The 72,089-nt window shown below is 33.4% G+C and overlaps 4 protein-coding genes across 9 annotated transcripts; 2 read left to right on the top strand and 2 right to left on the bottom strand.

The window, feature by feature from the left end:
• Positions 1-39,900: 39,900 nt before the first annotated feature.
• Positions 39,901-42,167, top strand: LOC139862605 (probable glycosyltransferase At5g03795). Its single transcript, XM_071851218.1, has 6 exons — positions 39,901-40,273; positions 40,371-40,637; positions 40,825-41,114; positions 41,228-41,460; positions 41,639-41,796; positions 41,884-42,167. The coding sequence occupies exons 1-6, from the start codon at positions 40,082-40,084 to the stop codon at positions 41,983-41,985; spliced, it is 1,242 nt and encodes a 413-aa protein (XP_071707319.1). The 5' UTR covers positions 39,901-40,081; the 3' UTR covers positions 41,986-42,167.
• Positions 42,168-43,915: 1,748 nt separating this feature from the next.
• On the bottom strand, positions 43,916-45,392 carry LOC139863954 (UDP-glycosyltransferase 91D2-like). Its single transcript, XM_071852554.1, has one exon. The coding sequence runs from the start codon at positions 45,390-45,392 to the stop codon at positions 43,941-43,943; it is 1,452 nt and encodes a 483-aa protein (XP_071708655.1). The 3' UTR covers positions 43,916-43,940.
• Positions 45,393-47,534: 2,142 nt separating this feature from the next.
• Positions 47,535-48,963, bottom strand: LOC139863953 (UDP-glycosyltransferase 91D2-like). Its single transcript, XM_071852553.1, is given in 3 exon segments — positions 47,535-47,983; positions 47,986-48,352; positions 48,355-48,963. Coding segments are annotated over 3 exon segments (1,425 nt in total).
• A 1,019-nt stretch (positions 48,964-49,982) lies between these two features.
• Positions 49,983-52,896, top strand: LOC139862606 (uncharacterized). Of its 6 annotated transcripts, none has more exons than XR_011764232.1 (5): positions 49,983-50,222; positions 50,662-50,689; positions 50,823-50,998; positions 51,598-51,752; positions 52,594-52,896. XR_011764232.1 is itself a non-coding variant. In XM_071851219.1 (3 exons), exons 1-3 carry the CDS (start codon positions 50,165-50,167, stop codon positions 52,762-52,764), a joined length of 384 nt encoding a protein of 127 aa, XP_071707320.1. In that variant the 5' UTR covers positions 49,983-50,164; the 3' UTR covers positions 52,765-52,896. The 6 variants fall into 6 exon arrangements, 1 of the variants encoding a protein (XP_071707320.1); XR_011764231.1 differs by having other exon boundaries at positions 50,762-50,998; XR_011764230.1 differs by having other exon boundaries at positions 50,497-50,689; positions 50,762-50,998.
• Positions 52,897-72,089: the final 19,193 nt, after the last annotated feature.

Here is a 72,089-nt window from a genome sequence, read left to right as displayed (position 1 = left end):
AAGAAGCAACGAGGTTGCTGGTACATCTACTGGTAATATGGTGGAATATAAAAGGTTCCCTGGTAACAATAAAAGAGCACGCATATATATCAAGGTTAAGGTTGTTTCGAACGAAAAGTCGAAGTTGACTTGCTAGAGCTGTGACAAAATTGACTAATTTTGAAAAGGGATTGCAAAGTTATTTTCGGTAATAACTGAAATGTCCCGTTCTTATTGATTAAAAACGTTCCATATTAATTGATTTTGTTGCGAGGTTTTGACCTCTATATGAGACGTTTTTCAAAGACTGCATTCATTTTAAAACAAACCATAACCTTTATTTCATCAATAAAGGTTTAAAAAGCTTTACGTAGATTATCAAATAATGATAATCTAAAATATCCTGTTTACACACGACCATTACATAATGGTTTACAATACAAATATGTTACAACAAAATAAGTTTCTTGAATGCAGTTTTTACACAATATCATACAAGCATGGACTCCAAATCTCATCCTTATTTAAGTATGCGACAGCGGAAGCTCTTAATAATCACCTGAGAATAAACATGCTTAAAACGTCAACAAAAATGTTGGTGAGTTATAGGTTTAACCTATATATATCAAATCATAATAATAGACCACAAGATTTCATATTTCAATACACATCCCATACATAGAGATAAAAATCATTCATATGGTGAACACCTGGTAACCGACATTAACAAGATGCATATATAAGAATATCCCCATCATTCCGGGACACCCTTCGGATATGATATAAATTTCGAAGTACTAAAGCATCCGGTACTTTGGATGGGGTTTGTTAGGCCCAATAGATCTATCTTTAGGATTCGCGTCAATTAGGGTGTCTGTTCCCTAATTCTTAGATTACCAGACTTAATAAAAAGGGGCATATTCGATTTCGATAATTCAACCATAGAATGTAGTTTCACGTACTTGTGTCTATTTTGTAAATCATTTATAAAACCTGCATGTATTCTCATCCCAAAAATATTAGATTTTAAAAGTGGGACTATAACTCACTTTCACAGATTTTTACTTCGTCGGGAAGTAAGACTTGGCCACTGGTTGATTCACGAACCTATAACAATATATACATATATATCAAAGTATGTTCAAAATATATTTACAACACTTTTAATATATTTTGATGTTTTAAGTTTATTAAGTCAGCTGTCCTTGTTAGTAACCTACAACTAGTTGTCCAGAGTTAGATGTATAGAAATAAATTGATAAATATTATCTTGAATCAATCCACGACCCAGTGTATACGTATCTCAGAATTGATCACAACTCAAACTATATATATTTTGGAATCAACCTCAACCCTGTATAGCTAACTCCAACATTCACATATAGAGTGTCTATGGTTGTTCTGAAATATATATAGATGTGTCGACATGATAGGTCGAAACATTGTATACGTGTCTATGGTATCTCAAGATTACATAATATACAATACAAGTTGATTAAGTTATGGTTGGAATAGATTTGTTACCAATTTTCACGTAGCTAAAATGAGAAAAATTATCCAATCTTGTTTTACCCATAACTTCTTCAATTTAAATCTGTTTTGAGTGAATTAAATTGCTATGGTTTCATATTGAACTCTATTTTATGAATCTAAACAGAAAAAGTATAGGTTTATAGTCAGAAAAATAAGTTACAAGTCATTTTTGTAAAGGTAGTCATTTCAGTCGAAAGAACGACGTCTAGATGACCATTTTAGAAAACATACTTCCACTTTGAGTTTAACCATAATTTTTGGATATAGTTTCATGTTCATAATAAAAATAATTTTCTCAGAATAACAACTTTTAAATCAAAGTTTATCATAGTTTTTAATTAACTAACCCAAAACAGCCCGCGGTGTTACTACGACGGCGTAAATCCGGTTTTACGGTGTTTTTCGTGTTTCCAGGTTTTAAATCATTAAGTTAGCATATCATATAGATATATAACATGTGTTTAGTTGATTTTAAAATTCAAGTTAGAAGGATTAACTTTTGTTTGCGAACAAGTTTAGAATTAACTAAACTATGTTCTAGTGATTACAAGTTTAAACCTTCGAATAAGATAGCTTTATATGTATGAATCGAATGATGTTATGAACATAATTACTATATTAAGTTCCTTGGATAAACTTATTGGAAAATAGAAAAATGGATCTAGCTTCAACGGATCCTTGGATGGCTCGAAGTTCTTGAAGCAGAATCATGACACGAAAACAAGTTCAAGTAAGATCATCACTTGAAATAAGACTGTTATAGTTATAGAAATTGAACCAAAGTTTGAATATGATTATTACCTTGTATTAGAATGATAACCTACTGTAAGAAACAAAGATTTCTTGAGGTTGGATGATCACCTTACAAGATTGGAAGTGAGCTAGCAAACTTGAAAGTATTCTTGATTTTATGTAACTAGAACTTGTAGAATATATGAAGAACACTTAGAACTTGAAGAGAGAACTTGAGAGAGATCAATTAGATGAAGAAAATTGAAGAATGAAAGTGTTTGTAGGTGTTTTTGGTCGTTGGTGTATGGATTAGATATAAAGGATATGTAATTTTGTTTTCATGTAAATAATTCATGAATGATTACTCATATTTTTGTAATTTTATGAGATATTTCATGCTAGTTGCCAAATAATGGTTCCCACATGTGTTAGGTGACTCACATGGGCTGCTAAGAGCTGATCATTTGAGTGTATATACCAATAGTACATACATCTAAAAGCTGTGTATTGTACGAGTACGAATACGGGTGCATACGAGTAGAATTGTTGATGAAACTGAACGAGGATGTAATTGTAAGCATTTTTGTTAAGTAGAAGTATTTTTATAAGTGTATTGAAGTCTGTCAAAAGTGTATAAATATATATTAAAACACTACATGTATATACATTTTAACTGAGTCGTTAAGTCATCGTTAGTCGTTACATGTAAGTGTTGTTTAGAAACCTTTAGGTTAACGATCTTGTTAAATGTTGTTAACCCAATGTTTATAATATCAAATGAGATTTTAAATTATTATATTATCATGATATTATCATGTATGAATATCTCTTAATATGATATATATACATTAAATGTCTTTACAATGATAATCGTTACATATATGTCTCGTTTAAAAATCATTAAGTTAGTAGTCTTGTTTTTACATATGTAGTTCATTGTTAATATACTTAATGATATGTTTACTTATCATAGTATCATGTTAACTATATATATATATATATATATATATATATATATATATATATATATATATATATATATATATATATATATATATATATATATCCATATATATGTCATCATATATTTTTTCAAGTTTTAACGTTCGTGAATCACCGGTCAACTTGGGTGGTCAATTGTCTATATGAAACATATTTCAATTAATCAAGTCTTAACAAGTTTGATTGCTTAACATGTTGGAAAAATTTAATCATGTAAATATCAATCTCAATTAATATATATAAACATGGAAAAGTTCGGGTCACTACAGTACCTACCCGTTAAATAAATTTTGTCCCGAAATTTTAAGCTGTTGAAGGTGTTGACGAATCTTCTGGAAATAGATGCGGGTATTTCTTCTTCATCTGATCTTCACGCTCCCAGGTGAACTCAGGTCCTCTACGAGCATTCCATCGAACCTTAACAATTGGTATCTTGTTTTTCTTAAGTCTTTTAACCTCACGATCCATTATTTCGACGGGTTCTTCGATGAATTGAAGTTTTTCGTTGATTTGGATTTCATCTAACGGAATAGTGAGATCTTCTTTAGCAAAACATTTCTTCAAATTCGAGACGTGGAAAGTGTTATGTACAGCCGCGAGTTGTTGAGGTAACTCAAGTCGGTAAGCTACTGGTCCGACACGATCAATAATCTTGAATGGTCCAATATACCTTGGATTTAATTTCCCTCGTTTATCAAATCGAACAATGCCTTTCCAAGGTGCAACTTTAAGCATGACCATCTCTCCAATTTCAAATTCTATATCTTTTCTTTTAATGTCAGCGTAGCTCTTTTGTCGACTTTGGGCGGTTTTCAACCGTTGTTGAATTTGGATAATCTTCTCGGTAGTTTCTTGTATAATCTCCGGACCCGTAATCTGTATATCCCCCACTTCACTCCAACAAATTGGAGACCTGCACTTTCTACCATAAAGTGCTTCAAACGGCGCCATCTCAATGGTTGAATGGTAGCTGTTGTTGTAGGAAAATTCTGCTAACGGTAGATGTCGATCCCAACTGTTTCCGAAATCAATAACACATGCTCGTAGCATGTCTTCAAGCATTTGTATTGTCCTTTCGCTCTGCCCATCAGTTTGTGGATGATAGGCAGTACTCATGTCTAGACGAGTTCCTAATGCTTGCTGTAATGTCTGCCAGAATCTTGAAATAAATCTGCCATCCCTATCAGAGATAATAGAGATTGGTATTCCATGTCTGGAGACGACTTCCTTCAAATATAGTCGTGCTAACTTCTCCATCTTGTCATCTTCTCTTATTGGCAGGAAGTGTGCTGATTTGGTGAGACGATCAACTATTACCCAAATAGTATCAAAACCACTTGCAGTCCTTGGCAATTTAGTGATGAAATCCATGGTAATGTTTTGCCATTTCCATTCCAGGATTTCGGGTTGTTGAAGTAGACCTGATGGTTTCTAATGCTCAGCTTTGACCTTAGAACACGTCAAACATTCTCCTACGTATTTAGCAACATCGGCTTTCATACCCGGCCACCAAAAATATTTCTTGAGATCCTTGTACATCTTCCCCGTTCCAGGATGTATTAAGTATCTGGTTTTATGAGATTCTCTAAGTACCATTTCTCTCATATCTCCAAATTTTGGTACCCAAATCCTTTCAGCCCTATACCGGGTTCCGTCTTCCCGAATATTAAGATGCTTCTCCGATCCTTTGGGTATTTAATCCTTTAAATTTCCCTCTTTTAAAACTCCTTGTTGCGCCTCCTTTATTTGAGTAGTAAGGTTATTATGAATCATTATATTCATAGATTTTACTCGAATGGGTTCTCTGTCCTTCCTGCTCAAGGCATCGGCTACCACATTTGCCTTCCTCGGGTGGTAACGAATCTCAAAGTCGTAATCATTCAATAATTCAATCCACCTACGCTGCCTCATATTCAGTTGTTTCTGATTAAATATGTGTTGAAGACTTTTGTGGTCGGTATATATAATACTTTTGACCCCATATAAGTAGTGCCTCCAAGTATTTAATGCAAAAACAACCGCGCCTAATTCCAAATCATGCGTCGTATAATTTTGTTCGTTAATCTTCAATTGTCTAGACGCATAAGCAATCACCTTTGTTCGTTGCATTAATATACAACCGAGACCTTGCTTTGATGCGTCACAATAAATCACAAAATCATCATTCCCTTCAGGCAATGACAATATAGGTGCCGTAGTTAGCCTTTTCTTCAATAACTGAAACGCTTTCTCTTGTTCATCATTCCATTCAAATTTCTTCCCTTTATGCGTTAATGCAGTCAAGGGTTTTGCTATTCTGGAAAAGTCTTGGATGAACCTTCTGTAGTAACCAGCTAGTCCTAAAAACTGGCGTATGTATTTCGGAGTTTTCGGGGTTTCCCACTTTTCAACAGTTTCTATCTTTGCCGGATCCACCTTAATACCTTCTTTGTTCACTATGTGACCGAGGAATTGAACTTCTTTCAACCAAAATGCACACTTTGAAAACTTAGCGTACAATTCTTCCTTCCTCAATACTTCTAACACCTTTCTCAAATGTTCACCGTGTTCTTGGTCATTCTTTGAGTAAATAAGTATGTCATCAATGAAAACAATGACAAACTTGTCAAGGTATGGTCCACACACTCGGTTCATAAGGTCCATGAACACAGCTGGTGCATTAGTTAAACCAAACGGCATGACCATAAACTCGTAATGACCGTAACGTGTTCTGAAAGCATTCTTTTGAATATCATCTTCTTTCACCCGCATTTGATGATACCCGGAACGTAAGTCAATCTTTGAATAAACAGACGAGCCTTTTAGTTGATCAAATAAGTCGTCGATTCTCGGTAGTGAGTAGCGGTTCTTGATGGTAAGTTTGTTCAACTCTCGGTAGTCGATACACAACCTGAATGTACCATCTTTCTTCTTGACAAACAAAACAGGAGCTCCCCACGGTGATGTGCTTGGTCGAATGAAACCACGCTCTAAAAGTTCTTGTAATTGGCTTTGCAGTTCTTTCATCTCGCTGGGTGCGAGTCTTTAAGGAGCACGAGCTATTGGTGCAGCTCCTGGTACAAGATCTATTTGAAATTCAACGGATCGATGTGGGGATAATCCCGGTAATTCTTTCGGAAATACATCGGGAAATTCTTTTGCAATGGGAACATCATTGATGCTCTTTTCTTCAGTTTGTACTTTCTCGACTTGTGATAGAACAGCATAGCAACCTTTTCTTATTAGTTTTTGTGCCTTCAAATTACTAATAAGATGTAGCTTCGTGTTGCCCTTTTCTCCGTACACCATTAAGGGTTTTCCTTTTTCTCGTATACTGTGAATTGCATTTTTGTATCAAACGATCTCTGCTTTCACTTCTTTCAACCAGTCCATACCGATTATCACATCAAAACTCCCTAACTCTACTGGTATCAAATCAATCTTAAATGTTTCGCTAACCAGTTTAATTTCTCGATTCCGACATATATTATCTGCTGAAATTAATTTACCATTTGCTAATTCGAGTAAAAATTTACTATCCAAAGGCATCAATGGAGAACTTAATTTAGCACAAAAATCTCTACTCATATAGCTTCTATCCGCACCCGAATCAAATAAAACGTAAGCAGATTTATTGTCAATAAGAAACGTACCCGTAACAAGCTCCGGGTCTTCCTGTGCCTCTGCCGCATTAATATTGAAAACTCTTCCGCGGCCTTGTCCATTCGTGTTCTCCTGGTTCGGGCAATTTCTAATAATGTGGTATGGTTTTCCACATTTATAACAAACTACATTGACATAACTTGCTCCGACACTACTTGCTCTGCCATTACTCTTCCGACACCATTTGTTCCTTTCGTTCTATTAACCCCTGGTCCGTAGACCTCACACTTCGCCGCGCTATGACCATTTCTTTTACACTTGTTGCAAAATTTGGTGCAGAACCCCGAGTGATACTTTTCACACCTTTGGCATAGCTGCTTCTGATTGTTGTTGTTGTTGCAGTTATTATTGTTGTTGGGATGATTGTTGTAGTTGCTGTTGTTGTTGTTGTTGTTGTTGTTGGGTCGTTTGTTGTAGTTGCGATTGATGTTGCGATTGTTGGGATAATTGTTGCGATTATTGTTGTAATTGCTGTTGTTGTTGTATTGGTGATTCTTATCACCGTTTTCCTCCCACTTTCTTTTGACTTGCTTCACATTGGCCTCTTCAGCAGTCTGTTCTTTAATTCTTTCTTCAATCTGGTTCACTAGTTTGTGAGCCATTCTACATGCCTGTTGTATGGAGGCGGGCTCGTGTGAACTTATATCTTCTTGGATTCTTTCCAGTAATCCTTTCACAAACGCGTCGATCTTCTCTTCCTCATCTTCGAATGCTCCCGGACACAATAGGCACAATTCTGTGAATCATCTTTCGTACGTGGTAATATCAAATCCTTGGGTTCGTAACCCTCTAAGTTCTGTCTTGAGCTTATTGACCTCGGTTCTAGGACGGTACTTCTCGTTCATCAAGTGCTTGAATGCTGACCACGGTAGTGCGTACGCATTGTCTTGTCCCACTTGCTCTAGATAGGTATTCCACCATGTTAACGCAGAACCTGTGAAGGTATGCGTAGCGTACTTCACTTTGTCCTCTTCAGTACACTTACTTAGGGCAAACACCGATTCGACCTTCTTGGTCCACCGTTTCAATCTGATCGGTCCTTCAGTTCCATCAAATTCCAAAGGTTTGCAGGCAGTGAATTCTTTGTAGGTGCATCCTACACGATTTCCTGTACTGCTAGATCCAAGGTTATTGTTGGTATGTAGCGCAGCCTGTACTGCGGCTATGTTTGAAGCTAGAAAAGTACGGAATTTCTCTTCATTCATATTCACGGTGTGTCGAGTAGTCGGTGCCATTTCCTTCAAAATAGTCAAATGGAACAAGTTAATCATACAGAATATTAAGAGTAGTTAATAGTATTTCGTAGCATAATATGAACTCATTTATAAAAGCTTTTTCTTCATATTAGCGTTTTATAAGTTTAAATTCAGGTAGTACCTACCCGTTAAGTTCATACTTAGTAGCTAATATACAATTCAACTACTACAATTCTATATGAAAAACTGATTATAATAATATTTCGCGTTCAAACTTTTACACAATATTTTACAAACTTACAATACCGCTTAATTTACATATAGCATGAAATATAGCACACAATAAATTTGATACAAGATGGTTGTGAAGATAATTCTAGCTAGTACACAAGTCGTTCAGCAAAGGCAATAAAGACACGTAATTCATACGTCCAGAAACAAGTCATGCATTCTGGTTTTACTAGGATTACTTCCCATCCTTGGTCTTGTGGAACATAACCGTTATGGCCGTTGATAAGACAGCGTGTTGTAACGTCGTCAAAGGGACGAGGGTTACGTAATGTCCAACAGTCCCGTAACAACCTAAAAACCTCATTTCTTACCCCAATTACCAACTCCGTCACTTGTGGGAACGTTTTGTTTAATAGTTGTAGCCCGATGTTCTTGTTCTCACTTTGGTGAGAAGCGAACATTACTAACCCGTAAGCATAACATGCTTCTTTATGTTGCATGTTAGCCGCTTTTTCTAAATCACGAAGTCCAATATTCGGATATATTGAGTCAAAATAATTTCTTAACCCATTGCGTAAAATAGCATTTGGGTTCCTCGCAATATATGCGTCAAAGTAAACACATCGTAACTTATGGATTTCCCAATGTGATATCCCCCATCTTTCGAACAAAAGCCTTTTATAAACCAAGGCATTCTTGGAACATTCTTCGAATGTCTTACAAACTGATCTCGCCTTAAATAGTTGTGCCGAAGAATTCTGACCGACTCTAGACAAGATTTCATCAATCATGTCTCCGGGTAGGTCTCTTAAAATATTGGGTTGTCTATCCATTTTGTGTTTTTATACTATAAAATAGACAAGAGTTAGATTCATAAAAAAAATACTTATTAATACAAGCAATTTTTACATATATCATAAAGCATAAGCACACTATATTACATATATTACACCACACGAATACAACTATCTTATTCCGACTCGCTTGTTTCTTCTTCTTCGGTTTTGGTTCGTTTTGCCAAGTTTCTAGGGATATATGATGTTCCCCTAATACGAGCCGTCATTTTCCACATTGGTTTAGAAAAACCTGGTGGTTTAGAGGTTCCCGGGTCATTGTTACAACTTAAGGACTTCGGGGGTTGACGATACATATAAAGTTCATCGGGGTTGGAATTAGATTTCTCTATTTTTATGCTCTTTCCCTTATTATTTTCTTTTGCCTTTTTAAATTCAGTTGGGGTAATTTCTATAACATCATCGGAATTCTCGTCGGAATCCGATTCATCGGAGAATTGGTAATCCTCCCAATATTTTGCTTCCTTGGCGAAAACACCATTGACCATAATTAACCTTGGTCGGTTTATTGAGGATTTTCTTTTACTTAACTGTTTTATTATTTCCCCCACCGGTTCTATTTCTTCATCCGGTTCCGATTCTTCTTCCGGTTCTGATTCTTCTTCCGATTCCGACTCTTCTTCCGGTTCCTCTTCGGGAACTTGTGAATCGGTCCACGAATCATTCCAATTTACATTTGACTCTTCATTATTATTAGGTGAGTCAATGGGACTTGTTCTAGAGGTAGACATCTATCACATAATATCAAACGCGTTAAGAGATTAATATATCACATAATATTCACAAGTTAAAAATATATAGTTTCCAACAAAATTTGTTAAGCAATCATTTTTCAAGTAAACACGGTCGAAGTCCAGACTCACTAATGCATCCTAACAAACTCGATAAGACACACTAATGCAAAATTCTGGTTCTCTAAGACCAACGCTCGGATACCAACTGAAATGTCCCGTTCTTATTGATTAAAAACGTTCCATATTAATTGATTTCGTTGCGAGGTTTTGACCTCTATATGAGACGTTTTTCAAAGACTGCATTCATTTTAAAACAAACCATAACCTTTATTTCATCAATAAAGGTTTAAAAAGCTTTACGTAGATTATCAAATAATGATAATCTAAAATATCCTGTTTACACACGACCATTACATAATGGTTTACAATACAAATATGTTACAACAAAATAAGTTTCTTGAATGCAGTTTTTACACAATATCATACAAGCATGGACTCCAAATCTCGTCCTTATTTAAGTATGCGACAGCGGAAGCTCTTAATAATCACCTGAGAATAAACATGCTTAAAATGTAAACAAAAATGTTGGTGAGTTATAGGTTTAACCTATATATATCAAATCATAATAATAGACCACAAGATTTCATATTTCAATACACATCCCATACATAGAGATAAAAATCATTCACATGGTGAACACCTGGTAACCGACATTAACAAGATGCATATATAAGAATATCCCCATCATTCCGGGACACCCTTCGGATATGATATAAATTTCGAAGTACTAAAGCATCCAGTACTTTGGATGGGGTTTATTAGGCCCAATAGATCTATCTTTAGGATTCGCGTCAATTAGGGTGTCTGTTCCCTAATACTTAGATTACCAGACTTAATAAAAAGGGGCATATTCGATTTCGATAATTCAACCATAGAATGTAGTTTCACGTACTTGTGTCTATTTTGTAAATCATTTATAAAACCTGCATGTATTCTCATCCCAAAAATATTAGATTTTAAAAGTGGGACTATAACTCACTTTCACAGATTTTTACTTCGTCGGGAAGTAAGACTTGGCCACTGGTTGATTCACGAACCTATAACAATATATACATATATATCAAAGTATGTTCAAAATATATTTACAACACTTTTAATATATTTTGATGTTTTAAGTTTATTAAGTCAGCTGTCCTTGTTAGTAACCTACAACTAGTTGTCCACAGTTAGATGTATAGAAATAAATTGATAAATATTATCTTGAATCAATCCATGACCCAGTGTATACGTATCTCAGTATTGATCACAACTCAAACTATATATATTTTGGAATCAACCTCAACCCTGTATAGCTAACTCCAACATTCACATATAGAGTGTCTATGGTTGTTCCGAAATATATATAGATGTGTCAACATGATAGGTCGAAACATTGTATACGTGTCTATGGTATCTCAAGATTACATAATATACAATACAAGTTGATTAAGTTATGGTTGGAATAGATTTGTTACCAATTTTCACGTAGCTAAAATGAGAAAAATTATCCAATCTTGTTTTACCCATAACTTCTTCATTTTAAATCCATTTTGAGTGAATCAAATTGCTATGGTTTCATATTGAACTCTATTTTATGAATCTAAACAGAAAAAGTATAGGTTTATAGTCGGAAAAATAAGTTACAAGTCATTTTTGTAAAGGTAGTCATTTCAGTCGAAAGAACGACGTCTAGATGACCATTTTAGAAAACATACTTCCACTTTGAGTTTAACCATAATTTTTGGATATAGTTTCATGTTCATAATAAAAATCATTTTCTCAGAATAACAACTTTTAAATCAAATTTTATCATAGTTTTTAATTAACTAACCCAAAACAGCCCGCGGTGTTACTACGACGGCGTAAATCCGGTTTTACGGTGTTTTCGTGTTTCCAGGTTTTAAATCATTAAGTTAGCATATCATATAGATATAGAACATGTGTTTAGTTGATTTTAAAAGTCAAGTTAGAAGGATTAACTTTTGTTTGCGAACAAGTTTAGAATTAACTAAACTATGTTCTAGTGATTACAAGTTTAAACCTTCGAATAAGATAGCTTTATATGTATGAATTGAATGATGTTATGAATATCATTACTACCTTAAGTTCCTTGGATAAACCTATTGGAAAAAAGAAAATGGATCTAGCTTCAACGGATCCTTGGATGGCTCGAAGTTCTTGAAGCAGAATCATGACACGAAAACAAGTTCAAGTAAGATCATCACTTGAAATAAGACTGTTATAGTTATAGAAATTTAACCAAAGTTTGAATATGATTATTACCTTGTATTAGAATGATAACCTACTGTAAGAAATAAAGATTTCTTGAGGTTGGATGATCACCTTACAAGATTGGAAGTGAGCTAGCAAACTTGAAAGTATTCTTGATTTTATGTAACTAGAACTTGTAGAATATATGAAGAACACTTAGAACTTGAAGAGAGAACTTGAGAGAGATTAATTAGATGAAGAAAATTGAAGAATGAAAGTGTTTGTAGGTGTTTTTGGTCGTTGGTGTATGGATTAGATATAAAGGATATGTAATTTTGTTTTCATGTAAATAAGTCATGAATGATTACTCATATTTTTGTAATTTTATGAGATATTTCATGCTAGTTGCCAAATGATGGTTCCCACATGTGTTAGGTGACTCACATGGGCTGCTAAGAGCTGATCATTGGATTGTATATACCAATAGTACATACATCTAAAAGCTGTGTATTGTACGAGTACGAATACGGGTGCATACGAGTAGAATTGTTGATGAAACTGAACGAGGATGTAATTGTAAGCATTTTTGTTAAGTAGAAGTATTTTGATAAGTGTATTGAAGTCTTTTAAAAGTGTATAAATACATATTAAAACACTACATGTATATACATTTTAACTGAGTCGTTAAGTCATCGTTAGTCGTTACATGTAAGTGTTGTTTTGAAACCTTTAGGTTAACGATCTTGTTAAATATTGTTAACCTAATGTTTATAATATCAAATGAGATTTTAAATTATTATATTATCATGATATTATCATGTATGAATATCTCTTAATATGATATATATACATTAAATGTCTTTACAACGATAATCGTTACATATATGTCTCGTTTAAAAATCATTAAGTTAGTAGTCTTGTTTTTACATATGTAGTTCATTGTTAATATACTTAATGATATGTTTACTTATCATAGTATCATGTTAACTATATATATATCCATATATATGTCATCATATAGTTTTTACAAGTTTTAACGTTCGTGAATCACCGGTCAACTTGGGTGGTCAATTGTCTATATGAAACATATTTCAATTAATCAAGTCTTAACAAGTTTGATTGCTTAACATGTTGGAAACATTTAATCATGTAAATATCAATCTCAACTAATATATATAAACATGGAAAAGTTCGGGTCACTACAATAACAACGCCAAAAGAGCTAGCACAGATACGTGTTAAACGTTTACTCTGGTTCCGAGTGTTTTTCAGGTGCATAACTATATGTATCAATCTTTTCTTCCATAGATGAAGTGCGGTTGGTTCATCCTCTCGATTAAAATATTTTCAAGAATCATGAAAGGTTTGAATCGCAGATTGTAATCGTGAAGATACAAATGATGTTTAAGACAAAATCAAGTGGCAACTTGAAGAATTATTTAGTTTCATATATCATAATCAATATTTTAATTCATTTTAATTGTCCAATTTTATTAGTCCACAGTCGATAGTCCACAGTTGACAGTCCAATAATTCATATATACTTTAATATATAATATTCAAATTTATTAATACGTATCGTGACCCGTGTACATGTCTCAGACTCGATCACAACTCAAAGTATATATATTATTTGAAAATCAACCTCAACCCTGTATAGAGAACTCGATCATTACTGCATATAGAGTGTCTATGGTGATTCCAAATAATATATATAGATGCGTCGATATGATATGTCAAAACCTTGTATACGTGTCCCGATATTTAAAGTGCATAAATTAAATAACAGAAATTAAATGACGATAAATAAAGTGCGTAAAGTAAATTATAGAAATTTAAATGACAATAAATAAAATTGCGATAATTAAATTGCGATAAATAAACTGCGATAAATAAAATGTAATCAGTTAGATAGGAACAGTTAGCTGGATACAGTTAGCGTGGATTCTTAACAAAATTTCTCATAGTTAATTTGTTTGTTTCTAACAAATTTTATTTTGTCAAATGTTTTCTTCATTATGCCACTTGTTGAATTCTGATAAATCAAAATCCAAATACGAAATTGAATGAAAAATGATTATTCTGTGGTGAACGATTAAGTATATCTGTGGATGTAAGTAGGATAGTAATTGACTGTTGAATCAGATTTGAAGAATGTACAGTGTAACTTATTAATGCGAAATCTAAATATTCCTCGGGTATTACCTACCCGTTAAAATATTTTCAGCATTAACAGTTTGTACAAAAGAATTTTTAATTACAATCCTTATGAAAATATATATACATATATATTTTCTTCAGATGTAATCATGAATTTAATGAGTTAATATGATATTAATCTCATTTTATTTCCGTTTGGAACTAGAATGAATAATCTCTAAAACTTTAGAGATTACATAATCGGCATGTAGAACGAAGATAAATGATATAGAATAATTCGTAGAACGATGATTGTACTCGAGGTACAGAATGAGATGTTGAGGCATGTTTTGTTGAAACTTGAGTTGTTGGTGGTACTGATATTGATGTTGGTGGTACTGTTGGTGCCGATGATGTTGTTGAAGCTGATACATTTTGTACCATATTTTCCAAGGCTACAACTCGGGCGCGAAGCTTGTTGACTTCTTCCATTACTCCAGGATGATTGTCGGTTCGGACGAGTGGATAAATAAGATCTAGAGTTTGGTATAGTATATGATCGTGACGAGATATTCTGAAAATGAGAGAGAAAATGGTGTTTCGAACAGGTTTGCCGATAAGTGCATCAGGTTCTTCATCAAGAGGTGAATTCGGTTAGTGGAAGGGATCGCCTTCTGTGCGTCTCCATTGATTAAGTCGACTACGAACCCATCAGATGAATTGGGGATGGATGATTGATTGATTCATTCTGGTGATACTGCTTTCGGAGCTTAGGTGAAACTCCATATCGGAATAGCTGTCGGAATCCGAGGAATTCAAACTGGTTGAGGGATTCATATCGTACGATCAGATGAAGGATTTTCGATAAGAAATAGATTATAGGATGTAGATCAGTACCCTGCAATACATAATTTACATATGCATATATAATACTAAAATCCCATAAGTTACGGAGGAATCTACAGAAAATGTCAGGCAAAGTTTACAATAACAGATACGCTAAGATATGAATTAGCAGATATGTTAAGATATGAATTTTGTTTATACACTAATCATGCAATCAATGCAATAAGATGTGTCTAGACTAAGAATAATGAGTAGGTAATTTTCTAAGGATGATAAGCAGATGATTTCCGACAAAAATTAATAAGCAAAACTTTTGGCATGCAGACACGGTCGAAGTCCAGACTCACTAATGCATCCTAACGACTTATCAGTTATACACACTAATGCAGACCTGGTTCACTAAGACCACCCCTCTGATACCAACTGTAGAGACCCATCCTAATCCATCCGGACGAAGTCCACATCGATTATAAACGATTCACAATAGTTGATTTCCTTGCGAGGTACTTGACCTCTATGTGATACATTTTACAAACATTGCATTCGTTTTCAAAGACAAATTTTCATTTACATCGAAAGTTGACGGCATGCATACTATTTCATAATATATCTAACTATAATTGACTAAATAATAATCTTGATGAACTCAACAACTCGAATACAACGTCTTTTGAAATATGTCATGAATGACTCCAAGTAATATCTTTAAAATGAGCAATTACACAGCGGAAGATTTCTTTTGTACCTGAGAATACACATGCTTCCAAGTGTCAACCAAAAGGTTGGTGAGTTCATTAGTTTAACATAAATAATCATTTCCTAATTTTAATAGACCACAAGATTTCATATTTCCATTTCTCATAAACATACGTCCCATGCATAGAGACAAAATATCATTCATATGGATTGAACACCTGGTAACCGACATTCACAATTTGTATATATGAATATCCCCATCATTTCGGGATCCTCCTTCGGACATGATATAAATTTCAAAGTACTAAAGCATCCGGTACTTTGGATGGGGCTTGTTGGGCCCGATAGATCTATCTTTAGGATTCGCGTCAATTAGGGTGTCTGTTCCCTAATTCTTAGATTACCAGACTTAATAAAAAGGGGCATATTCGATTTCGATCATTCAACCATATAATGTAGTTTCAATTACTTGTGTCCATTTCGTAAAACAGTTATAAAAACAGCGCATGTATTCTCAGTCCCAAAAATATATATTGCAAAAGCATTTAAAAAGGGATTAACGAAACTCACGCATACAAATATTGTAAAACAGTTAATAAAGCATTTGCATGTATTCTCAGCCCAAAAATATATATAAAAAGGGAATAATGAAACTCACCTAATGTATTTTGTAGTAAAAATACATATGACAATATTGAACAATGCAGGGTTGGTCTCGGATTCACGGACCTATATCATTTGTATATAAATTAAATTGTGTACTTGTATTCGAACAAGTTTATATATTATTTCTTAATTTATATATTATACTTATTTAGTTTGTGTATATATTTAAAATGTTTAATATCTATATATCAGGTTATATTAATATATCTCTATATATATATGGTTAGTATTATATGAAAATATTCTTAATTCGTTATATATAAGTATTTATATAAATAATGTTATTATATTTAATATGTGATATATAAACTATTAATATGATTATAATATATGTATTAAATATAGTTTAGGTACAAAATATTTATTTGTAACGAAAATGATAGTTTTGATAATAATGATTTACTAATAATAATAACTTTCTTAATATTGATAATACTAATATTAATAACGATATTGTTAAAATTGATACTTATGTTAATAATAATAATAATAATAATAATAGTAAAACTAACAATTACGAAAATGATATTTATATTAATATTAGTGAGAGTAATAATAACTTGTATTATTTTATAATAATAATAATAATAGTACTAAAAATGGTACAATTACTAATATTTACAAAATAATACTAAGTTGCACTAATTTGTCATTTATTATAATGTTTGTAATGATAATTTTATTATGTCCCTAATAATGATAATAATAATTATAATAATAATAATCCTAATACTTAATAATAATAATAATATTAAGTAATTATAATAACTTTAGTAATAATAACAATAATAATTAGTACTAACAATAACAAATCAATAATAATAATAATAATAATAATAATAATAATAAAAATAATAATAATAATAATAATAATAATAATAATAATAAGGAAAATAATAATAATAATAATAATAATAATAATAATAATAATAATAATAATAATAATAATAATAATAATAATAACTAGTAAAACTACCTTATAAGCCCTTGTAGAAAAAATTATGGCTGCCGCGAGATTCGAACCCATGACCCCTCGCTACCCCGACATAGCACTAAACCATCCAGCTACCCATACTTTTCTGATAATAACACGTTCCAAATATATATACCTCATTTTCGTTCATCATCTTCTTCCTCACACTACAATTCGATCCAGGGATCAAGTCCCTCTAACAACATGTAATTACACTTAATTTGAATTAAATATCTACTATAGAATTAAGTATAAGTGATTGATTGTGTAAAAAAAAAAAAAAACAGACAGAAACCTGCTGTTGCACACGACGGCTTTTAAAAAAAAATTTGGTTTTTGATTTAGAGAAAGTTTTAGACAATTGTTACAACACAAATTACGTTCAAAATCACTCCTAGAATCTATCTTAATCCTCAATTTCACTTGAATCATAACACCAAATTCGAATTTAATTGAAGAACTTTGTTTGACTTTTTAATCTAAAAACTTTGACTTCAAAATTTGTATTCAATACAGAAATTTGGAGGTTTAAACCTTGCAGATAGTTTTAACACATGAATTATAACTTATCTGCATCAATACATTTTGAAAAACGAATCTAATTTGAGCTTTTGCCAAAAATACCACGAACAGAGATGTCGAGCTAATAATTAAAAAAAAATTGATTTAACAAGTGCACTGATTTATACCAGATGTTTTTGATAAAGGGGTGAATGATTCTCTATAGCATTAAGTTAAACGTTTGTTTTATAGTCAAATGAATTCGACATCAAGAATCAACGGGTACAGAATAAATAAATAAAAAATCAAAAGTTGAAGGGGATTGCTAACGGATTCTTGGATGCTTCTGTGATGGAATTCGATTATGAAACAGAATTAGGAACATGAATTGAGAGTATGATAGTGATGTGCACTGACTCTATATAATAAATCTGATTATACATATCTTTTATAATTTATATATAAGATTAATAATTATTAATAGTTTAATTAATAATAATACAATTAATAATAATATTATAAATAATAAAAATACTAATAATAATACTAGAAATAATAATAATGATATCAAGTAATACTAATAGTAAGAATGATCTTAATTTTTTTGATGATATTTAGTAATAATAATAATATAATTAACAAGTATAATAATATCTATTAATAATAAGGTTAATAATAATATTATAATGATAATAACATTAATGATAATAAATTACAATACCTATAACAACTTTTATTATTTTCTGTATCACTAGTAATGACATTAATAACATAATGATATTAATATGACAAAATTATGCGTATCAAATTTATTTTAGGAATAATAATATTAATAATACCAATATTAATATTAATATTAACGTTAATAACAATAATGAAAGTAATATAATAATTATATATTAACTTGTGATTTATTATCATAATATTACATATTATTAATTATGTAATACATATATTATATAGTAATATATTTGTATTTTTAATATTTATATGTATATTATATATATTACAACATACATATTAATTGTGTGCAGAATAACATCTTATTTATTTTGTATATGTGATTAATTCAAATGATTAAATAATATTAACTCAAATTAATATATACACCTTTATTTATATTTACTTATATATATATTTATTTACATATTTATTTACACACAAACGTCCGTGAATCGTCGGGAATAGTCGAAAGGTAAATGTATACATGAAATACAGTTCGAACAATATTGAGACTCAACATTACAGACTTTGCTTATCGTCTCGAAATCAAATACGAATTAAGTTTAAATTTGGTCGGAAATTCCCGGGTCATCACATTGCAGATCCGTTTTGATGTACTCATTTGGAGTCTCAATGTAGTTGCAAATCAGTGTCTTGGTGTGGCATCAATTAAGTGGCTCAGTTGTTACCTTTCCATGTCTTTCATTTTTATGTTATCTTTTTCTTTGAATGTTTTTGTTTTGGAGGTGTAATTTTGTAATACATTAAACATGAAATTCAATGTAGTATTTTTATGACAGATTTGTTAGTTTATGGATTACTCATTTTGATAGCTTGAAAAATGAAGACCTTGATACCCGTAGGGAGACCCGTATCCCCGATAGTTAATAAGTAAACGGGGACCCGAAAACCCATGGGGAAAACCGTTTACCCGCTAGTTAGTAATAAATGGAACCCATCGGGTATTTGGTCCGGGTCTGGGACTAGTTTTTCTTATTGGGTCCGGGTCCGGGATTACTCATACCCGTCCCAAACCCGGCCCGATACCATCCCTACGGATGATGAGTTATGATCTTATATATTTTAAAGCGAGTATTTACATAGAAAGACGTATCAGCAAAATCTGTCCACTTCAAATGCACATGTTTGATACAAACTTTTTGTCAACTTTAAATTAAAAAACAATATCAGAAACTCCTTACTTTTCATTAGGGGTGTTCAAAACCGGATATCCGAAAATTCGGATATCCGAATTTCGGATATCCGAAATTTCGGATAGTAGATTTTGTCATCCAATATCCGAATCCGAAATTTCGGATATCCGATTTTCGGATATCCGAAATTTCGGATTCGGATATCGGATTATCCGAATATCCGAAATTTACTTTTCTAAAGCAAACTTTTGATTTGCAAGATTGAACTATAAGTTATGTTTCTGTATTATGTCTTCATCTTCACATATATATACTAAAACAACGGGCATCTTCATATCTAGTACAAGCCATGGGAGATCCCACTTGTAATTACATTAACTGTATCTCAAAATGGATAGAAGATACCACCACACTGAGCGGTAGGCTAATATGAAAATTTTAAAGAAGCTAACATTTTTCTTATGAGAAAAGAATGATGGTTATTGAAAATGACTATAAAGAATTGTAGTGAGGTAGCTGTGGTGAATAAATGGAATTCTTAAGTTTTAACAATTGTTAAGAACGACATACCGATTCCTATACATTACGGCTCTCCATGATGTTATAAAATATACAGCTGTTATATCATTGTTACATGGAATTGCTGATTAGTGATTACAATCATCAATAGAATTTCAGAATCCATAAGCTTATTCCCCATTATAATTATAATATAAAAATATATTTAAAATAAGCATATGCAATTTCGGATATTCGGATAACCGAATATCCGGAAATTTTGAAAAGTGCTATCCGAAACCCGAATCCGAAAAATCGGATATCCGATTTTCGGATATCCAAAAATCTGGATATCCGATTTTTCGGATATTTTCGGATCGGGTTTTCGGATTTTTCGGATTGCGGATTCGGATACGGATATTATGAACACCCCTACTTTTCATGTCCATTTCAAAATCTAAAAAATAAAATTATAAAGTAAATATTCAGTTTCAAAAATTGAAAAGGTTGCTTTAGTTTGTCACAATAAATGAACCTTTGGTTAAAAAAAATACATTTCAAAAAGTTAATTTTTTATATGAGTTTTGTAATGCTTTGGAAGTACATGGGAAATGCAAATGAAATTACTTAAGCCTTTAGTAGTACAAATAAAAATAAGAGTTTAGGTTAGGAAAATATAGGAAAAACACTTTACAGCATAGTACATGCAATTATATGGAAAGCCCAGATCAAATCTTATACAAGTACCATTGGTTGATCTTCGTCAAGTATCACAACTAACTGTACAAAATTAATTGTGTTTATTGTAAGAACCTGTACGTTGCAGTAGTTTAAAATAAAAGTAAATGAAAAGTTGTTTGTAACTCAGATAATTCTCACACTCTAAAGCATTCTTCAACTGTTTATCAATAAGTTTTTTTTGGTAAAGGAACGGTATACGACAAATTATCATAAAACTAAAAAATATGTAAAAATTAATGATTGGTATACCGACCGGGGATATTATAACGGACATCCCAAATCCTCATACATCAATACTAAAATCATAAACAAAACAAAAACTCTGAAGGCATTACCATACCACATACTAAACAAAAATATACAACTTGAAAATAATCTCACTTTAAAATGTTGACCTCTAAAAGTTAACTTTTTAACCAAATGATACTGTTGAACCTCTGTATCCTTCGTATCCATACTCTTGCAATTAGTCCAACCTTCAATTCTTTCCATTACACACCAACCTTTAAAAGCAGAAGAAAAATCATATAGACATTCGAGAGTAGCAACAGAAAACTTTATAGACACAGTACCACAATAATAGTAATCACTAATTTCTATACATTTATATATGCATGATGCATATACAAGTCAAAATCAAAAACCTTTACCGAGAGTTTTTTGCTCCTTCAACTTGCTAACAGTTGGTAAATCATAAAAACTCTAATATACTGTATCATACAGCGTAATATTGCATAGGTGACATTAGTGTCACTAAAGCACAGAATGAGGACATATATAATGGCCTGAACCCATTTTTGATAACACATTTACTCTTATTTTTTAACAACTTCACTAATTCTGGACCTTACCAATAATTACCTGATTAGTTTGAAACCCATTTTGACATGTTTCCGACGTCCGTACCTTACCAACGTTCATTTAAGCTTTTCAACCCCAAATTTTCTTTGCCTGTAATTAATAGTCTCATACTACAAAATCAATATACACCACCACTCCCATCTTACTCGTATTTACCTTACGAACCAAATCGGGTTAGTCTTGCCGGTGTCGGAGCTCTCACGCGCCTCCAGGAGCAATCGCCGGAGGTGAGTATTTTCCGGCGAATAATCTTGTTTCCCGGTCAATTGCCGGCGAGTGGCATACCACCGCCAATTTATCTGGACTAGGGAAGTTGGAATCAACTACGTTTGCTGATCGACCACTCAGTCATCGCCGCTGCTACCGGAAATTATAACTTTCCGGCCGGTTAACGATTTCTCTATCCCTTTCGGTTTTTCTTTATTTTTGTTTGCTACCTCTTTCCTGTTTACGTTGTGGCATATCTGAAAGCTTTCTTATTCATATACGGTGTATATTTATATTTATTTTATATCTATATCTACTATATTGCAAATCTGTGAGTTGGGGTATTTTTGGTAAAATCTGTTAATTTTATTTTTGGTAAAAACTTTACTGTATTTTTTATTTATTTATTTATATATACTCTATTATTAACATTGTCATATTCTAGCTTTACTGTAATTATATATACTTTACTGTTATTATTAACATAGTCATATTTTAGCTTTTACTTAGGTCATCTTTTGGTGTATAGGTTAATATAGATCGTACGCATACCTATGGTCACTTGAGGTCATGTCCTCCTAGTTTAGGGGTGGGTAGGCTTAGAGGGGTTAGAGGCGGTAGTAGGGTAGCCATCCTTGGTAAGATTAGAGTGGGTAGTTGGAATATAGGAACCTTGACGGGCAAGAGGATTGAGCTCGTTGATACCTTTATCAAGTGTAATGTGGACATAGGGTGTGTGCAAGAGACTAGATGGAAGGGTGAAGGGCGGTAGATATTAAGTGAAATGTCCCGTTCTTATTGATTAAAAACGTTTCATATTAATTGATTTCGTTGCGAGGTTTTGACCTCTATATGAGACGTTTTTCAAAGACTGCATTCATTTTAAAACAAACCATAACCTTTATTTCATCAATAAATGTCTAAAAAGCTTTACGTAGATTATCAAATAATGATAATCTAAAATATCCTGTTTACACACGACCATTACATAATGGTTTACAATGCAAATATGTTACAACAAAATAAGTTTCTTGAATGCAGTTTTTACACAATATCATACAAGCATGGACTCCAAATCTCGTCCTTATTTAAGTATGTGACAGCGGAAGCTTTTAATAATCACCTGAGAATAAACATGCTTAAAACGTCAACAAAAATGTTGGTGAGTTATAGGTTTAACCTATATATATCAAATCGTAACAATAGACCACAAGATTTCATATTTCAATACACATCCCATACATAGAGATAAAAATCATTCATATGGTGAACACCTGGTAACCGACATTAACAAGATGCATATATATAAGAATATCCCCATCATTCCGGGACACCCTTCGGATATGATATAAATTTCGAAGTACTAAAGCATCCGGTACTTTGAATGGGGTTTGTTAGGCCCAATAGATCTATCTTTAGGATTCGCGTCAATTAGGGTGTCTGTTCCCTAATTCTTAGATTACCAGACTTAATAAAAAGGGGCATATTCGATTTCGATAATTCAACCATAGAATGTAGTTTCACGTACTTGTGTCTATTTTGTAAATCATTTATAAAACCTGCATGTATTCTCATCCCAAAAATATTAGATTTTAAAAGTGGGACTATAACTCACTTTCACATATTTTTACTTCGTCGGGAAGTAAGACTTGGCCACTGGTTGATTCACGAACCTATAACAATATATACATATATATATCAAAGTATGTTCAAAATATATTTACAACACTTTTAATATATTTTGATGTTTTAAGTTTATTAAGTCAGCTGTCCTCGTTAGTAACCTACAACTAGTTGTCCACAGTTAGATATACAGAAATAAATCAATAAATATTATCTTGAATCAATCCACGACCCAGTGTATACGTATCTCAGTATTGATCACAACTCAAACTATATATATTTTGGAATCAACCTCAACCCTGTATAGCTAACTCCAACATTCACATATAGAGTGTCTATGGTTGTTCCGAAATATATATAGATGTGTCGACATGATAGGTCGAAACATTGTATACGTGTCTATGGTATCTCAAGATTACATAATATACAATACAAGTTGATTAAGTTATGGTTGGAATAGATTTGTTACCAATTTTCACGTAGCTAAAATGAGAAAAATTATCCAATCTTGTTTTACCCATAACTTCTTCATTTTAAATCCGTTTTGAGTGAATCAAATTGCTATGGTTTCATATTGAACTCTATTTTATGAATCTAAACAGAAAAAGTATAGGTTTATAGTCGGAAAAATAAGTTACAAGTCGTTTTTGTAAAGGTAGTCATTTCAGTCGAAAGAACGACGTCTAGATGACCATTTTTGAAAACATACTTCCACTTTGAGTTTAACCATAATTTTTGGATATAGTTTCATGTTCATAATAAAAATCATTTTCTCAGAATAACAACTTTTAAATCAAAGTTTATCATAGTTTTTAATTAACTAACCCAAAACAGCCCGCGGTGTTACTACGACGGCGTAAATCCGGTTTTACAGTGTTTTTCGTGTTTCCAGGTTTTAAATCATTAAGTTAGCATATCATATAGATATAGAACATGTGTTTAGTTAATTTTAAAAGTCAAGTTAGAAGGATTAACTTTTGTTTGCGAACAAGTTTAGAATTAACTAAACTATGTTCAAGTGATTACGAGTTTAAACCTTCGAATAAGATAGTTTTATATATATGAATCGAATGATGTTATGAACATCATTACTACCTCAAGTTTAGTAGGTAAACCTACTGGAAGTGACAAGAAATGATCTAGCTTCAAAGGATCTTGGATGGCTTGAAAGTTCTTGAAGTAGGATCATGACACAAAAACAAGTTCAAGTAAGATTTTTACTCGAATTAAGATAGTTTATAGTTATAGAAATTGAATCAAAGTTTGAATATGAATATTACCTTGAATAAGAAAGATAACCTACTGTATATAACAAAGGTTTCTTGATCTTAGATGATTACTTGGAATGGATTAGAAAGCTTGGAAGTAAACTAGTAAACTTGAAGGGATTTTTGAAGTGTTCTTGAAGTGTTCTTCCTATAATGATTATAGCTTGATTCTTGAAGTGATTTTTGATGAAGATGATGATTAACTACTGGAAAAATACGTTCATAATAGTGTGGGTGTGTTGAGAGAGAATTAGAAAGAGAATTGGAAGTGAAATGGAGTGAATGATGAGTGGTAATTGGTGAGTGGTGAGTGGGGTTAAAAGGAGTTCTAGTTAGTTGACTAGCTCATGGTAGAAGTTAAAATTGATTAGTCATACATGACATAATCAAGAGTGGAATCCCATGCTAGTTCCTATTGGTATATACCCATAGTAAGTACGTTTTGAAGCTGTGTATAATACGGGTAAGAATACGACTAGAATTCTTGATGAAAGAAAAGAATGGGAAAGTAACTGTAACCATTTTCGTTAAGTATGAGTGTTTTGATATATGTTTTGAAGTCTTCCAAAAGTATTTTAATACATCTAAATACACTACATGTATATACATTTTAACTGAGTCGTTAAGTCATCGTTAGTCGTTACATGTAAGTGTTGTTTTGAAACCTTTAAGTTAACGATCTCAATTAATGTTGTTAACCCATTGTTTATTATATCTAATGAGATGTTAAATTATTATATTATCATGATATTATGATATATTAATATATCTTAATATGATATATATACATTTAAATGTCGTTACAACGATAATCGTTACATATATGTCTCGTTTCGAAATCCTTAAGTTAGTAGTCTTGTTTATATGTATATAACTCATTGTTAATATACTTATGGAGATACTTACCTATCATAATCTCATGTTAACCATATGTATATCCATATATATATCGTCATGTCATTTTTACAAGTTTTAACGTTCGTGAATCGCCGGTCAACTTGGGTGGTCAATTGTCTATATGAAACATATTTCAATTAATCAAGTCTTAACAAGTTTGATTGCTTAACATGTTGAAAACATTTAATCATGTAAATATCAATCTCAATTAATATATATATACATGGAAAAGTTCGGGTCACTACAGTACCTACCCGTTAAATAAATTTCGTCCCGAAATTTTAAGCTGTTGAAGGTGTTGACGAATCTTCTGGAAATAGATGCGGGTATTTCTTCTTCATCTGATCTTCACGCTCCCAGGTGAACTCGGGTCCTCTACGAGCATTCCATCGAACCTTAACAATTGGTATCTTGTTTTGCTTAAGTCTTTTAACCTCACGATCCATTATTTCGACGGGTTCTTCGATGAATTGGAGTTTTTCGTTGATTTGGATTTCATCTAACGGAATAGTGAGATCTTCTTTAGCAAAACATTTCTTCAAATTCGAGACGTGGAAAGTGTTATGTACAGCTGCGAGTTGTTGAGGTAACTCAAGTCTGTAAGCTACTGGTCCGACACGATCAATAATCTTGAATGGTCCAATATACCTTGGATTTAATTTCCCTCGTTTACCAAATCGAACAACGCCTTTCCAAGGTGCAACTTTAAGCATGACCATCTCTCCAATTTCAAATTCTATATCTTTTCTTTTAATGTCAGCGTAGCTCTTTTGTCGACTTTGGGCGGTTTTCAACCGTTGTTGAATTTGGATGATCTTCTCGGTAGTTTCTTGTATAATCTCCGAACCCGTAATCTGTCTATCCCCCACTTCACTCCAACAAATCGGAGACCTGCACTTTCTACCATAAAGTGCTTCAAACGGCGCCATCTCAATGCTTGAATGGTAGCTGTTGTTGTAGGAAAATTCTGCTAACGGTAGATGTCGATCCCAACTGTTTCCGAAATCAATAACACATGCTCGTAGCATGTCTTCAAGCGTTTGTATCGTCCTTTCACTCTGCCCATCAGTTTGTGGATGATAGGCAGTACTCATGTCTAGACGAGTTCCTAATGCTTGCTGTAATGTCTGCCAGAATCTTGAAATAAATCTGCCGTCCCTATCAGAGATAATAGAGATTGGTATTCCATGTCTGGAGACGACTTCCTTCAAATACAGTCGTGCTAACTTCTCCATCTTGTCATCTTCTCTTATTGGCAGGAAATGTGTTGATTTGGTGAGACGATCAACTATTACCCAAATAGTATCAAAACCACTTGCAGTCCTTGGCAATTTAGTGATGAAATCCATGGTAATGTTTTCCCATTTCCATTCTGGGATTTCGGGTTGTTGAAGTAGACCTGATGGTTTCTGATGCTCAGCTTTGACCTTAGAACACGTCAAACATTCTCCTACATGTTTAGCAACATCGGCTTTCATACCCGGCCACCAAAAATGTTTCTTGAGATCCTTGTACATCTTCCCCGTTCTAGGATGTATTGAGTATCTGGTTTTATGAGCTTCTCTAAGTACCATTTCTCTCATATCTCCAAATTTTGGTACCCAAATCCTTTCAGCCCTATACCGGGTTCCGTCTTCCCGAATATTAAGATGCTGCTCCGATCCTTTGGGTATTTCATCCTTTAAATTTCCTTCTTTTAAAACTCCTTGTTGCGCCTTCTTTATTTGAGTAGTAAGGTTATTATGAATCATTATATTCATAGATTTTACTCGAATGGGTTCTCTGTCCTTCCTGCTCAAGGCATCGGCTACCACATTTGCCTTCCCCTGGTGGTAACGAATCTCAAAGTCGTAATCATTCAACAATTCAATCCACCTACGCTGCCTCATATTCAGTTGTTTCTGATTAAATATGTGTTGAAGACTTTAGTGGTCGGTATATATAATACTTTTGACCCCATATAAGTAGTGCCTCCAAATCTTTAATGCAAAAATAACCGCGCCTAATTCCAAATCATGAGTCGTATAATTTTGCTCGTGAATCTTCAATTGTCTAGACGCATAAGCAATCACCTTCGTTCGTTGCATTAATACACAACCGAGACCTTGCTTTGATGCGTCATAATAAATCACAAAATCATCATTCCCTTCAGGCAATGACAATATAGGTGCCGTAGTTAGCTTTTTCTTCAATAACTGAAACGCTTTCTCTTGTTCATCCTTCCATTCAAATTTCTTCCCTTTATGCGTTAATGCAGTCAAGGGTTTTGCTATTCTGGAAAAGTCTTGGATGAACCTTCTGTAGTAACCAGCTAGTCCTAAAAACTGGCGTATGTGTTTCGGAGTTTTCGGGGTTTCCCACTTTTCAACAGTTTCTATCTTTGCCGGATCCACCTTAATACCTTTTTTGTTCACTATGTGACCGAGGAATTGAACTTCTTCCAACCAAAATACACACTTTGAAAATTTAGCATACAATTCTTCCTTCCTCAATACTTCTAACACCTTTCTCAAATGTTCACCGTGTTCTTGGTCATTCTTTGAGTAAATAAGTATGTCATCAATGAAAACAATGACAAACTTGTCAAGGTATGGTCCACACACTTGGTTCATAAGGTCCATGAACACAGCTGGTGCATTAGTTAAACCAAATGGCATGACCATAAACTCGTAATGGCCGTAACGTGTTCTGAAAGCAGTCTTTGGAATATCATCTTCTTTCACCCTAATTTGATGATACCCGAAACGTAAGTCAATCTTTGAATAAACAGACGAGCCTTGTAGTTGATCAAATAAGTCGTCGATTCTCGGTAGTGGGTAGCGGTTCTTGATGGTAAGTTTGTTCAACTCTCGGTAGTCGATACACAACCTGAATGTACCATCTTTCTTCTTGACAAACAAAACAGGAGCTCCCCACGGTGATGTGCTTGGTCGAATGAAACCACGCTCTAAAATTTCTTGTAATTGGCTTCGCAGTTCTTTCATCTCGCTGGGTGCGAGTCTGTAAGGAGCACGAGCTATTGGTGCAGCTCCTGGTACAAGATCTATTTGAAATTCAACGGATCGATGTGGGGGTAATCCCGGTAATTCTTTCGGAAATACATCGGGAAATTCTTTTGCAATGGGAACATCATTGATGCTCTTTTCTTCAGTTTGTACTTTTTCGACGTGTGCTAGAACAGCATAGCAACCTTTTCTTATTAGTTTTTGTGCCTTCAAATTACTAATAAGATGTAGCTTCGTGTTGCCCTTTTCTCCGTACACCATTAAGGGTTTTCCTTTTTCTCGTATAATTCGAATTGCATTTTTGTAACAAACGATCTCTGCTTTCACTTCTTTCAACTAGTCCATACCGATTATCACATCAAAACTCCCTAACTCTACAGGTATCAAATCAATTTTAAATGTTTCGCTAACCAGTTTAATTTCTCGATTCCGACATATATTATCTGCTGAAATTAATTTACCATTTGCTAATTCGAGTAAAAATTTACTATCCAAAGGCGTCAATGGACAACTTAATTTAGCACAAAAATCTCTACTCATATAGCTTCTATCCGCACCCGAATCAAATAAAACGTAAGCAGATTTATTGTCAATAAGAAACGTACCCGTAACAAGCTCCGGGTCTTCCTGTGCCTCTGCCGCATTAATATTGAAAACTCTTCCGCGGCCTTGTCCATTCGTGTTCTCCTGGTTCGGGCAATTTCTAATATTGTGGCCCGGTTTTCCACATTTATAACAAACTACATTGGCATAACTTGCTCCGACACTACTTCCTCCGCCATTACTCGTTCCGACACCATTTGTTCCTTTCGTTCTATTAACCCCTGGTCCGTAGACCTCACACTTCGCCGCGCTATGACCATTTCTTTTACACTTGTTGCAAAATTTGGTGTAGAACCCCGAGTGATACTTTTCACACCTTTGGCATAGCTGCTTCTGATTGTTGTTTTTGTTGCGGTTATTATTGTTGTTGGGATGATTGTTGTAGTTGCTGCTGTTGTTGTTGTTGTTGTTGTTGTTGTTGTTGTTGTTGTTGTTGTTGTTGTTGTTGTTGTTGTTGGGCCGTTTGTTGTAGTTGCGATTGATGTTGCGATTGTTGGGATAATTGTTGCGATTATTGTTGTAATTGCTGTTGTTGTTGTATTGGTGATTCTTATCACCGTTTTCCTCCCACTTTCTTTTGACTTGCTTCACATTGGCCTCTTCAGCAGTCTGTTCTTTAATTCTTTCTTCAATCTGGTTCACTAGTTTGTGAGCCATTCTACATGCCTGTTGTATGGAGGCGGGCTCGTGTGAACTTATATCTTCTTGGATTCTTTCCGGTAATCCTTTCACAAACGCGTCGATCTTCTCTTCCTCATCTTCGAATGTTCCCGGACACAATAGGCACAATTCTGTGAATCGTCTTTCGTACGTGGTAATATCAAATCCTTGGGTTCGTAACCCTCTAAGTTCTGTCTTGAGCTTATTGACCTCGATTCTGGGATGGTACTTCTCGTTCATCAAGTGCTTGAATGCTGACCACGGTAGTGCGTACGCATCGTCTTGTCCCACTTGCTCTAGATAGGTATTTCACCATGTTAACGCAGAACCTGTGAAGGTATGCGTAGCGTACTTCACTTTGTCCTCTTCAGTACACTTACTTATGGCAAACACCGATTCGACCTTCTCGGTCCACCGTTTCAATCCGATCGGTCCTTCGGTTCCATCAAATTCTAAAGGTTTGCAGGCAGTGAATTCTTTGTAGGTGCATCCTACACGATTTCCTGTACTGCTAGATCCAAGGTTATTGTTGGTATGTAGCGTAGCCTGTACTGCGGCTATGTTTGAAGCTAGAAAAGTACGGAATTCCTCTTCATTCATATTCACGGTGTGTCGAGTAGTCGGTGCCATTTCCTTCAAAATAGTCAAATGGAACAAGTTAATCATACAGAATATTAAGAGTAGTTAATAGTATTTCGTAGCATAATATGAACTCATTTATAAAAGCTTTTTCTTCATATTAGCGTTTTATAAGTTTAAATTCTGGTAGTACCTACCCGTTAAGTTCATACTTAGTAGCTAATATACAATTCAACTACTACAATTCTATATGAAAAACTGATTATAATAATATTTCGCGTTCAAACTTTTACACAATATTTTACAGACTTACAATACCGCTTATTTTACATATAGCATGAAATATAGCACACAATAAATTTGATACAAGATGGTTGTGAAGATAATTCTAGCTAGTACACAAGTCGTTCAGCAAAGGCACTAAAGACACGTAATTCATACGTCCAGAAACAAGTCATGCATTCTGGTTTTACTAGGATTACTTCCCATCCTTGGTCTTGTGGAACATAACCGTTATGGCCGTTGATAAGACAGCGTGTTGTAACATCGTCAAAGGGACGAGGGTTACGTAATGTCCAACAGTCCCGTAACAATCTAAAAACCTCATTTCTTACCCCAATTACCGACTCCGTCACTTGTGGGAACGTTTTGTTTAATAGTTGTAGCCCGATGTTCTTGTTCTCACTTTGGTGAGAAGCGAACATTACTAATCTGTAAGCATAACATGCTTCTTTATGTTGCATGTTAGCCGCTTTTTCTAAATCACGAAGTCCAATATTCGGATATATTGAGTCAAAATAATTTCTTAACCCATTGCGTAAAATAGCATTTGGGTTCCCCGCAATATATGCGTCAAAGTAAACACATCGTAACTTATGGATTTCCCAATGTGATATCCCCCATCTTTCAAACGAAAGCCTTTTATAAATCAAGGCATTCCTGGAACGTTCTTCGAATGTCTTACAAACTGATCTCGCCTTAAATAGTTGTGCCGAAGAATTCTGACCGACTCTAGACAAGATTTCATCAATCATGTCTCCGGGTAGGTCTCTTAAAATATTGGGTTGTCTATCCATTTTGTGTTTTTATACTGTAAAATAGAACAAGAGTTAGATTCATAAAAAAAAATACTTATTAATACAAGCAATTTTTACATATATCATAAAGCATAAGCACACTATATTACATATATTACACCACACGAATACAACTATCTTATTCCGACTCGCTTGTTTCTTCTTCTTCGGTTTTGGTTCGTTTTGCCAAGTTTCTAGGGATATATGATGTTCCCCTAATACGAGCCGTCGTTTTCCACATTGGTTTAGAAAAACCTGGTGGTTTAGAGGTTCCCGGGTCATTGTTACAACTTAAGGACTTCGGGGGTTGACGATACATATAAAGTTCATCGGGGTTGGAATTAGATTTCTCTATTTTTATGCCCTTTCCCTTATTATTTTCTTTTGCCTTTTTAAATTCGGTTGGGGTAATTTCTATAACATCATCGGAATTCTCGTCGGAATCCGATTCATCGGAGAATTGGTAATCCTCCCAATATTTTGCTTCCTTGGCGGAAACACCATTGACCATAATTAACCTTGGTCGGTTGGTTGAGAATTTTCTTTTACTTAACCGTTTTATTATTTCCCCCACCCGTTCTATTTCTTCATCCGGTTCCGATTCTTCTTCCGGTTCCGATTCTTCTTCCGGTTCCGACTCTTCTTCCGGTTCCTCTTCGGGAACTTGTGAATCAGTCCACGAATCATTCCGATTTATATTTGACTCTTCATTATTATTAGGTGAGTCAATGGGACTTGTTCTAGAGGTAGACATCTATCACATAATATCAAACGCGTTAAGAGATTAATATATCACATAATATTCACATGTTAAAAATATATAGTTTCCAACAAAATTTGTTAAGCAATCATTTTTCAAGTAAACACGGTCGAAGTCCAGACTCACTAATGCATCCTAACAAACTTGATAAGACACACTAATGCAAAATTCTGGTTCTCTAAGACCAACGCTCTGATACCAACTGAAATGTCCCGTTCTTATTGATTAAAAACGTTCCATATTAATTGATTTCGTTGCGAGGTTTTGACCTCTATATGAGATGTTTTTCAAAGACTGCATTCATTTTAAAACAAACCATAACCTTTATTTCATCAATAAAGGTTTAAAAAGCTTTACGTAGATTATCAAATAATGATAATCGAAAATATCCTGTTTACACACGACCATTACATAATGGTTTACAATACAAATATGTTACAACAAAATAAGTTTCTTGAATGCAGTTTTTACACAATTTCATACAAGCATGGACTCCAAATCTCGTCCTTATTTAAGTATGCGACAGCGGAAGCTCTTAATAATCACCTGAGAATAAACATGCTTAAAACGTCAACAAAAATGTTGGTGAGTTATAGGTTTAACCTATATATATCAAATCGTAACAATAGACCACAAGATTTCATATTTCAATACACATCCCATACATAGAGATAAAAATCATTCATATGGTAAACACCTGGTAACCGACATTAACAAGATGCATATATATAAGAATATCCCCATCATTCCGGGACACCCTTCGGATATGATATAAATTTTGAAGTACTAAAGCATCCGGTACTTTGGATGGGGTTTGTTAGGCCCAATAGATCTATCTTTAGGATTCGCGTCAATTAGGGTGTCTGTTCCCTAATTCTTAGATTACCAGACTTAATAAAAAGGGGCATATTCGATTTCGATAATTCAACCATAGAATGTAGTTTCACGTACTTGTGTCTATTTTGTAAATCATTTATAAAACCTGCATGTATTCTCATCCCAAAAATATTAGATTTTAAAAGTGAGACTATAACTCACTTTCACAGATTTTTACTTCGTCGGGAAGTAAGACTTGGCCACTGGTTGATTCACGAACCTATAACAATATATACATATATACTTGCAAGATCTGCCATCATGACGTCCAACGTCCAATAAGCTTGGTTCCAGACCGATGAGCTTTCACAGTTCCTAACTACGCTCTGACAGAATCTCCCTTAGAGCTTCAGTGTTAACAAGTCGATGTAAATGTCCAACGTTTACTAATGATTTCCTCCACTAGAAATGGTCCCGAACAGCCTGCTCTGATACCAATTGTTGAAAGCTTCGACGAGCCCAACACACCCACTATAGAGGACCTAGATTATACTACACTCACTATACCAACACTTTGACGTTGGTTAGCCTTTAATTTTATGAATCCTTAGTGCACAATAATACTTAGGCGACAGTGTCGACCATATATCATTCAGGCGGTATAACCGTCCATATATCATTTAGGTGGTAGAGCCGACCATATAACAAGGATAAAACAAGTGCACTAAGAACTTAAGCACAAACTAAGGCTTAACCGGAAAACTTAACAAAGAATACTTTTATTAATACAAAATACAATTACAATATTACTTACTTACAACACTATCTTTCTTTTCTATACTTATAAGCATTCTTTCACTCACTCACTCTTTTCTTACTTCTTCACTCCTTACTCACAACTTACAACTTCAAATGAAAACATCCACCCATATTTATACTACTCCATGGAACATTCTACATACTAGATATTTTCATGGATATATAAATATCTAGATATTTCCTACACATGGAAATATCTAGATTTTTCCTACCATGTAAAAATATCTAGATTTTTTTTTTACATACTAATATTTAGATATTTTTATTATATACATCTATTAATTCCATATTATTCTATAAAATTTGCATTGCATTTTAACAGTTAAAACACAATATATGTGCTCATTTAGCCTAATCGGCTAGCCAAATCAAAACATCATATTGTCAATCAAGCTAACTTGGAACTACTTCAGCCCAACTTAGTTTGAGTTCACCAAAAAGGAGGAGAGCTTGACCCATTTAACCCATTTTGACATATTGGTTATAAACGGGTCAATTTAGTCTATATTGTCACTATTTTATAAAATATGATAATTTAGATATTAAATAGTAAAAGCATAGTTAGTAAAAGCATAGTTATAAATCCTCAAAATGTTATATACGGTTGTTACTCGAGTGTTATAAAACGCATGAAAACAAACCTGCTTGAACGTGCTGAGCGATCCAAGAATGGACCCAGCAATCCCAACAATATACTTCCTCTCTGATGGTGCAACCACCTTAATTTCATACTGCTCAGGCCAAAGCAGTAATTTCCTTACTCATCCTATTAGCAATTACCAGGTCAAACTGGGTCATTTTTATAGATATCCAAATGGGCCCGGTTGGTCCAGTATACGAAGACCTTAGTATTGAGAAATCAATAATAGTAATCACTAATTTCTATACATTTATATATGCATGACGCATATACATGAGAAATCAAAAACCTTTAATGAGAGTTGTTTACTACTTCAACATGCTAACAGTTGGTAAATCATAAAAACTCTAATATACTGTACTTAAAAATAGTCACATGAAAAATAATATTGGTTAACGGATATGAGGGATCTCATTGTAACGTTAGACCCAAATAAGACCTGCCACAATAAATCAGTAAAATCGAAAATTATTTGCAAATGATGCTATTGTCCCGATGATATGTAGATGATACTGACCTATCAGCAAGGGTGTTGATAATGAAGATTATTACAAATTAGAAATTACAAATAAAAAATAAGACGACCAACAAATAAGAATTAAATGCAAAAACACAAACAAATGCAAACCTGAAGAAGAGAAATGTCAGATTTTGCACCATCTGATACAAATATGTCATCTTCTGCTATGCTAAGGTTTGAATCCTACTTCATCTCACTACTTTTTTCCTTCTTGAACTGGCAGTTCTAGTTGTCCACATCGGCTCTCGGTAACAATTTTCCATTGGGATTTCCGGGAAGCTTTTGCGCATTAACATATCACATATGAAAGAGGCCAATGTTACTGATAGTTTCATCATGTGCAACGGACCAAGCACTTAGATCAATATTGGAATCATTGAAGGTTGTTGCCTACATAAGATATTTCAAGATTAGAAAAAACCGTGTGTAACACAATCACGAACAACAGACTCCCAAAAATTCAATACTCTATATTTTTGTGACATTTTCCTTGTCTGTGGGGTTGCACAACCATACTTCCTATCAAGGAAAAAATAACAGATTAGAAAAGTACATGAAGCTGATGGGTTGCATAGTTATAATAAAAGAGAGGTAACTGATATGCCCGAATCAGACGGTTTATTTTAGTGCGATGTCGTTAGGTCGCCAAACGTTAATTCAGGATATTAACAGAAGCTAATTGTTTAATTTATATATTGTTGGGCCTAAATCTATTATTCCTTCCTATGGGTTAGCAACGGCAAATATGACCTAGGGTCGTTCCTTGAGCAGTCGAATTTGAAGCAGAGCTTATTCAGATAATTTAGTGATTAAGATGGGTTTGTACACAAATTAGTATCTAGACTAGTGGCCAGGTACACCTTGTGTGGAGAGGCAGGATCCTTTTGGTCCCAATAAATTGGCGACTGTTTCGAAAATCCAACAACCAAGTCCAACCGGTTTATTCTAGACACCACTTTTATCCGGAATATCAAATTGTGTAAAGGCTATAGTTGGGTTGATTTGATTTATAATTGTATTTAAAATATTAAAGCAATATAATTAAAATAAGCTAGCTAGCATGCAATAGCTAAGGATAGAGAAAACGTGATTCACCATGATTTAAGATAACGTAGTGTCGGGATAATTACAAGACACTCATTGGATAGATATACCTTGGTATAAACACTAGATTCCCTACTAATTGATTTCTCGATTAGTATGTCACGAGGAACTAGGATATCGTGATTCTGATCGGATGGACTATGCTCAACTCCCGACGCTTTATTCGGTTTAAAGATATAAGCGGCCCATCTTGGATGCAATGCATACCTTGGGCGCACGAATAAAGTAGCATAGCCATATAGATATAATATCCAACCTTTCTTAACACCTTAGTGTATCACCCAAGTGAGTGGTTATGATTGTGTTTTGAATTCCTTTATGTCAATGGTTTGGTAAAATCTAAGGGTTTGTAGAATAATTAGAACATCTGATAGTTCTCAGTCATCCTTAAAGATTTATAAGCTTAGTTTGTATTGTAGTGCGTTAAATTCCCATTTATGATTTAAACCAGCCCTTACTTAAATCTACAAAATAAATCTCTTAGTTATCCACCATGTACTACACTTAAAGTGGTTCCATAGCTTCTAACCTTGACCATGCTTAAGTGGTCCTATAGTACATCAACACCGTACTCTACTATTGCAACAGTATTTCCTTGAGTCTTATACTCTTGACCAATGTCTTGATCTGGTCCTACGATAATACCCCATGTACTTTATAGTATTTTCGATGGGTTCATACCATGACCAATGTATAAACACGGATAATTAATTACTTTGAAATTTTCGAATTTATAAAAGGTTTTAATCACGTTTATTGGTGGAAGAACGATAATAACGAGGTTTAATATCATAGACAAAAAGCGAGTACGAAACGATAATCATCCTTAACTAACATTATTAAATCATGGCAAACAATCAAGTAATTACTCACACATCATGACAACAAGCATTTCTAATATTAATAAATCATAAACATCAAACAAGAATATTATAATATATTAATAAAAGAAAGGATAGATATTACCGAATAATGTCGGCAGAATAACACTTGTATTTCTTCATAATATCCATAGCATTACAATACTTGATAGCTTCTACTACTAACTACATATTAATCTCCTATTGGTTACTAGAGAGCGACAATAGAGAGAAAATTATTTTCCTAATCTCTGTACTTTTCTCTCTCTAGAATCTAGAGAGAGAACTAATCTCCTACTGATCACTAGAGAGCGACAACAGAGAGATATTTTAGAGAGAGAAGTGAAGAAGGTGTGTGTAAAAATGGATGACAAATGCCCTTTAAATAGACTTGGTGTTTGCTGGCATACGGCTGGCAGGCCGTATGGCCAGGCCGTTTGCCAAGGCAAGACGTTTTCTTGGGTCTTTTGCTGGCAGGCCATTTTTTATGTTGGCAGGCCGTATGGCACCCTGGCATGCCGTATGGCAGGACATATAGCAAGCCGTTTGGCTTGGATCATTTTGCTCGTTCCCGGATCGTAACTTGTCTTTCAATATTTTCGCTCTAGAATCTTCGTTTTAGCTCCGTTTTACTTGATTCTTTTTGCATCGCCTTTATAATTACTATATCTACCAAATTAACTGACAAAGTGATTATTTCGGCGATAAAGTTTGGAACTTTATTATTTTTGGGCCTTAATATCGTGGTAAAAATGTGACTTTTTAGCCGATATCAGTAACCTAAGTGTAACTGCTCTAAAGAGTCTTGAAATCTTGGTGGCAAACCAGCAATGTATATATAAAATCAATATAATTTACTCCAACATAAAAGTCGATATACAAATATTTGGGAAGAAGTGGCGCCAACAGAAAGAAAATAAATTATGTGTTTACATATCAACACAAAGATGTAGTCGAAAGAAAAAAAGTACCATTAAACAAAAGATGATGCAAACCGATGTAGACCTAAGGTCACATCCTGCAAAACAATGCCATTACATAAGAATGCAAGAGAAGTAAAAAAAAACAATGACAAATCAACTATATATCGAGTTGAAACCAAATGGTGAGCATAACCTATAATCAGGATCTCAAGTTGGAACACACAAGGAAATAGCCAATATATGAAACTCACAATTGAAAACATGCTATCTATACATCAATTAAAACAATACGAGATAACTTTGACACAATCGCAGAAAAGATAACTTTGACAAACATTAGATTTCAGCAATCAAAAACCAAACATTAAGAATATCACCACAATCAATCAAAAACGAAATCAAGAACAACAACAAAAATAAATTGCATCAATGATATTAATTAAACAAATATAAAAATTTAGAATCAATAAAAGCATTTATGGTATGATGATAAACACGAATTAAACCCTTACCTTTCACCGTCTATTTATAATGAAATTTTTTTAGGGCACCGTTAATTTAACATGAATCTGTAAATGCCTTTGAATCGCTACAAACCCTAATCGAACCATACCAAGGGTATTACCTTCCCGTTAAAGCCTTTGTCTTCCTCGACATTCAAGTCACCAGAGATGAATCCATCGCTTTCGAATAATCTGACATTAACATACAAAATCTGTATGGTTGTGTCCAGAAAAACGTCACTGATTAATTGGTGGTAGTGGTATCGCCTAATACGCCGTTATTAAGCCATAATCGACGATCGAAAAGCTCAGGAGGTTTGAGGAATTTTGAAGAGAGATAAAGAGATGAACGATTCCGAAGAGAGAGATAGAGGGACGGTTTTAAATTTTGTAAGGTATAATATATAATATGGGGTCTGAAGAGAGATATATTTAATTATGTTTGTAGCGAATGGAATTGTGACACTTTTCATGCTGTCAGAATTTAGCAGTTTCATTACGGATTAATTAGCAAATTACTCGTGAATAATCAAGTTTAGGGTGAATTTCGAGGCAACACGTGGCATATTACCCATGCGATTTATAATATTTAAGGATATTTGTCTTAATGATGAAGATAATAGTGATGATATGAATAAGGAAAAAGACTAAACTGCTTATCATATGTCTCTCATGTGTTTAACTTAACTGGTAGTAACCAATGATTGTAAAATTCTGGGGTCATCATTGATTTATGTTAAAAAGTTGAGACCAAACGTGATTATTCTGAACTTTAGTCATTATCTTCATTTCTGTACAAAGCTTTTTTTTTTAACGGCAAATTTTATTAGACTTCTAACAAGAAACTAGAAGTAAAAGAAAGCAATTACAATGATATTATAAGCCAAGTTGTTCGAGACAATTTAACTTTACATCTACTAGATTGCCAAGCAAGCAAATGAAAAGTTTCTAATGAAGTCAAAAAAATTCATTCTTTTTTAGTTTGTTTGTACTCAGAAGCCAAAGAATCTATAGCAAGGACGCCACAATAATAAACATTAATTTTCTACTATTCCGTATTTTTTTTCTAGACGCGAAACACAAAAGTTTTACAGGAAAACAGATCAGAACACAAATTGTAACACTAAACTCAACCCAACTCTAACTCAACGCAACTCATCTACCTATAATTCTATAAACTACATTCACTGTCAATAAACTACACCGTGAAACCTCACTTTCACTGTCGCCAGAAGCATTTACATCCTCCGCCGATCTGGTACCACGGATGTCGGCGGCGAAGCCTTCACAATCGCAATCACCGATGTCCTTTGCCGGATTCTCCACTAAACAAGGATTACTCTTAATTCTGTCAGTCCTAACCCTAATTACATTCTACATCTCATTCACTTCATTAGGTCCTATAATCCAATGCGGTTACACATATCCTTCACCTACAACAACCCTAACTTCAATAAAGGTACTCTTTCAATTTCGTAATTGTAATTCTGTTCAGATCGATATGTTACACGTGATAGTTTATTGATTATTTGGACAATGAAATCGTGAATGAACAGGATGACGTGGATATGTTTACGGATGTGTATCATACACCAGAGGTATTTAAGTTGAATTATGCTGAAATGGAGAAGAAATTTAAGGTGTATATATATCCAGATGGCGATCCGAAAACGTTTTATCAAACGCCTAGGAAGTTGACTGGGAAGTATGCTAGTGAAGGGTACTTTTTTCAGAATATTAGAGATAGTAATTTCAGGACTGAAGATCCAGATCAGGCTCATTTATTTTTCATACCAATTTCCTGTCACAAGATGAGAGGCAAGGTATTCTTCAGTAACCTGCATTGCTTTAATTATAACTTTATATACAAATCCTGATGAGATCGTATTATATGTATGTTTGTATCTTGATTCAGGATGTTGTGATGCAAAACAAAACTCATATTTCCTTTACTTATGTTGAAATATATGAAACATTGTACTGCTAGTTACCTTTTGCAATAATGTGCAGGGAACGTCATATGATAACATGACTATAATCGTGCAAAATTACGTGGGTGGTTTGATAACAAAGTATCCGTACTGGAACAGAACGTTGGGGGCTGATCATTTTCTTGTCACTTGTCATGATGTTGGTGTAAGAGCAACTGAGGGACTTCCATTTCTTGTTAAGAATTCAATACGAGCAGTTTGTTCCCCAAGTTATGATGTTGGATTTATTCCCCACAAAGATATTGCTCTACCTCAAGTATTGCAGCCCTTTGCTCTTCCTCGTGGTGGTGGTGAGGATATTATAAATAGGTTTGAAGCTAATTTAACTTATTTCATTTTTTAATCTAATCTAATTTAATTTATGGAAAGTAAATGTTAATTATGTTTATAAATATTACTTAAATTTGACATATACAATACAGGACAACACTTGGTTTCTGGGCGGGTCATAGGAACTCCAGAATTCGAGTGATTCTGGCACGCACGTGGGAGAATGATACAGAACTTGACATTTCAAATAACAGAATAAATAGAGCTACTGGGCACCTAGTTTATCAGAAGAGATTCTATCGAACTAAATTCTGCATATGCCCTGGTGGTTCACAAGTGAACAGTGCCCGTATTGCAGACTCGATCCATTATGGGTGTATTCCAGGTAGGTACTTGCATTTTCTGTATGTAAGTAATAAGTACCAAGCGTTTATCTCTTTATTTGTGATCCACTTTGTAATATTGGTTGCATTTATCATCTACGTCAAAGCATTGCCTACAATTTTACAATTTCAGATCATCTTTCATAGTTTGACTGATTGGTAAGAGGGTTTTTTTTGCAGTAATTTTGTCGAATTACTATGATTTGCCATTCAATGATATTCTTGATTGGGGGAAATTTTCGGTTATTCTCAAGGAGAAAGACGTCTATGATCTGAAGCAAATCCTCAAGGACATTTCTAATGAACAATTTGTCACTCTCCACAACAATTTAGTAAAGGTTGAAAAACAATACCTTCTTTCATATCATATATTTGTGTTGTTTTGCACATAAACAGAAACTAAACAAAGTTCATATTCCCTGCAGGTTCAGAAACACTTTCAATGGAACTCACCTCCTATCCCATATGATGCTTTCCATATGGTTATGTATGATTTATGGTTGCGCCATTCTGTCATCAAATACTAAACCACAAGTTTGTAAGTCTTACATGCTCCAAATGCTGTTTTGAATTACTGTACACATTTTATTCATTTTTTTATTTTAATAGTCATATGTAGTATAGCACTGCTTACAAGCATACTTCAATTATACCTCATCCTTTGTAAATCAAGTTTTTGTTTGTCAATTGTTTGTACTTGATCATGATATGGCGTTTATGTTTGTATTTAACATATCGTGGGCTCCATTGCACCCAAAACTTATACCTGCATATGGCTTTTGTTTTGTGGTCATTAGATGTTGTAAAGCATATATTTAGGGGGTGTTTGGTTACTAGTTAAGGAAATGAAGGCATCGGTTTGATTATTAATATAAGTGTTTGGTTTTAAAAATATCGAATCCACTGATTTAGACATACCGTAACCGACAAATTTGGTGGTTTTAGATATCTTTTCACAGCGAACGATCTTGACTAAATGTAACTGTGCTGACCGAACAATCTTGGCTAATCGCATAGCTGACTGAGTAAGTCCAAAATACCACCGCCCAATTTCATAAAAATCATACGAGTAAAAAACGTAACGTACAAGATTTTAGACTTTTTTGTGCAGACTTTTTTGTGCTGTTAGTCCTTCCATTATATACCAAAAAGCTAACGGTGTCCTTTCGGTTTTTTTTTTTTTTGCTAACAACATTCTTTAATTATCTCATTTAAACATACCTACTCCCTCCGTCTAAATTCCGTTAAAAAAAGTCGGTTAACCCATGACATGTGCCTCACATATGAGGGTAAATTCGTCATTTTACTCTTTTTCATTTGAATTTCAATCTAAAGCTCTTTGTTCTTCCCCACAATTACAAACCCTAATTGAAAAAAAAAAAAAAAAATTTCTAAAATCAGTTAACCCTAAAATCCCTGTAATCATTCAATCAAATCCCAAAAAATAAAAAATGGAAAATCTACCAAATATGAAATTAACCCTTACTATTACATTGCCATCAAGAACGCTAAAGAAGATTCAATGGTGGGATCGACGTCGGCAAGTCTCTGGCGTTGAAAAATCCGGTCACGATGGGCCATAGCAGAGTAATAGTCAAGCAAATGCCCAAACCGTCATCGCATAGATGGTTGCCACAGATTTGGCAAGCACAAGTGATGTATTTGGTCAAGTATTGATTCGGTCCTCAAACTCCAGATTCAGTGACGTTGGTATATTGAATCTTGCTAGCTACCAGATCTTGGTCCAGAATTCGTTACCGGATCCTGATGTTTACTGGATCTCATATATTTGATACTTGTTATCTATGTTTAAATGATGAAGAAAATTTTGGTTTAATGTATCTGGTGTGGTCCAACAACCAATAGTAAATTCGTTATTGGTCCAATGCACATGTCACGTGAAAGTGAATGTATGGATTTATTTGAGTATGCACATATCCCGAACGCGTGTGTGTGCAAATAATGAGTGTCGTTGAAATACATGGTACACTGATGCAAGCTTGCCGTTCAAAAATAATAATAATAATAATAATAATAAATAAATAAAAAAGATGAAGATAAAATGAAAATAAAATGAAGATAAATATAGATTTCTATTTTTGTTTTATAAATTTATAAATTAAAAATATATTATATAAATCATAAGTGCGCCGGTGGTCCTTCGTTTTTTTGGGAAAAGAAGAGTAAAATGACGAATTTACCCTCACATGCGAGACACATGTCAAGGGTTAACAGACTTTTTTAACGGAATTTAGATAGAGGGACTCGGTATGTTTAAACGGGATAATTGAAGGATGTTAGAAAAAAAGAAAAAACCGGAGGTATGCTGTTAGTTTTTGGTGTATAATAGAGGGATCAACGGCACAAAAAGTCAAGATTTTATTGTCAAATACATGAACAATACAAGTTATTGCATACGCCAAAAGTAAATACACTTCAATTATTTAAAATACGTAAACAAAATAATTCAAATCTGCAGATTTTATGCTGAATGTGTTGATAGCAGCAAAACACTCTCCCTTTTCTTTTCCAAATATTCAATGAAGTCGTCTACATATTTCTTATGTATTTTTGTATCACTAAAAATTTGACTCAACTCCATGGCATTTACTTTGTAGATCTTCCCTTCATCATTAGCCATAACGGAAGTTAACGATCTTGCCACCGAGTCCTTGGTGAACGAACCATCTTGCTCATTTCTTTGCACCTCGATTCCTACTTGTTTATCCACCATCATTCGAGCGTTTAAACCTTGGTCTACCAAAAATGGTAGCATAATTAGAGGATGACCAAATATTAACCCTTCCACAATTGACCCCCAGCCACAATGAGTCAAGAAACCACCCACCGACTGATGCCCGAGTATCTGTAACTGAGGTGCCCAACTCGTCCACACCATCCCTCTGTCACGGGTTCTTTCCAAGAAACCGTCTGGTAGTTCCACCGAGTATGACTCAGTGGAACCTGCGGGCTTTCTGAGAGCCCAAAAGAAAGGCAACCCAGAAAGCTCGATACCCAATGCTAATTCACCAACCTCGGTTTTAGTCATCATTACCTCACTTCCTAATGCCACATATACAACACCACCTTTTGGTTGACCATCGAGCCACATCTTAATGGTCATCCACGTGTCATCTTTTTCATCACTAACGATCGTCGTTTCTGGTGGTAATAGGCCCACGGGCATCACCGGGATGTGGTATTGCTCTTTTAAAAGGGTTAGCCATTGGGGTTCGAATTCATTGCAATGCTTTATAAACATACAATCCGTCCACTTCAAAAGCATTCCAAAACGGGATAAATCCGAGAACCCGGAAGCATTAGTTGAACCGGTTTCCAACAACCACTGTGCCTCATACTTTCGGTAAGTTAATTTAGTTGGAAAGGGGACCCATTTTGGCAGTAACATGAAATCCGCCACTGTTTTTCGATCTTCATAGCCGTTCATGATGTCCTTGGATGAGCGTCCTAAAAAAGAAGTGAACCATGCGTTGAGTATCATAAAGTGAGCTCGCGAGATACCAAGACCAGCCGCGACCGAAGGTAACCAATATGGAGCAAAGTCATATATAATCCAATCTGGAGACTCTTGTTCTAGAAACCGAGTCAACTCGGGTTCAAGACCATCAAAAGCCTTCTTCAGGTACTGAACATCTTCACTACGAACATCCATGGTGGCTTCTGCATTTTGGGGCAGCTCATGAACACGTGGAAGAGTTAGTTGAACAAGATTAATAAATGGTTTGAGGTTGGAAGGGAGAGTAGGGAGACGTTGAATGTTTCTTTTTGTGGAAATAAAAGAAACTTTGTGACCTTTTTCTGCTATAAATTTAGAAAGTTGAAGGTAGGGGATGATGTGACCGAAAGCAAGCCATGGGAACATTGCAACATGAAGCTGCTTACGGCAAATATTGGAGGATTGTGTGTTAGCCATTTTTGTAGATGATAATGGTCTTAATCTCTTCTGGTTTGTATTTATAAGTGAATTGACACATAAAAATACATTCAATACTTTTGGTACTGTTTACTATTTTGCCATTTTGTGTGCCGTATAATATGGTAGGGCTATCTTACAGTTGAATTATTAAAGGAACGTGCAACTGCACTCTGGCCCACGTAATAAACGTGAAATGGGTGTTTTGCAAGATAATACTAGTATTTACAGATGCGTATGGGTGTCGGTGGAAAATAGTACACATGGTGGTTTTCTACTTAGACCAAGCAAACACCATTCGTATGTTCAAAAACAGGCCAGTCTTGGTGATATTTTCAGCATACTGGCGAGCTTGAGTAATCACTGATTCACATAGGGGTCACGCAGTTATTTTTAAAGAAATTAAGTAAATTGCAACGGATCATCTAACCCAACTTAACATGTTTAGCCAGTTACACTTTTTTACATTGAACCGTTTGACCCTGTGACCGGACCTGACGTGACCTGCCTATTTTTCCACCTATAGTTGCTCTTGATCATCAAAAGGCATGTATTTTGTGTTTTACAATACCCATATATGAGTTTTTTTATGGTCATTAGTGGGAGATTTGTCATGAATATGAAGAGATGAGTTTAATCAGTTATCAAATGTGGTTTTAATCCAATTTTGCAGGTTGGAAAAACTAATTTTATTTCTATTCACGATAAAAATTTATACCTAAGATCAAACATCACTTTGTAATTTGGTCAACAAAACCTAAGCTTATGGTAGACCTTGGGATTTTAGTCTACTACTATATATTTTGTTTAGTTTGTTTCGTATAACTAATGTATACATGTGTGCCATCAGACCCCTACTTTAAGTTTAATAACCGTGTGCCCATTACAACCAAGAGACGAATGACCCTCATGTTAGGAAGAGAGGAAACCATCACCTCAAAGCTAAAACATAAAACAATGAAAAAATTTGTTTCACAACTCCGATATGAGACAACTTTTTACGATAAGAAAAAATTACGCCGTCGGTACCTGTGATTTGTTCACATTTTCATCACAACACCTAAACTCTAATTTTTGCGTCGTTGGTACCCGTGGTTTCATTAAGTTACTTAGATCATACCCCAACCTAACGGCCGTCTATTTTTACTGGTTAACCCCTCACATGTGTCACACATGTGAGGGTAATTTCGTACAAATCATTCTATTAATCTTTTATGTTAATTTATTAACTTAATCCAAGTTGATCCATCTATAAATATATGGGTCCAAATTGTATTGGTTTAATCTTAACCATTTTTACCTCACATGACAAATAAAATCTAGAAGAAATTTAAGGTTTCTTCGACTCAACTACTGTATCAATCTTGCCCATACCAGGCTCTTACATTGTTCATCGTGGGACATTTTTTGACGGCCTTTTGACGAATAAGAATGTTTTTTGCTTTCAAATATACACCTCAAGTACTGTTGAGGACTAACTACCTTTTTTTCTTGCTTATTTTGAGTAAACCAAATCCTAATCGTATGTTGTTGGAGGCGTTTATTGTGCTTTCAAATTTACACCTCAAGAATGATTCGGACAAAATTACCCTCACATGTGTGGCACATGTGAGAGGTTAACCATTAAAAATAGACGACCGTTAGGTTGGGGTATGATCCAGGTAACTTAATGAAACTACAGGTATCAACAACGCAAAAATTGAAGTTTAGGTATTGTGATGAAAATGTGAACAAATCACAGGTACCAACATCGTAATTTTTTCTTACAATACAATAATGTACCCAATTGCACCTCTGAATACAAATGTGGACCGGCAGAAGCATGGCTGTACGCCCGCCCAACTGTAAGATAAGACCATTTATTATCAATATAAGAATAAAGATTGAAATTATTATTTTGTTCGGTAAGATAAGACCATTCATTTCCATTACCATTACCAATCATATCAAGTAATGTTGTACCAAACAGTAAAGACGAATCGAGAAAATTGATAATTTCGTGAATCGGCAAATAAACATTGATTGAACAAAACATCTTATTATTCTTGCAAAAACGTATAAGTTAAAACTGCATATATTTATTTATATTTATAGTTTATAGTAATAACATTTGACGTAGACTTTTAGTTGAATCCTTCATGCTCAATGGTTGATAGCGGCAACATCTACACCTTTCCTATGCTTTTCCAAATATTCGATGAAGTCATCTACGTACTTTTTATGAAGTCTTGTGTCACCGAACGTTTGACTCAACGCAATCGCGTTTGACTTATACATCTTCCCTTCATCTCCAACAATAACCGTAATCAGCCACATAGCCACCGAGTCCCTGGTGAAGGAGCCATCTTCGTCACTTATTGGGACCTCGATTCCTACTTGTTTATCCACCATCACTCGAGCATTCAAACCTTGGTCCACGAAAAATGGTAGCATTATCAAAGGGAGACCGAACATTAGACCTTCCACAGTTGACCCCCAACCACAATGAGTCAAGAAACCTCCAACTGAGTCATGACCGAGTATTTGTAACTGAGGTACCCAACTTGTCCACACCAACCCCCGGTCACGGGTTCTTTCCAAGAACCCATCTGTAGTTCCACCGAGTCAGACTCGGTTGAACCAACGGGCATTCTGAGAGCCCAAAAAAATGGCAACTCAGAAAGCTCGAGACCCTGTGCTAGTTCAGCAAGCTCACTTCCTAATGCCACGTACACTACCCTACCTTTTGGTCGACCGTCAAGCCAGTTCTTGATGGTAATCCACGTGTCATCTTTTTCATCTCCTATATTTGTGGTTGTTTCCGGTGGCAATAAGCCTACGGGGACAATCGGAACGTTGAATAACTCTTCTAAAAGGGTTAGCCATTGTGGTTCCATTTCATGACAATGTTTTATAAATACACAATCAGGATCCTTCAAAACCATCCCGACACGGTATATATCTGACACCCCGGAAGCATATATCGAATTGGAGTCCAACAAAACCATTTTGCTTGATGTTTTCTGTAACCTATATTGGTTGGAAAGGGAATCCACTTTGGCGGTATCATGTAATCCTCCACCGTTTTTCGACCATCCGAACAATTTATCATGTCTTCGGACGAGCGTCCTACAAAAACTATAAACCATGCGTTAAATATCGCAAAGAAACCTCGCAAAATGCCAAGGTTAGCTGCGATAGAAGGTAACCAATACGGGGCAAAATCGTAAATAATCCAGTCCGGAGACTCTTGTTCTAGAAACCGAGTGACCTCTGGTTTAAGACCATCAAAAGCCTTCTTTAGGTACTGAACATCTTCGGTTCGGACGTCCATGGTGGCTTCTGCATTTTGGGGCAGCTCGTGAACACGTGGAAGAGTTAGTTCAACAAGATTTATAAATGGTTTAAGGTGTGAAGGGAGAGTAGGGAGACGTCGGATGTTTCTTGTTGTTGAAATAAAAGAGACTTTGTGACCTTTTTCTGCTATAAATTTGGAAAGTTGAAGGTAAGGGGTGATGTGACCAAAAGCAAGCCATGGGAACATTGCAACATGAAACTTCTTACGGCAGTTGGAGGAATCGGCAGGAACCATTTTTGTAGATGATAATACAGTTACTGACTGAATGCCAATGCGTTTGATTTATACTGTAATTAGTCTTAAGTACTGTTTGCTACTGACATTTCAATAGGATCAAATATGATAGTGATGTGCTGTGTACACGCGATTCATTACCAAAATGGGAAATTTACTCTGGCCCACATTATAATTGTTAACTTTGAATTATATGGATTAACTCGACTTTAATATGATTAAGTGGGCCTTTAAAAATTTATAATTATGTGGGTTGAGGTCCGAGGAGGGTTGAGAGTTACCAACTCCATAATTGAATTCTAAACAATGTAATGCCCCTTCAAAACCTTCATCATTCTATGTAAACAGTATTTTCTGCCACACATTTTATCAATATTTCTAAACTCCTTCAAGAATCACAATTGACCAAATATGGTTTGGGTAATCCCATATATTCATATTCATATATATATTAAAATTTTATAATCTTTATTCATATCAATATCCATAAATATATTTATATTTAAATCCCATATTCATATTCACTTAAATATTTTTTATCGGTATATATCTATATCCATCCAATTAAATGGGTTAAAGGATATCTATAACAATAAAAAAATTTCAACTTGAAGCTGCTTACGGCAATTGGAGAATTGTGTCTTAGCTTCCATACTTGTGGTACTGTTTACTACTTTGTTATTTTGTGTGGCGTCAAATATGGTAGAAAGTTAGTTCATTGAAGGAACATGTATATGTATTCCGGCCCACCATATAAACGTGAAACCTGTGTTTTTTTAAATAAAAGTATTATCACTATACTCGCTAATAAATATTTTTAAAAACCCCTTAATTATCATTAAAATAAAAATTAAAAATAAAAAATTACATTATAATACACGATCCTTAATCATCTACTAAAAAATTAGCTAATAAATTAATTTTACATAAACTTCATCCCTAAAATACCCTTGCATCTAATAAAAAACACGGTATCTTATAACAAAATTAGGTGTTTCGTTCAAGTGGGAGTTATCAAATATACACTTATTAGGGTTTCACAAAATACTCTTTTACAGCCATTTTAATGAATTTAATCATGTTAATCAGAGAGATCTTTTAGGGTTTAATGAGTTGATACTCTTTGAGTGAGTCGTGTTGTTGTTTCTGCTTCGTTATCTTAAGAAATTGTTTGTTTGAGTAACCTGTATTTCTTAATCCGATGCATCGATACATCGGCGTCATCTCAACAATTATTGAAGAAATTCCTGCAATATTATGTAAGTAAATACTTATCCCAAATTCAATTCAATGTTTTATATCACTCATTATCTAAAATATTATTGATTTCATTCAATCATTTATACTTTCGTATTTAGCACTTCGTAATTGTGTAATTCTAGGGTTTCATTAAGTTATTGATCGAATCGATAAATTCTGTTTCATCCATGATGGATGACGGTACCATCGCTGTTAACTAATTAATTTTTTCTATTAGTTCGATTGTGAAGTGATGTGATTATGTTTTGTTTGATTCCAATTTTTTCTCCTTAGTGACAGTTTAGAATTGGGGGTTGAAACAACTGAAACGAAATTAGGGTTCAATATAATAGGGAGCTCGACGAGACAACTCATACATCTACATATTCCTGCGAGGGTGTGAAGTAATTTTTACCTTAAAGATTTTGACTTTTTGGGTTTGTTTGACTTGGACTGCAGAGTCAAAGATTTGAAGTGAAGCCTGAAGGTTGGCTTCCAATTTACAACCAGTTTTTTGTGATTTAGCAAGCTGAAAGAAATATTGTCAACCTTTTTGCAGCTCCTGATCAATAGGGAATTCAGTGTTTGACCAATACTGACTTTTAAATCACAATGCATAGATTCTTATCAGAGGTTTTAATGGATACTCTAAGGGGGTGGAGAGTCACTTTTGGGTTCTATTAAGATTGCAGTTTTACCTATAGCCAAAGTGTTTACCATGTGCTTTTTGGGGTTTCTTATGGCTTCTAAGTATATCAACATTTTACCTTCAAGTGGAAGGAAGCTTTTAAATGGGGTAACTTTTTTTTTTTTTTTTCTTTGTGCTTGATCTTGTAATAACATAATAGTATTGTTTTATATAGAGTGGTTATAAGTTTAAATATATAAACTTTTTAGTACAAGTTATTTAGTGGCCCAGTGGTTAGGGTCTTGAGTTCCTTGCAAGAGGTCTCAGGTTCGAATCCCGTCTGGGACGAATATTTAGTGGCGGCCAGGGAAGGGTTGGAAACAGCCAGGGAGTAATCCTGCTGGGCTGCGTACATTAGAGTATGGGGTCGGATTACTCGCCCTCCCGGGTAGCCCGAACAGGGAAAACCTTCAACCTTCTACTTTCTACCTTTTTAGTACAAGACAGATTTAATTGTATATTAGTACGGTAAAAATTGGTCTGTTTTGTATAAGTTCTATTCTTTCTTTGAGTAAATAAAGTTTGTTACTGAAACTAGAAAGCAGCCAAAAGTTGGTTCTTTTTTAGGTAATTAGTTCAGATTACATTGAAATATGAGAAGTTTGTTTGGTTTTATTAATCTTGAACATACTTGTATCTTTGGTATACATATATCTAATATCTAATTTGGTGACATAATCTGATTATTTTTTTTTTATTTTTTGCAGTTGGTGTTTTCGCTTCTGCTTCCATGCCTAATATTTTCTCAACTTGGACAAGCCATCACTTTCGAGAAAATGATCGAATGGTAATATACATAATTAGTATTTATTCGAACCAAAGGGCGTTTTTAAGTCTAGGAGATGCTCATGTGCGGAAAAAGGTACATCTTTATTCCTTGTATGCATGGTTTCTCTTTATTATGGACCTGTGGTGACTATACAATTCAGTTTATGTTGATTATATTGAACCTACAGAAAAAGAATGAAAATGCCATGACGAATTCACGTACATTTCGATTATATTCATTGTGACTTAAATAGTATGATCAGTAACCATTATTGTGTGCTTATGAATTGCTATTGTTAGTTTATGGATTCGAAGAATTGTTGAATTTCAATCTAAAGTGAGAACTGTATTGATCATCTTCGATTTTATTAACTTTTTTGTATCAAGATAGTGTAAGATTATATTAACCCATACGTTGTTTATTCGATGTATAATATTTAAAGTTTGGCCCGATCTTATGGATACTTACAATGCTTTTATCCATACTTTGTTTAAATTTTATACGGGTCCCTCTAGAACAAACACCGGCAGGCAATTGCTCATTAGTTTGAACGGTGCAAGTGCATTAAGTGACTCATTAGCTTCGCTCTGGAAAGACATGGTTGATCAACTAATAGATGATCAAGCAAAGTAGTGTGTGGAGAACAAGATAGGAATGTTATGCGAGATTATAATTAATTGAAATCATGCCACTTATGCACTTTACTCATTATTTAATTAAAGACACTTATTTATCGTTAGGTATTTTGTTATCTGGTATATATTCTTTGTTACTACATTTCTCTTCCTATTTTAGCTAATTTAATTTGTTTTGAAACGTTTGTGATAAACAGAACCCAAATTCTGTTTATAGGTAATTGGTTCAAGATTACCACCTCTATTTGTTATTCACCATTGTCATCTAAATTTGAATCTTGAATGTTGTTTTCTAACAGGTGGAACAGCAGAACAAGCTCAAAAACCTGCTTGTGCAGGAAAAATTGGATAAAGATTTTTCTGCAAAAGAAGCGTTACAGCCAGTTTTGAAACTATTATTAGGTCCCGATGGTGCGGAGCTTAGGACGTTAGTTATTATAGAGGCTATACTACTACGTATATTTTTATAACCTTATATAATGCAAACATACATATCATTTTGGTTCATTTCATCCGTGGCGTTAATACTTACGTAAGAGTTGCATGTATGTTGCATTAAATGCTTTAAAAAGTATTATAAACATATCAGTAATAACGAAGAAACGATGAATAATATATTGTATTTCTTGTTATTTTCCCTTATAAATTTTTTCTTTAATAGTAAACCGATCTAAGAGGTTGTACCCAACTAATGTCGCACCATTTTTGACACATTCCCCTGATGGGAATTTCATTTTCCTGCTGATTTTGCCCGTTTGACTTCTTGAATATCAAACATAACCCATTTGGCTCTTTGTAAGTATATGTATATGGGTGGGATTTTACCACCTCTACTGACATTATCCTTGCAGCTTCAATCAAGCTTTTGAAAATTGAAAATGACCGACAATTTAAATACCAGGAGATGATCGTTTTGGCTAGAAAAATACCCGAATCTTTTTTCAAGCTACAGTCTATTGATATACTTTCAAGCCTACTCTCTATTTTAATACTAATATGACTAAAAAATAGCACATTTTTATCAAACTCCAATGTTATCATCAACAACTAAGTCACTAAATATAATCATAAAATGGTTAAGTTTGCTTATCTTTATGTAATTAGAGCCAACTATTTTAATTGGGAAGGATTTTTTCAATAAAAGGTGCCGAGTATACTATGACAAATTACGAAAAATCATATGTCAACTTTACTTGGAAAGCTAAGTATTATGAGTAATTTTACAGATCAAGGTAAAACATTCTATACATTCTCAGCTTATAAGATTTTTAACAAAATACATATTTACATCAAAATGTAATGTATTAATTTTTATAGGCAGATCAAGTACGTGAAAAGGTTTTGTCGAATATCCAAAAGATACTAACCACATAACAACAAGCAATGATATTATTCACAACTCATGACCACCTCAAAAAATAAATGACATTAACTAATATCTGAGAAAGAAGGAAAGAGGTACATTTTCCTAAAAAAATATACAATTTTTTCTGAAAATTATACAATAACCATCAAATACAAACCAAAGCCCAACAGTAAAAAACAACACCTGGAATAATCGACCATACTTTTCATTAGTTTACATCCTGGTTTAATGACCTAATCAATGAGTTTTCCCAATTCAACACCTTTTAATCTAATGTTTTGCCCACATTAACACATTCAACCCGGTGTTGTGTTTCATATGACCGAATACATTTTTCTCAATCTGAATTGTTCAAGCCAGAACAATTTCCTACAACATATATTCCATCATCCATTGTGATGACAGCAAAAAAGTAAAAAATAATAATAATGATAAATTACATTTGCCATGTAGCATATACATCACATTACAAAAATTATTTATACATATTCATTTCTTTCAATAAAATGAATAAACAATCATTGCAGACATGCGTATTTGACTACATTAAACGGATTAAAACCAATCATATTGGACGACAATGGAAGTGATTAAATACCACCTAGAATGTTGTTTATAAGAGAGCCTTGAGAAGTATTTAACTCAGATGTAAATGTTCTATGGTTAAATATTTTTGGTACAACTCTAATTATATATACTTATAATACAAACTAAATTCATTTTGACAACTAATATAAGCTTAATGGATAAAAAGGATTCACGTTGAGAGTTAATGGTTTATGGTTAAGGAATTGCTATTTAGGGTTTACGGTCTATGGTTTACAATTTAGGAATTAGGGCTTAGGGTTAAGATTTTAGAATTTATGCTTTAGGGTTTAGGGTTTATGATTTAGTGTATAGGGTTTACAGTATAGTCTTTAGGGCTTAGGATTAAGGGTTTAGGGTTTAGATTTTAGGCTTTAGAGTTTAGGCTTTAGAGTTTAGGGTTTAGTTTTTAGAAATTGTGGTATAAAGTTTAGGGTTTAGGGTTTTATGGTTTATGGTTCAGGGTTTATTGTTTAAGGTTTACATATAGGGTTTAGAGTTTAGTGTATAGGGTTTAGTTTATAGGGTATAGTTTTTAGAGTTTAGGATTTAGATTTTAGAATTTATGGTTTGAGGTTTATGGTATAGTGTTTAAGGTTTAGGGTTTAGAGTTTAGGGTTTAGTGTGTAAGGTTAAGGGTTGGTGGTTATGGGTTTAGGGTTGATTTGGGGTTTAGGGTTTAGGGTTTAGATATAGGGTTTAGAGTATAGTGTATCGTGTTTAGGGTTTAATGTTTAGAGTTTAGGGTTTAAGGTTTAGTGTTTATGGTTTAGGGTTTAGTCTTTAGGTTTAGAGTTTATGGTTTAGGTTTAGAGTTTATGGTTTAGCCTGTAGGGTTTAGTGTTTAGTCTGTAGGGTTTAGGGTTTAGTGTTTAGGATTTAGGGTTTAGTGTTTAGGGTTGTGTTTAAGGTTTAGAGTTTAGGGTTTAGTGTTTAGGATTTAATGTTTAGGGTTTAGGGTTTAGTGTGTAGGGTTTTTTGTTTAGGGTTTAGGGTTATGTGTTTAGGATTGGTGGTTTAGTGTTTAGGGTTGGTGGTTTAGGGTTTACAGTTTATTATTTAAGGTTTAGATTTTAGTGCATAGGGTTTAAGTTTTAGGATTTAGAGTTTAGGGTATAGCGTTGGTGGTTTAGGGTTTAGGGTTGATTTAGGTTTTAGAGTTTAGGGTTTAGATATGAGAATTTATGGTTTAGGGTTTTGGGTATAGTGTTTAAGGTTTAGGGTTTAGTGTGTAAGGTTAAGGGTTGGTGGTTAAGGGTTTAGGGTTGGTTTAGGGTTTACGGTTTAGATATAGGGTTTAGCTTTTAGGTATAGGGTTTAGAGTTTAGTGTTTTGGGTTTAGGGTTTAGTGTGTAAGGTTTAGGGTTTAGGGATTAGTGTTTAGGGTTTATGATTTAACGTTTAGGTTTAGAGTTTATGGTTTAGTGTTTAGGGTTTAGTGTGTAGTGTGTAGGGTTTTGTGTTTAAGGTTTAGGGTTTAGTGTTTAGTGTTTAGGGTTTGTGGTTTGGGTTTAGGGTTTAGGGCTTAGGGTTAACTGTTTAGGGTTTAGAGTTTAGGGTTTAGTGTTTAGGGTTTAGTGTTTAGGGTTTATTGTTTACGGTAATGTGTTTCGGATTTAGTGTTTAGGGTTTAGGGTTGGTGATTTAGGGTTTATGGTTTAAGGTTTAAGGTTTAAAGTTTAGTGTAAAGGGTTTAGGGTTTAGTGTGTAGGGTATAGTATTGGTGGTTTAGGGTTTTGGGTTGGTGTAGGTTTTAGAGTTTAGGGTTTAGATATAAGGTTTAGAGTTTTTTGTATAGGGTTTATAATTTAGTGTTTAGGGTTTAGATATAGGGTTTAGAGTTTTTTGTATAGGGTTTATGATTTAGTGTTTATGGTTTATTGTTTACAGGTTAGAATTTAGGGTTTAAATTTTAGAATTTATGATTTAGGGTTTAAGTTTTATGGTTTATGTTTTAGGGTTTAGAGTTTATTGATTAGTGTTTAGGATTTATTGATTAGCGTTTATGGTTTAGTATGTTTAAAGTTTAGATTTAGGGTTTAAGTTTAGGGTTTAGTGTTTAGGGAGCGTAATATGTTGATGAAGCTGGAGGTTAAAGTACAATTTGGGTTATCTTTTGACCCATTTGTTTTCTGTTTTTTACCCGTATGTTCCAATTGACCCATTAAACTAATTTAAAATTAAAACTTCTCCAATCAACCCATATTAGATAAAAAGATAACCCAATTGACTCAATCCCAATTAATTTGACAATATGCTCTAAAATGTAACCCCGCTATCATGTTTAATTGTTCAAATCGTTCACACCAAAAAAGAACAATTGGTATTACTCTAAGCTTAATACAATTATCACTTAACACATTTGTTTATAGTACTTCAACTTTAAAGTTACATATTGATCAACGTTATTTTGTTGAATGAATATCACAAGCCCAGAAAACAAGTTCTTTTTGCACAAACACCCTTTAAAACCCCCGCGAAATTGCGGGTCTTTACTTAAATGACAATGCTTGATTGGTTGTTAAGGATAACATGCATATAAAAGATGATGTTAGAGGATAAGATCCAACCATAACCAATTAATAAAAATCTCAGGTTGATTTCGTTCATATGATTTAATCAGAGATATTCAGTTAGTAATCAATATTTTCAATTGTATACTAATCAATTTATTATCACAATTCACAAGTTACAAATATCATGACTTAAATAGAGGTTATTATCACAAGCTGTTAATATCATGACTTCTTATATGATATTGATAGCTTTATGTCCCTACGAGTATTGTGTTTGGTTATTAGTTTAATATTAGCACTATGTCTTACCAACTTATATTTTTCTATATAAATTGGTTAATACGAATTGTACACAAAAATAAATGGCTATCGAATTCAATGTTATGAACAAAATTTTATTATTTATATATTTACGCATATGTAATTGTGCAATGTTATATTTTTTTATTTGTGTTATCATGATTGAAAATTGTCTTAAAATATCGTAATTTATTGAAACCCGCGAAATCGCGGGTCTTTAACTAGTACAGTAAATTCAAGAGTCGAATATATATATTTTTTTTTTTGAAAAGCAATGATATTATTAACAAACTCACAAGATACAATGTTTGATTCCTAATACAATAAGCAAGGAACCATCTCGAGAGAACATTACATACAATTATAACTCAACAATGCTATAACAAGGTGTTTAGCATCCTATAAACTAAGAAAAGATTGGGGACTGTGAAGCCAAGAATGCCAATCGATAGTCCTTGATTTGCAACGTTTCGCGATCCATTCGAATAATTTTTTTTTGTATTTTACACAACGCCACCGGAGAGTTCCAACACTTTTGATTGAACGCCTTATGGTTTCGGTTGCTCCAAATAAGATAACCACTCGACCAAACTGAAATGTCCCATTCATATTGATTATAAACGTTCCATATTAATTGATTTCGTTGCGAGGTTTTGACCTCTATATGAGACGTTTTTCAAAGACTGCATTCATTTTTAAAACAACCATAACCTTTATTTTATCAATAAAGGTTTTAAAAGCATTACGTAGATTATCAAATAATGATAATCTAAAATATACTGTTTACACACGATCATTACATAATGGTTTACAATAGAAATATATTACATCGACATATGTTTCTTGAATGCAGTTTTTACATAATATCATACAAACATGGACTCCAAATCTTGTCCTTATTTTAGTATGCAACAGTGGAAGCTCTTAATATTTACCTGAGAATAAACATGCTTTAAACGTCAACAAAAATGTTGGTGAGTTATATGTTTAACCTATATATATCAAATCGTAACAATAGACCACAAGATTTCATATTTCAATATACATCCCATACATAGAGATAAAAATCATTCATATGGTGAACACCTGGTAACCGACATTAACAAGATGCATATATAAGAATATCCCCATCATTCCGGGACACCCTTCGGATATGATATAAATTTCGAAGTACTAAAGCATCCGCTGAGACGACCCGACCCAATCCATAGGGACGAATACAATAACATATGATTACATCGCGAGGTACTTGACCTCTAAATGATACATTTTACAAACATTGCATTCATTTTTAAAAGACAATCTTTCATTACATCGAAAGTTGACATGTATGCATACCATTTCATAATATCCAAACTATAAATGACCTAATCTGTCATTTACTTAATAATAATCTTTAATGAACTTCAACGACTCGAATGCAACGTCTTTTGAAATATGTCATGAATGACTCCAAGTAATATCTTTAAAATGAGCTAATGCACAGCGGAAGATCTCTTTCAAACCTGAGAATAAACATGCTTTCAAGTGTCAACCAAAAGGTTGGTGAGTTCATCAGTTTATAGTAATCATTTCATTTTCATCATTTTAATAGACCACAAGATTTCATATTTCCAATTCTCATAAATAAACGTCCCATGCATAGAGACAAAAATATCATTCATATGGATTGAACACCTGGTAACCGACATTAACAATATGCATATAGAATATCCCCATCATTCCGGGATCCTCCTTCGGACATGATATAAATTTCGAAGTACTAAAGCATCCGGTACTTTGGATGGGGCTTGTTGGGCCCGATAGATCTATCTTTAGGATTCGCGTCAATTAGGGTGTCTGTTCCCTAATTCTTAGATTACCAGACTAAATAAAAAGGGGCATATTCGATTTCGATAATTCAACCATAGAATGTAGTTTCACGTACTTGTGTCTATTTTGTAAATCATTTATAAAAATTGCGCATGTATTCTCAGCCCAAAAATATAAAGGGTAAAAAGGCAAATGAAACTCACCATACTGTATTTTGTAGTAAAAATACATATAACATCATTGAACAAGTGTAGGGTTGGCCTCGGATTCACGAACCTATATTAATTATATATATTTATATGACGGTCAATATTTGTCTAACAATTTAGGCCAAGTCATAGTGTACCACAATCCTAATGCTCGAGTCTGACTCAACAGTATAGTAACATGTTATATTACCCATGCTCAGTTAGGTCAAAAGTCAAAGGTTAAAGTAAAAACGAGGTCGCATGCAAAAATACAATAACTTATACAAAAAAAAGATTTTTCGGTCAAACATGACTAAACGACCACTTCAGCGATTTTTAGAAAAATTATCGGAACTCCGATTGATAAACGGTCCAAGGATAAAAGTTACACATTACCAAAAAGATTAAGCATAAATTTTACAGAAGTAAACTAAAACTAGACAACTCGTAGTTGCCAACGCGGTTTCGGCGTTTCAAAGTTAATTTTTCAGCTTTAATAAAATTTACAAAAGTGACCGAGTAGCCTACTTTGGAGATTTTTAGAAAATTCCTCGAAACTCGGATTGACAAACGGTCAAAGCCTTCAAATTCTCGTTACCACAAAGATATAACATGATTTTTGGTAAAAGTAAACATACATCAGGCCGACCATGACAACTGATACAAAACTGACATTTTTAATAAAAAGTTTCAGCTCTTTTTAGAATTTTAAAATGTGATCAAACAGTCAACATTGACGATTTTTAGAAAAATCGTCGAGACTCAAATTGACAAACGGCCAGAGTCGTTTGTTAGACCTTACAGCAAAGAATTCAGTGGTATTTTTGTTTTAATCTGAAACAACGCAGATCATCGAGAATTTCAGTTTCCGTATCGACGTTTCATCAAAATTTACAAAACTTCTTTTATCCATAACTTGACAACCGTTCAACGAAACGAGACGTGCTTTATATGAAAATTCATCTACTCGACGAGTAGAATCCAAATAACCACTTTTTATTACCCAGAAAATTAGTTCACTAATTATTAACAGCATTTTTAATTACGAAATTAATTGTTTAATTCATAACTTTCTAACCGTTCATCGAATTCATTCGATATCTAAATGAAAAGTTCTTAATTTTTCGCTAGCTTTCCAATGACATGCATATCTTATACCTTATTTCATCCCTAGTATAACAACCTTTAAGATTCAACATAACCTATCTAAGGGCAATATCAAATGTACAAATAAGCATAATCCTATTTTCTCGAGCACTAGTCAGGGATACACTATTAGTATGTAAAAATTAAATTAGGAGTACTCACGTATCAATATTGAGGTTCAATATTGGAGGAAAGGTACGTAGACGCAATGGAGATGACAAACACTAGTTTAACCTCACAAGCATACCCATGAACAATACCCATCACCTCCATAGCCATAACTCATAATTTCCTTAGCCCTATCCTACTCATAAAACTTGTCTTGAAATGACCCGCTCATGACCTCGTCGTAGTATTTTAGGTATAAATACTAATAATAACATTAATAATAATAATAATAATAATAATAATAATAATAATAATAATAATAATAATAATAATAATAGTAATATAATTAATCTAAATGATACGTAGTATTATGAAGTGAATGAGAATGAACTTGTGCATTTATAGAAGTTTGCCATCTCATATTGCCTTACAGCTTGCATCCGTTGTTTTAATCTTGCCGACACCCTATTTTACATATTACGTATCACTTATAACTTTATATATATTTTATATATAATATATTTAATCTTTAGAATTAATTAAATATTATATTATATTTACGCTCATGATAAAAATATAATTTTTACAAAAATGACACGGTCGTGGTCTCACGACTCATGTACCACTTTCCGTTTTTCGGGCGTACTTTCGTACGTTTAGAAAACTAGCCCTTTATATTACGTGACGTGTACCTTTTACAAAAATTAGACTTACATAACAATAAATTACCTTTATAAAAATATAACTTATAAAGTTGAGCGTTGTGGTCATTTCCTTCTATAAATTCAAGTCTCGTTGTTTGTCAAAATATTTTATTTTAAATTAAACGTTTTGTGACATGTACCTTTATTAATAACTAGACTTAAATTAATTAAAAACTAACCCACTCGGAGTGTAACTTAATCTTTTGAGTGTTTTGGTCATTTACTTTTATAATTCATACCCTCGTTAGTTATCAAAGTATACTTAATAACATTAACTTAAACCAAAACGTCTTTTGAATAAATTAAAATATATTTATAATATATAGGTTTGAAATACTTTAATAAAATATTTAGATTTTAATTATATTTCAAAGTATATTTGAAGATCGTTTATAATATTATATCCTATAACGTTTATACTTTAAAAAAAAATATAATTTCCTTATGCGTCAACGTTTAGTTTGTTTTCCTTAAACTTTCTAAATAATATAACTATATTCCCAAAGTTTCACTTTCACTCTAAATAATAGGAAGGTTAACTAGTTAACGTTTATATAGAAAGTCGAACAGAAAACTCCACTAACATTTGGCTAGTTCTCGTTAATTGACACATTTGTCTTTACTTATAACTCACTTTACCATTTTTCGAATACGGTTAATAATAAGGGTTACCTAATTCAAAGTGGACCTCCTAACAGATACTCTTAATCATAATTCAATGTATCTGATAATTCAATCATTTGATATTATCTTTTAATCTCGTCGATAAACTTACATCGAACAAATATATTCATGTAAAGTATTATCTATTCAATACCTTAATAGTACTTCCAGGTTCATAAAATAGATCTCATAGCTTATAATCATATCCACTAATCCGTTCGATGTTTTATATAATATATCTCAATTTAATAATCACACATATGTATATGTATATATAATTGTTCGTGAATCGCTAGGCATGGTCAAAGGGTAATTGATTATATGAATATAGTTTTCAAAATTTCGAGACTCAACATTACATATTTTTGCTCATCGTGTCGGGAACATATAAAGATTAAAGTTTAAATTTGATCGGAAATTTCCGGGTCATCACAGTACCTACCCGTTAAAAGAAATTTCGTCCCGAAATTTGATAGAGTTCGTCATGACTAACAGTAAGAATGTTATTATGACGAATGTAAGCTGATACATAGAGTTTTATCATCATCGAGTAATATAGATAACCCAATTTGATTATGCGAAGATTATAAGTGAAGCTAGCAAAGAGTGGAATGAGTAAATATAGAAGCGTTTTAACTGATGACGTAGTCATGATTGATTTCCGGAATTTAAGGGATTTAAAGAAAATCTTCGTAATAAGATTTGGTTCTTCGGTAATTAAGGAGATTCAGATCTTCTTTGGTTAAACGCGATAATCTGCTTTGATTTTCTTTGTCGAATATTATTCTATAAATCCACCCTCTCCATTTCCTTACAACTCACATCTCCTATTCTTCCTTCCTCAATTCATACTTTAAAGTATTCATTAATTATGCTCCATCCTATCCTGATCCTTGATATACTCCTAACCTTCATAACTTTCATTCTTCTTTTTAATCTGCCACCGGAAGAATCTATTTACTTCTACTATACTCTTGGGTTTATAGTGTTTCTAGTTCTTCCATGTCTTTACATTGCTATATGCATTGATATATACGGGTTGTAATTTCCGGGTTGTTGTTAGATTTTACACCTTCCCTTATATTTCGATGTCCCTGCTTCCGTCTTCTATAGTCATCGTCATCCCCAGTTAATGCTCTCTTCTATTTACTGCGGTTTATACCCCACATTTCCATTTCGAAGCTTTGTCCTTTCGTTTCTTCTTCTTGCGATTAAATAGCTCTTGTAATGGTCCGAAATTCATATGTATGGATTTAAGAAGGAATATAGTAATTGTTCTAAGAAGGAAAGGGTAATGGTAAATCCTGATTTGTTAAATTACCAAAATACCCTGAAAAAGACCGAATCATTAAGAAATATTTTCTTGATATATTTAGAGATTAGATAGAATGTAAGAGTCGTGTAAATGGTACATGATGACGGTATGTCCTGTGAATCATCACATCCATTAGAAACTCAGCATGATTTACTGTAATATAATGACGTTGATCAAGTGTCATTATATTATACTAACTCATGCATCAGTTCCCAACACTACTTCAAAAACATTCATATTCGAATTTTTCAGAATTTAGAAACTAACACGGTTTCTTTTATGTTTGCAGATATTACGGAGAGATAAATGATACTTGATAAGAATAGTTGTGAAAATATCTCCAAAGATATGGAGAATATGTATAATGGAAGATACGAAGATATCTTATAACATTTAAGATATGATGATGATGAAGAATATCTGTCTGTGAAGGTTTAGAATAAGAAGTAAGGTGTTTGCTAACGAGTTTAGCAGGCACTGAATCATTTGGATCCTTTGAAGGCAGATTCAGTCTCTGTGATTTGTCCACGGCTTCCTTCATACTTTGCTCAATCCGTTTTTCAGTACCAAATCCTTTCTTTTTTCTGAGCTTTACCATCTCACTATCTTTTATCATCAAACTTTTGACCGTTTAAACCATCTACAATTTTTATGTTTCCTCTGCATTTAATGCTAATATCTGAATCTTTGGTTAGCAATCCGAGGTGGGTTCAGAAGAATCGTGTTTTAGATGATTAAACGCTGGTGGTAATAGGGTGGAATATGAAAGATTCCCCAGTAATAATGACGAAAGGGCAACGTATCTATCAAGGTTATAATAAGACTGGTCCGGCTGAAAAATCGAAGTTGACTTGCTGGAGCTGTGACAAAATTGGCTACTTTGAAAAGGAATCGAAATGTTGTTTTTTCTAATAAATGATAAAGAATTTGACGCGGGTACATGTTAGATTATGACTTTGGTTTCGAGAGTTTTTCAGGTACAAAACTTCGGGTAACGTGTGGTTGGATCATCATCTCAATTGTTTATTATTTGAAGTGTCTTCTAGAATTTCGAAGGGTTTTAATTGCAGATTGTCATAGTCAATATCTAAATGATGAAATCGTCTTGAATCCCGAATGATTTTCATATTCATCTGAGTGTTACGATTAAAAGTGATGTTCTATCACAGTTTTGAAGTCAAGGTATAGCTTTGAAAAATTGTAAGGATCTAAGAGTGATGATTTTAGTTGTATCTCGAGTTGAATTCTGAAATTCCCAAAAATCAGAATATGTAATTAGATTCGAATGAGTATGGTTGTTTTGATTTCTATAAAAGAATGTATATTGGTATAGTTGATGATTGTCGAATCAGAATTGAAGAACATAACATATTAATTGTGATTTTATATATCTCTCGGGTATTACCTACCCGTTAAAAAAAATTTCTCAAATAATATTTTGAACAAGAATTTTCATTACAATCTTTATGAAAATATATGTGAGTATATTTTCTTCAGATGTAATACAGATTCAATGAGTTAATATCATACTAAGCTCCTTTGATTTTCGGCTTGAATTAGAAATGAATTTTCTCTAAAACATTAAAGATTTCATAATCTTTGCGGAGTATTTCACTAATGTAGTCAATACTTCAATATTTATAGGTATTTCCTTAGTGAATCATGCTGATGCTAATAGAACTCTTGCTAACTTCGCAAGGTACGAATGTTGTTTTCCAGTAAGTTTCGAGTGCATCGAAGATGAAAGTGTAAAATCAAACATGTTATTGAATGATACACTTGACTTATTATGAGACGGAATTCGTTGAATTGAAGCAGAGATTGTGGTTAACAATGATTAAATTGTTAACGAAGACTGTACATCATAGCATATTAGTAATATGAATTAACCGGATAGTTAAGTTCCATACATAATAGCTTAGTACAGAAAGATTTATTATGGTTAAAATTTTTTTTTTTTTTTATTTTTTTTTTTTTTTTTTTTATATATATATAGGATATACATATAAATTCTTTGGAGGAACTGAGTTAATACTTCATAACTCGTTGATACAATATACTCGTTATTAATTCGTAATGATTTCCACAGTGATTCTTGAACTGGCGAAGCTTGTGAGGTTGAAGGTGTTGACGATTCTCACGATGTTGACAGCATTTGACTGTGTTGGTGAGGCTATTGGTACTGCTGATGTTGTTGGTAAAACAAGTCTAGCTTGTACCTTACGCACTAGTCTTGTTAGGGTTTCGGTTCTTCTCTCTATCATCTCTGTCCACTCATCTAGTTTTTGATTAAGGCTGAGATAGATAATCTCTAAAACTTTAGAGATTACATAATCACCACAGAATGTTTCTCTGATGAAGTTATGAATCAATACTTCATCATTTGTTGTTGTTGGTACTCCTTGGTATCTTTGGTGCGTGTGACGTTGATATCCGATATATAGATTGGGATATTGAGGTGTGTGATGCGGATGTGATTGTTGGTGGTGGTAATGATCCTGTTGTTGATGGTGGTGCTGTTGATGCCGGTGATGCTGCTGGAGCTTATGGTTTTGAGGCTTGCGATGTGGATGTTACTGGTGGTACCGGTTATGCTGCTGGTGCTGCTGATGATGTTTGTAACCTCCGCACCGTATTTTCCAAAGCCACCACCCGAGCACGAAGCTCGTTGACTTCTTCTATCACACCGGGGTGATTGTCGGTTCGGACGAGCGGATAAATATAATCTAAAATTTGGTGTAGTATATAATCGTGGCGAGATACTCTGGAAATGAGAGAGAAAATAGTTTCTCGAATAGGTTCGCCGGTAAGTGCTTCAGGTTCATTGCCAAGAGGGCAATTTGGTGGATGAAAGGGATCACCTTCTTCTTGTCGCCAATGATTGAGGAGACTACGAACCCATCCCCATTTCATCCAGAATAGATGATGGCTGATTGGTTGATCCATTCCGGTCACACTGTTGTCAGAGCTCGAATGAAACTCCATATCGGAATAGCTGTCGTAATCTGAGGAGTTCGAACTGGTTGAGGGCTCCATCTCGTATGATCAAGGGAATGAATTTTTGATATGAAATAGATTATAGGAATTAGATTTAGTATTCTTCAATACACAATTTACATATGTATATATATTACCAAAATCCCATAAATTACGGAGGAATCTTTGAAAAATGTCAGTCAAAGTTCACAGTAACAGATATGTGAAGATAGGATTTCGTCTATACACTATTATGCAATAAATGCAGAAAAACGCGTCTAGACTTAAGAATGATAAGCAGGTAATTTCCTACAGATGATAAGAAGATAATTTTCGACACAATATGATAAGCAAAACTTTTGACATGCAGACACGGTCGAAGTCCAGACTCACTAATGCATCCTAACGACTTATCAGTTAGACAAACTAATGCAGACCTGGTTCGCTAAGACCACCGCTCTGATACCACATGAGACGACCCGACCCAATCCATAGGGACGAATACAATAACATATGATTACATCGCGAGGTACTTGACCTCTAAATGATACATTTTACAAACATTGCATTCATTTTTAAAAGACAATCTTTCATTACATCGAAAGTTGACATGTATGCATACCATTTCATAATATCCAAACTATAAATGACCTAATCTGTCATTTACTTAATAATAATCTTTAATGAACTTCAACGACTCGAATGCAACGTCTTTTGAAATATGTCATGAATGACTCCAAGTAATATCTTTAAAATGAGCTAATGCACAGCGGAAGATCTCTTTCAAACCTGAGAATAAACATGCTTTCAAGTGTCAACCAAAAGGTTGGTGAGTTCATCAGTTTATAGTAATCATTTCATTTTCATCATTTTAATAGACCACAAGATTTCATATTTCCAATTCTCATAAATAAACGTCCCATGCATAGAGACAAAAATATCATTCATATGGATTGAACACCTGGTAACCGACATTAACAATATGCATATAGAATATCCACATCATTCCGGGATCCTCCTTCGGACATGATATAAATTTCGAAGTACTAAAGCATCCGGTACTTTGGATGGGGCTTGTTGGGCCCGATAGATCTATCTTTAGGATTCGCGTCAATTAGGGTGTCTGTTCCCTAATTCTTAGATTACCAGACTAAATAAAAAGGGGCATATTCGATTTCGATAATTCAACCATAGAATGTAGTTTCACGTACTTGTGTCTATTTTGTAAATCATTTATAAAAATTGCGCATGTATTCTCAGCCCAAAAATATAAAGGGTAAAAAGGCAAATGAAACTCACCATACTGTATTTTGTAGTAAAAATACATATAACATCATTGAACAAGTGTAGGGTTGGCCTCGGATTCACGAACCTATATTAATTATATATATTTATATGACGGTCAATATTTGTCTAACAATTTAGGCCAAGTCATAGTGTACCACAATCCTAATGCTCGAGTCTGACTCAACAGTATAGTAACATGTTATATTACCCATGCTCAGTTAGGTCAAAAGTCAAAGGTTAAAGTAAAAACGAGGTCGCATGCAAAAATACAATAACTTATACAAAAAAAAGATTTTTCGGTCAAACATGACTAAACGACCACTTCAGCGATTTTTAGAAAAATTATCGGAACTCCGATTGATAAACGGTCCAAGGATAAAAGTTACACATTACCAAAAAGATTAAGCATAAATTTTACAGAAGTAAACTAAAACTAGACAACTCGTAGTTGCCAACGCGGTTTCGGCGTTTCAAAGTTAATTTTTCAGCTTTAATAAAATTTACAAAAGTGACCGAGTAGCCTACTTTGGAGATTTTTAGAAAATTCCTCGAAACTCGGATTGACAAACGGTCAAAGCCTTCAAATTCTCGTTACCACAAAGATATAACATGATTTTTGGTAAAAGTAAACATACATCAGGCCGACCATGACAACTGATACAAAACTGACATTTTTAATAAAAAGTTTCAGCTCTTTTTAGAATTTTAAAATGTGATCAAACAGTCAACATTGACGATTTTTAGAAAAATCGTCGAGACTCAAATTGACAAACGGCCAGAGTCGTTTGTTAGACCTTACAGCAAAGAATTCAGTGGTATTTTTGTTTTAATCTGAAACAACGCAGATCATCGAGAATTTCAGTTTCCGTATCGACGTTTCATCAAAATTTACAAAACTTCTTTTATCCATAACTTGACAACCGTTCAACGAAACGAGACGTGCTTTATATGAAAATTCATCTACTCGACGAGTAGAATCCAAATAACCACTTTTTATTACCCAGAAAATTAGTTCACTAATTATTAACAGCATTTTTAATTACGAAATTAATTGTTTAATTCATAACTTTCTAACCGTTCATCGAATTCATTCGATATCTAAATGAAAAGTTCTTAATTTTTCGCTAGCTTTCCAATGACATGCATATCTTATACCTTATTTCATCCCTAGTATAACAACCTTTAAGATTTAACATAACCTATCTAAGGGCAATATCAAATGTACAAATAAGCATAATCCTATTTTCTCGAGCACTAGTCAGGGATACACTATTAGTATGTAAAAATTAAATTAGGAGTACTCACGTATCAATATTGAGGTTCAATATTGGAGGAAAGGTACGTAGACGCAATGGAGATGACAAACACTAGTTTAACCTCACAAGCATACCCATGAACAATACCCATCACCTCCATAGCCATAACTCATAATTTCCTTAGCCCTATCCTACTCATAAAACTTGTCTTGAAATGACCCGCTCATGACCTCGTCGTAGTATTTTAGGTATAAATACTAATAATAACATTAATAATAATAATAATAATAATAATAATAATAATAATAATAATAGTAATATAATTAATCTAAATGATACGTAGTATTATGAAGTGAATGAGAATGAACTTGTGCATTTATAGAAGTTTGCCATCTCATATTGCCTTACAGCTTGCATCCGTTGTTTTAATCTTGCCGACACCCTATTTTACATATTACGTATCACTTATAACTTTATATATATTTTATATATAATATATTTAATCTTTAGAATTAATTAAATATTATATTATATTTACGCTCATGATAAAAATATAATTTTTACAAAAATGACACGGTCGTGGTCTCACGACTCATGTACCACTTTCCGTTTTTCGGGCGTACTTTCGTACGTTTAGAAAACTAGCCCTTTATATTACGTGACGTGTACCTTTTACAAAAATTAGACTTACATAACAATAAATTACCTTTATAAAAATATAACTTATAAAGTTGAGCGTTGTGGTCATTTCCTTCTATAAATTCAAGTCTCGTTGTTTGTCAAAATATTTTATTTTAAATTAAACGTTTTGTGACATGTACCTTTATTAATAACTAGACTTAAATTAATTAAAAACTAACCCACTCGGAGTGTAACTTAATCTTTTGAGTGTTTTGGTCATTTACTTTTATAATTCATACCCTCGTTAGTTATCAAAGTATACTTAATAACATTAACTTAAACCAAAACGTCTTTTGAATAAATTAAAATATATTTATAATATATAGGTTTGAAATACTTTAATAAAATATTTAGATTTTAATTATATTTCAAAGTATATTTGAAGATCGTTTATAATATTATATCCTATAACGTTTATACTTTAAAAAAAAATATAATTTCCTTATGCGTCAACGTTTAGTTTGTTTTCCTTAAACTTTCTAAATAATATAACTATATTCCCAAAGTTTCACTTTCACTCTAAATAATAGGAAGGTTAACTAGTTAACGTTTATATAGAAAGTCGAACAGAAAACTCCACTAACATTTGGCTAGTTCTCGTTAATTGACACATTTGTCTTTACTTATAACTCACTTTACCATTTTTCGAATACGGTTAATAATAAGGGTTACCTAATTCAAAGTGGACCTCCTAACAGATACTCTTAATCATAATTCAATGTATCTGATAATTCAATCATTTGATATTATCTTTTAATCTCGTCGATAAACTTACATCGAACAAATATATTCATGTAAAGTATTATCTATTCAATACCTTAATAGTACTTCCAGGTTCATAAAATAGATCTCATAGCTTATAATCATATCCACTAATCCGTTCGATGTTTTATATAATATATCTCAATTTAATAATCACACATATGTATATGTATATATAATTGTTCGTGAATCGCTAGGCATGGTCAAAGGGTAATTGATTATATGAATATAGTTTTCAAAATTTCGAGACTCAACATTACATATTTTTGCTCATCGTGTCGGGAACATATAAAGATTAAAGTTTAAATTTGATCGGAAATTTCCGGGTCATCACATCCGCTACTTTGGATGGGGTTTGTTAGGCCCAATAGATCTATCTTTAGGATTCGCGTCAATTAGGGTGTCTGTTCCCTAATTCTTAGATTAGCAGACTTAATAAAAAGGGGCATATTCGATTTCGATAATTAAACCATAGAATGTAGTTTCACGTACTTGTGTCTATTTTGTAAATCATTTATAAAACCTGCATGTATTCTCATCCCAAAAATATTAGATTTTAAAAGTGGGACTATAACTCACTTTCACAGATTTTTACTTCGTCGGGAAGTAAGACTTGGCCACTGGTCGATTCAAGAACCTATAACAAATATGTACATATATATCAAAGTATATTCAAAATATATTTACAACACTTTTAATACATTTTGATGTTTTAAGTTTATTAAGTCAGCTGTCCTCGTTAGTAACCTACAACTAGTTGTCCAACGTTAGATGTACAGAAAAAAATTGATATATTATCTTGAATCAATCCACGACCCAGTGTATACACGTCTCAGGCTAGATCACAACTCAAAGTATATATATTTTTGGAATCAACCTCAACCCTGTATAGCTAACTCCCACATTACTGCATATAGAGTGTCTGTGGTTGTTCCAAATAATATATACACATGGGTCGATATGATATGTCAAAACATTTGCATACGTGTCTATGGTATCCCAAGATTACATAATATATTAGAATACATGTATAATACAATATAAGTTAGCTAGGATATGATTAATATAGATTTGTTACCAATTTTCACGTTGCTACAACAAGAAAAATTATCCAATCTTGTTTTACCCATAACTTCTTCATTTTAAATCCGTTTTGAGTGAATCAAATTGCTATGGTTTCATATTGAACTCTATTTTATGAATCTAAACAGAAAATGTATAGGTTTATAGTCAGAAATATAAGTTACAAGTCATTTTTGTAAAGGTAGTCATTTCAGTCGAAAGAACGACGTCTAGATGACCATTTTAGAAAACATACTTCCACTTTGAGTTTAACCATGATTTTTGGATATAGTTTCATGTTCATAAGAAAAATTATTTTCCCAGAAGAACAACTTTTAAATCAAAGTTTATCATAGTATTTAATTAACTAACCCAAAATAGCTCGCGGTGTTACTATGACGGCGTATGTCCGGTTTTACAGTGTTCTTCGTGTTTTCAGGTTTTTAATCATTAAGTTAGCATATCATATAGATATAGAACATGTGTTTAGTTGATTTTAAAAGTCAAGTTAGAAGGATTAACTTTTGTTTGCGAACAAGTTTAGAATTAACTAAACTATGTTCTAGTGATTACAAGTTTAAACCTTCGAATAAGATAGCTTTATATGTATGAATCGAATGATGTTATGAACATCATTACTACCTCAAGTTTTCTGGATAAAGCTACTAGAAATGAGAAAAATGGATCTAGCTTCAAAGGATCCTTGGATGGCTTGAAAGTTCTTGAAGCAGAATCATGACACGAAAACAAGTTCAAGTAAGATTTCCACTCGAAATAAGATTGTTATAGTTATAGAAATTGAATCAAAGTTTGAATATGAGTATTACCTTGTATTAGAAAGATATCTTACTGTAAATAATAAAGATTTCTTGAGGTTGGATGATCACTCTACAAGATTGGAAGTAAGCTAGCAAACTTGGAAGTATTCTTGATTTTATGAAACTAGAACTTGTAGAATTTATGAAGAACAATTAGAACTTGAAGATAGGACTTGAGAGTGATTAATTAGATGAAAAAAATTGAAGAATGAAAGTGTTTGTAGGTGTTTTTGGTCGTTGGTATAAGGAT

Source organism: Rutidosis leptorrhynchoides, chromosome 8, assembly GCF_046630445.1.
Source record: "Rutidosis leptorrhynchoides isolate AG116_Rl617_1_P2 chromosome 8, CSIRO_AGI_Rlap_v1, whole genome shotgun sequence".
Classification (NCBI taxonomy): Eukaryota; Viridiplantae; Streptophyta; class Magnoliopsida; order Asterales; family Asteraceae; genus Rutidosis; species Rutidosis leptorrhynchoides.
Note: the sequence above shows the minus strand (reverse complement) of the source record. Positions and strands in the feature narration are given on the sequence as shown.

Coding starts and splice junctions, on each gene's coding strand:
- LOC139863954 (XM_071852554.1), bottom strand. CDS start 45,392: ATGGCTAACACACAATCCTCCAATATTTGCCGTAAGCAGCTTCATGTT.
- LOC139862605 (XM_071851218.1), top strand. CDS start 40,082: ATGTCGGCGGCGAAGCCTTCACAATCGCAATCACCGATGTCCTTTGCC. Junction 40,638..40,824: donor GTCACAAGATGAGAGGCAAG/GTATTCTTCAGT, acceptor AATAATGTGCAG/GGAACGTCATATGATAACAT. Junction 41,115..41,227: donor GGTGAGGATATTATAAATAG/GTTTGAAGCTAA, acceptor TATACAATACAG/GACAACACTTGGTTTCTGGG.
- LOC139862606 (XM_071851219.1), top strand. CDS start 50,165: ATGCATCGATACATCGGCGTCATCTCAACAATTATTGAAGAAATTCCT. Junction 50,223..51,597: donor AGAAATTCCTGCAATATTAT/GTAAGTAAATAC, acceptor TATTTTTTGCAG/TTGGTGTTTTCGCTTCTGCT. Junction 51,753..52,593: donor ATGCTCATGTGCGGAAAAAG/GTACATCTTTAT, acceptor GTTTTCTAACAG/GTGGAACAGCAGAACAAGCT.